This window comes from Drosophila novamexicana, unplaced genomic scaffold (assembly GCF_003285875.2).
Source record: "Drosophila novamexicana strain 15010-1031.04,08,12 unplaced genomic scaffold, DnovRS2.1 tig00000986-arrow-arrow-pilon, whole genome shotgun sequence".
NCBI lineage: Eukaryota > Metazoa > Arthropoda > Insecta > Diptera > Drosophilidae > Drosophila > Drosophila novamexicana.
Genome location: NW_020824835.1, coordinates 290064 through 361549, shown reverse-complemented (window position 1 = coordinate 361549; position 71486 = coordinate 290064). Strand labels below are relative to the sequence as shown.

The 71486-nt window shown below is 38.9% G+C and overlaps 5 protein-coding genes and 1 long non-coding RNA gene across 7 annotated transcripts; 2 read left to right on the top strand and 4 right to left on the bottom strand.

Annotated features, from left to right (window-relative positions):
* Positions 1-21237: 21237 nt before the first annotated feature.
* On the bottom strand, positions 21238-23825 carry LOC115765771. Its single transcript, XR_004018146.1, has 2 exons — positions 23374-23825; positions 21238-23307 (listed from the first exon to the last, which is right to left on the bottom strand). It is a non-coding gene; the product is annotated as an uncharacterized LOC115765771 (long non-coding RNA).
* Positions 23826-28268: 4443 nt separating this feature from the next.
* Positions 28269-50678, top strand: LOC115765634 (cardioacceleratory peptide receptor). The gene is made up of 6 exons (XM_030709287.1): positions 28269-28652; positions 49202-49337; positions 49400-49597; positions 49689-49949; positions 50015-50300; positions 50356-50678. The coding sequence occupies exons 1-6, from the start codon at positions 28269-28271 to the stop codon at positions 50588-50590; spliced, it is 1500 nt and encodes a 499-aa protein (XP_030565147.1). The 3' UTR covers positions 50591-50678.
* A 2474-nt stretch (positions 50679-53152) lies between these two features.
* Positions 53153-54935, top strand: LOC115765635. The gene is made up of 2 exons (XM_030709288.1): positions 53153-53957; positions 54015-54935. Exons 1-2 carry the CDS (start codon positions 53318-53320, stop codon positions 54722-54724), a joined length of 1350 nt encoding a protein of 449 aa, XP_030565148.1. The 5' UTR covers positions 53153-53317; the 3' UTR covers positions 54725-54935.
* A 588-nt stretch (positions 54936-55523) lies between these two features.
* Positions 55524-56895, bottom strand: LOC115765599 (sodium-coupled monocarboxylate transporter 1-like). The gene is made up of 5 exons (XM_030709252.1): positions 56857-56895; positions 56520-56794; positions 56204-56453; positions 55759-56142; positions 55524-55694 (listed from the first exon to the last, which is right to left on the bottom strand). The coding sequence occupies exons 1-5, from the start codon at positions 56893-56895 to the stop codon at positions 55524-55526; spliced, it is 1119 nt and encodes a 372-aa protein (XP_030565112.1).
* A 247-nt stretch (positions 56896-57142) lies between these two features.
* On the bottom strand, positions 57143-70929 carry LOC115765633 (sodium-coupled monocarboxylate transporter 1-like). 2 transcript variants are annotated; one of them, XM_030709285.1, is made up of 10 exons: positions 69858-70929; positions 67626-67785; positions 59049-59114; positions 58930-58981; positions 58718-58785; positions 58492-58646; positions 58185-58434; positions 57745-58125; positions 57519-57688; positions 57143-57451 (listed from the first exon to the last, which is right to left on the bottom strand). In XM_030709285.1, the coding sequence occupies exons 1-10, from the start codon at positions 70370-70372 to the stop codon at positions 57151-57153; spliced, it is 2118 nt and encodes a 705-aa protein (XP_030565145.1). In that variant the 5' UTR covers positions 70373-70929; the 3' UTR covers positions 57143-57150. The 2 variants fall into 2 exon arrangements, with proteins under 2 accessions (XP_030565145.1, XP_030565146.1); XM_030709286.1 differs by lacking the exons at positions 57143-57451; positions 57519-57688; positions 57745-58125; ... (3 more) ...; positions 58930-58981; positions 59049-59114 and adding exons at positions 64189-64592; positions 64656-64843; positions 64915-65298; ... (2 more) ...; positions 66418-66469; positions 66529-66594.
* On the bottom strand, positions 59305-60974 carry LOC115765636 (sodium-coupled monocarboxylate transporter 2-like). The gene is made up of 4 exons (XM_030709289.1): positions 60612-60974; positions 60161-60541; positions 59926-60095; positions 59305-59831 (listed from the first exon to the last, which is right to left on the bottom strand). The coding sequence occupies exons 1-4, from the start codon at positions 60858-60860 to the stop codon at positions 59609-59611; spliced, it is 1023 nt and encodes a 340-aa protein (XP_030565149.1). The 5' UTR covers positions 60861-60974; the 3' UTR covers positions 59305-59608.
* Positions 70930-71486: the final 557 nt, after the last annotated feature.

The following is a 71486-nucleotide window of genomic DNA, read 5'->3' as shown; positions in this document are numbered from 1 at the left end:
CATGTTGGCATATATATCAAAATTGTTGGTGCAAAGGAGAATTTGTGAAATTTGCAATCAAGTGTGTGACGATGCAAAGCAATGTATCTGAAAAGTGTCATATGCTTATATACGTTAATATTGAGGATAATTAAATTGAGGATAATTAAATAACTAATCAACTAGCCAATTTAAAGAAGGCTTCTAGTTTGAATCCGAGGCAAGTGCAGAGATGAAGTGTTGTCTTAGTTTGGGGGTAACTATATCCTATACTTAGAATAACAAGGCCTTTAGACATTTTATTTATAATGATAATGTAGGCGGCCTTTCCATGATATAAGTTTGCTGGCTCTGTTTTGAAATAGCTTAGGTTGCCAAAAGAAACTAAACTAAAACGGGCCTTGCCCGTGGAATGTTTTGTGCTACAAATTTTAGATAGTACCTTTCTACGAACTACACACCCGTGAAAAATTGAAATCTACACATCTTAAAAATATGTTTTAAGCGCATCGAATAGAGAACCAAGTGTTGGAATCAATGGTTCCGCCCATGTAAGACTTTCGGTGAAAATCTTGAAGCTGAAGAATAAATATTCATTTATTAAATCTTTCACCCGTACTTGTATCCCAAGAGCGTATCAAATAAATTCTCACAAACATTTTTGAAACACACCATCCGATCGGATGGTAGGCAAAAAATTTCATGCGCCGTTTTTCGCTAATTAATCACTGTTGTGGATGGAATTTCCCAAATCGGTAAAACATGTATTTATTAAGTTCTTATGTAGAGCTTTGAAAATAAGTTTGATGCAAATCAAAACTTAACTTCACCAAAAAATGTTCGAATCGCATTTTTAACGAGGAAGCTTTGATTTTGCGAAAAATGTCAAACACGTCTCAATTGATTTTTCGTATAGATCTTTTAAAAGTAAATTTGAAGACGAAACGTCCCCCACCAAATGTTTGACCCCCATTTCCACCAAGGAGGGGTGAATTTTTAAAAAGTGCGAAGACCACAAATGAATTTGAACAATGATCTTTGAAATTAAGTTTGAGGCCGATCGAATGGTTAACAAATAAGTTTCATACAAACGTTTTCGCGATTTTTCCACACATGCTGGTGGAATTTCCCGAAACCCAGTGCACCTTCATCACATAAGGTATCTACAGCGTCCTACCTCTTACGGGCTGGGCTGTGTATTTATTACCAGTCAGTCAATTAGTCAGTTAGTCAGTCTGTCAGAACAAACAGTTTTATATATAGAAATACATCGAACCCTGCAGATCGAGGTGGCTAAAGAAATATTTGTAAATATTAATTTTAAATGCTTTATTTAACATGGGCTTCTAGTTATAGGTAATTATAATAAAGGATTAATATTATTTGTATAAGTACTTTATTTATTTTACTGTATAGAGAGAAATACTTTTTATAGAAATAAACAATATAATAATATAAAATAACAAGAGCTTGCTAAATAATTTAAGCACATACAAATTTCTCACTTTGATTTAAACATATTCAACTAAAATATTCACCGGAAAATGTCCATACTTAAAGCTTGCAAATGAAAAAGTTTTCTCAACTTGGTCACAATTTTCACTTCATTTGGTCAGACAGAAATAGTTTACAATTTGTGACCTGAAATGTGTCAAACTGTGGCTTTGAAACAAATTCGAGCGGTAACAAACTCTCAGCTAAAAATAGACTATAATTTGTTGGCAATTAATTAAAATGAATGAATGAAGGCAGTGCTGCTAAATATCCAAAAAGTCCAAGAGAGTGATGAGGGATCTATAAATTTCAAGCTCTTAGCTCCACATAAAGCCAGCTCAAGGCAAAGGCAAATTAAGGAAACTGCATACTTTCCAGCCACATGCAGAAAAAGCCAGCAAATAGAAAAACTTTGTAACCAAAAAAAAAAAAAAAAAAACAACAAAGTGCGAACGCCAAAGTTCAAATATCAGTTATGGATAGACTGAAACTTTAAGACCTACCCCTGTCACTGTCACTGCCCCCAATATCATGTGTCTATGTGGGTCAGTTTGGTGTCTAGATTGTGATTGATCTGCGTTTAATGCCATTTTGTTACTGAACGGAAGCGTAAAAATGGTTCGCTTTGAGCGATGACACGCACAAATCTCTGCCCAGAGGTTTTTGGGAGTTGGAGGTCTTAAAAGCTAGCCCCGAGCTCTGAGTATTGGCAGGGTGGTTATGCGATACTCATGCTCGACATATTTATGAAGTTGTTAGCTGGACAGCGATACCCACATGCAATACGAACCCGGTAGCATATGCGAAGTTGTTCTTTCAAGTTTTAACAGGCGCCTCTTCTACGCAGAACAACACACACACACAGACACACTCACATGCACACGCAGTTTGGCCAAGCTAATCATGTGGTTTTTTATGCAACACAAGGGTCTAAAGCGGCAGCTTGTTGTGTGTGCTTGTGTAAAAGTATGTGGGCGTGGTCGTGTGTGGTAATGCTGATAGGCCGAGCACTGATTTACGGCAGCTGTAAAATGCGCATAAATATGACATCAAGCGTGAAAAACGGGCAGTCCCAAAAACGTTTTCTTCATAATTACACTGTGCAGCATTTACTAAGGGTCACTTTGGAATCTTATGAAGCATTTCTTAACAGATTATAAGCATGCATACAAAATTAAACTGTTTAATAAAAATATAACATATAGTTACCATTTTCTGAATGCCTTAAAAAATCAGATTAGTTTGCTTAGCATTTACCATTTTCCAGAATACGACACACTTTAAAAGACATAACATAAGCTTGATAAGCAGCCATTCAAGTTGAAAAATTAAAGCCGAGCAGTGAGCATTGAGCACAGTCATTTCTCAACAGCTATGACAATTGCTTAGATGAATGCACAGGAAATACCAGCCAGGATAACGTATGAATGAGCATACCCATACTTAAACACATACCTATAATCGTAACCACACTTATACTTACAGTAATATATGCATAAAGAAATAGAAATACGTACGTTTAAATTGCAAATGGCATTTGTATCTAAGTATTTTTCATTTGCTTTGGCATTTTTCATTTCTGTGATTTTCAATATTGAATGCGTGGCCCTGGCATATATCATGCATATTTGCTTGGCATGCTGATTATGTTATTGTGACATATCCTTCGCTTACAGATTTAGCAACTACTTACGCGAACCCATTCTTCTCTTAACGGAACTTCCTTTCCTATTCGTGCGACAATTTGTCGCTTTCAATATACACTTCCTTTGAAGCACAATAAAGCCTGTTTTAAAGCCCCAACTAATTTTTGTTCTTTTTTTTTTTGCCATTTTCTGTTTCTGTTAGGCAATTACTTGACAAATTTTACATGTCATTGACTTCACAGCTGACTGACAATAACAGGAAATAGTCTATTATGCAACCCACATCACGCACACACATGCGAATGTATACTGTATATACAAACATCTACTTTAAAATCAGGCCAATTCTGTCCGCCAGTCTGTGTGTCAGCTCGTATTGCTCGCAACTTCCGCCAAATCTTATCACAGCCCATAAAGATGTGCCCAACTTGAATCTGTCAGTGATTTGTGACACCTAATTGAATTTTTGGTACAATCTATTTGCTGATGCTTTAGTGCCGTCGCGGAGCTCTTTTAAATTAAGTGTAGTCAATTTACTTATTCAAGCTAAATCGTTTAAGGAATTGGGTCACTACGATTGAGAAAAGAATAAATTAAGCGAGCTTGCCTCTATATACCTCTATCAAATATTCATTTTTTTTATTTTCTTAATGCAATTTTAAATATTTTTTAAATTAGTTTCTCGTTCACACCCAATATAGTGTTTGTATAGCTGCATTTTTTGCAGACAATTTTATTTTATTAATTTTATCAGCCACTTTGGCAGCAACGCCACAAAATTCAAGGCAGCTGACCAAAAAAAATTCAAACAATTTCAATTAGGGTTTTGTAATGTATATGCATATATACGAGATTTCCAATCTATGGCTAATTGCTCTGTGTCAGCAAATACGAAAATACAAATTTGCAAAGACAAAAATAAATGCAACATGTCAAATAGTTGTTAGTGTACACAGCTGGAACATCCATTTATAATAGCAAAGTGTGAAACATGTATGAAAAGAGAGGAGAAATATATTTTAATAGTCTAAAAAAACTTGGCACAAAAGCATAAAATAATAGTTAATAAATGTGTATCGAGGCAATTGTTATTTTTGTTAGTATGTTTAGGCATTAATTTATTGAAACTTTAAACAAATTGTAATAAAATTTACCTGAAAAATTTTTTATATTAGGAATCGTCCAGATCTGTAGGATATTCACATAGTTATATGGCATGCATAATACAGAAAATATAATAATAATGTTACTGAACGTGCTCTTAATTATATAATAAGACCAACTTAAGGAGTTAGTCCCCCTTCAATAAAAATATTTTACCCTGAACCCATTAAAAATGGGTATAAGGGTATATTGTATTTGTGCAAAATCCAAATGTATGTAACAGGCAGAAGGAAGCATCTCCGACCCCATAAAGTATATATATTCTTGATCAGCACCAATAGCCGAGTCGATCTAGCCATGTCCGTCTGTCTGTCCGTCCGTCCGTATGTATGAACGCAAGGATCAGAACCTATAAGAGCTAGCGACTTGAAATTTTAGATGTAGATGCTCCTAGTTTCCGCGCAGATTGAGTTTGTTTCCGATAATCGATAACTTACTCCGTTTCCAAGCAATCGATAAAAATCGATATCGATATCCTGTTTTTTTTTGGCAATTTTGGTAAATAATAAGAGCTAAAGTCACCAAACTTGACATATAGCTTCTAAAATTGAATATATATATTCATTTGATGTTGGAAGAAGAGGGTTCAGGGTATCCCCTAGTCGGGAGCTCCCGACTAAAACCTCTTACTTGTTGTGTATTCTCAAAAAGTCAATTGCATTAAAATTGTGGCTTAGATTGGTCAGCAATATAAGTTGAGTTACTATTTATAGGAGCACCTACATCTAAAATTTCACGTTTCTAGCTCTTATAGGTTCTGATATCCTTGCGTTCATACATACGGACGGACGGACGGACATACAAACGGACATGGCTAGATCGACTCGGCTATTGATTCTGATCAAGAATATATATACTTTGTGGGGTCGGAGATGCTTCCTTCAGCCTGTTAAATACATTTGATTTTGCACAAATAGAAAAAACCCTTTTTTTTTACCCATTTTTAATACCCATTCAGGGTATAAGAATCTTCGAAAAAATGTGAATACTATGTATAGACAGTTGGATTTCTTTTGGATGTCTTTTGTGGGTTTGGTTACAAATATACAATCACAATTTTTAAAATAAAATGTTGTTGTTGTCAAATGAAAAGCGTGAAACAGACTATACAGAATACTCAGAAAATCCAGACACTTCGTTCATTCCATGCATTGGTTTGATTTATCAAATTCTCTCAAGGGTGTTTTCCACAAAACCAAAAAACATTCCTGTGTCATCGAGAATTGGAATTGGGTTGGAGTTTAGTTGGAACAAAATTATGTGCCAAACGCCTGTAAATTTATATAAAAATTGTCAACAGAGTAAGACTTGGCTTATACAGTCTTCTTACAAGGATTCCCATGCTATACTTTGAAGGCGTGAAAAATTAATTTATAGTGTGAAAAGTTTCGTTACACAGTTAAAAACTGATAATATGCCAAAAAAAAAGGCAATAGAAGTGAAAAAAAAGTAAAAGAAAATCACAAGGCGAAAAGAAGACAACATTTCACTGTAGACCACCGCAAATGTTCGCGTGGATGTTGATGCTGGAGCAGCTCTATGGCAGCTGTCGATGATTTGTTTCAACAATTTTGCCTGTCGTGTCGTTAAACGCACGTAAATATTGTGATTACCAATAATGTGCCGACTGTCTGGCCGTCCAATTGTCTGGCTGTCTAACTGTCTGCTCATGGTTTTTTTTTTTGGTTGTTTTTTGTGCTGTGTACGGCACTTTTTTAATGATGCCACCGCAACATTAATGGGTGGTTGTCCCAGTGGGCGTTCGCCTGAGTTTTCGTCTTTACTTTGCTGTGGTTTGCACTTTTAGACCAGCGCCGAGAACATTTCTTTAAGAGATATTTTTGTACGAGTTATTTAATTTTGCTCATTACATTTAATTTATGCACTCTTAACGCGTTCGGCTTAATTATCGACTGCACTTGAGGCCAATAATCACCAACTGACAGTTCAATGAGTGTTTAAATTTTATTGGCCATGCAATTATGCATGTTCGTAAATCGGCCGGCGCTTGACATTTCAATAATTTAATTTTTTATTATTATTATTTCGCCATTGTTAATGGTAATATCATGTCATTTAATACGATGGATGCATCCCGGACCCCCAAGGCATCCCCGGGCCGCAGACCGTGTGGGAAATGCACGAGTTATTTAAATGATTTAAAAATATCACAGTTGCATTAAAAGCCTCAGACGTTCAGTTGCCACTCACACTTGGCAGCCACGTTAATCATACGTCGTGTGCGCCCACCCACTGGGAAAAAAACACTTGGTTTGCATATTTAACTCGTTTTTTTTTCACTTTGCACAACGTCGCGTATTCATAATTCCTCATGTTAAGCAGTTACTTATGCGCAAGTTTGAGCTATGCAAGTGTGAAATAAATACTTTAAAACAAGCAGCATTTTTATGGGAATCCGCTTACATTTTCAAATACTGTGCCTAACGTAAAAGCCATTAGAAATTTGGCTATCACTCAAGTTATAGTAATAGTTTGTAGCCTTTCTAAAGAATAAAGAAATGAAAACTTAAAGACTTCCTAAAATATAACCTACATCATGTAAATAGTTTATAAGTTAATTTTATTTTAAAAACTCTTATGGGAAGGGAAAGAAGATTGTCAAATGCAAGATTATGTTCCTAGAATATTTCTTGATACAATTTTTAAAAGGAAATAGCTTATACCCCTTTTCACCTGTAACCCTGGAAGCCGGCAGCTACCGTAGCATTAAAGTCGTTTGCTGAGACCATAAAGTCTTTGGCAAAGTATTGCTGCCCGCATGACCAATGCCACAGATTCAAGTTTAAATGTCTCATAAATCTTGGCTTTCCTGCCAGTTGAACAGATAGCCATTGCTAAAAGCCACAACATATTTCACAATTTTATCGCTGTTGTGATTAAAACACTTTTGTTTTGCCTAATTGGGCCATGTGTGGGACAGGCCGTTCAGATAAGCGTGATGTATGTTAGCTGGTTAGTTGACTGCGTAGTCTGTGTTGCCTGTGTCAACTGAGTTTGGTTTGCCTTGCTTACCAGGCCGGCGTTGTCAATAATAAACAGTGTCAGCAGAAACACCAACATTGCTATCATAACATCAGTAAAATGAGTTGGGCAACTGCTTCTTCAAAAATAAAATTCAAGCCACCGACACGATGACAAAATTGCTGTCATAGGGCGCCAATGCGGACGAAAATATGAACAATGCATCACGACTGCAACACAGTTTTCATAATTTTCGTGAACTATGCATAAATGACGTCAGCTGCAGTGTAAAAAGAAATGACCCAAATGGCAACCGCTAATGGAACGACAGCTCATTAACATGTTGCACGCGTTGCAAGTGTGGCAGTCAGGCATTCATGCAATCGACCAGTCAACAAGTCAGTCAAACCTGCTGTGTATCTGGCCGCTCCCTCAGCGGCAACCCGTTAAACGAACAATTTATTTCAAAATTTATTTTTACTTGCAGCTAAAATTTAAGGCATTTCACTCATAAAATGTTTATATTAAATACCTTTTCATTGTGTTTGTCGAAAATTATTGCACTTATTTGCAATAGGGAAATATCTGAATATAATTATAAATAATGACAAGGCGCTTGTAACCAATATATAGTTTTCTTCATTTATCATTTATCATTCATTATAAATTGTATTATTGAATATGTGACAACTTATATAAGCTTTAACGAGAATGAAGGGCTATCTTCAGCACGCCGAAGATCTAACACTCTTGCAGACCCAACCTTTTTATAATGGTCAAAGTGCTTTGCCGAATTTAGTCAAGATATCTTGATAACCAAAAAAGGTTTTTAATCAAAAATCTGGTTTTCGACCGATCGTTCCTATGGCAGCTAAATGATATAGTGGTCCGATGTTGATAGGATTTTGCATATATATGCCGACCGTTCCTATGGCAGCTATATGATATATTGGTCCGATCCAGCTGGTTTTGACATATGTGCTGCGTGCAACAGAAAGAGGGACTTCAGCAAAGTTTTATAAAGATAGCTTTAAAGCTGAGAGACTAGTTCGCATAGAAACAGACAGACGGGCAGACGGACAGACGGACAGATGGATATTCGACTCGTCTGTTGATGCTGATCAGGAATATATATACTTTATGTGGTCGAAAATGTCTCCTTCTAAGCGTTACACATTTTATGACAAAATTATAATACCCTCTGCAAGGGTATAAAAATATACGAACAACTTTACTTACATCTAATTTTTTATACATATCAATATTCTCAGAAGTGCCATTTAATTTTGTTTATAACGCTTGTTCCTATCAACTTTCTTCAATTTGATATACTTTTCCGTATCGCTTTCCAACTGTGTTGAATCCATTATCAAACCGCATAAAAAGCATGAAGCTTAAGGTATTAGAAAATGCATATTGTCAGAAGTATTGCCGTTAAACCTTTTCTCTAAGCCCCAAGCAAGCACTTGTGAGTTGAAGCTGTAAAAAATGCAAATGGACTGAAATACAATATGATTGGCACTCCATTGCGGTCCGATTTGCATCTGTTGGGTTTGGTTTACTCAATAAACCCACCTTATCATTCATATCCCTTAACTGCTAGTCGGATTCATATACAATGCTGTCGATTTATCAGTTGTTCTCCTCGCAGACAAACTGAAATTAAGTGCAAATGAACTTTTTGCAGAACTTATTTAAATGTAAAAAAGTTTTGCAATGTGTCCTTCTGGGTCTGGTGGGTTGGTTGCTTGCGCGAGGTTGTTCTCTTTGACAGTTTTCAAGTAACTCTTCTGCAATTGCCGGAACATTGTCTAACATGATCAAAAGGGCAATTTGACTTCATAATTCCTGGATATTGTGACTTGGCTTATTAATATTCTTGGAAAACGTTCGGAAATGGCTATTACTAGCATTGGGCAGGAAATTAAATTGCTTGGATATGTCTTTTGAATGTACTCTGCTCTTTTATGGTATTTTATATGACTTCCAAGATGCATCAACAAAATCTAAGAAAAATCATTTTTTTTTCTGTCTCGCACCTTTTGTATCTAACTATTTTTTTGAGTATGTACTTTCGTTTGTAGAAACATTATACAATTTTTTATGCCAATAAAAAAAATATTTGCGAAATGTTGATTCTTGACGATCATTTAATGACGTCTTAGATAGTACAATTTCATCATCGATATTGTACCTACAAAACCTACTTGAACGCGTACACCAAGACTTAAGAACGACACTCAATTCAATTTACATCTTTTTGATTTTGTCTATGAATAAAGTGGGGCAATCAAGGGTTAGGCAAGTACATCGCACATGCTCATGCTCGCATACATAGACAAACCCACAATGACACATGTGGAGGTATGCAAACAGATGCGAGAAAGTGCGCTAAGCCCATATGAAAGGAGTAAAATCCTCTGAACTCCTGTCGTCGCGTACGTGGGGGGCATAGGCAACAGCACGAGTGGAAGAAGTGTCAAAGACAAGATGTCAAAGGAGCACCGCAGGAGGCAAAAGACAGTGCAATTAAAGGGCCTTAGCCGCAGGTGTAATGTGCTGCCGCATTAAATGATACGAATTTTGGTTTTTGTTTTTATCACTTTTTTTCTAACGATAATGGTTGAATGGCATTTGCAGCATTCACGTCGTTTATTGATTCGATTGCTTGGCAAAAACGAGACAAATTATTTTACACCTGAACGATTTGTGACATGTCTGGAACTTGGTTGAGTTAAAAAACGCTGTTTGCCTGAATAACTCACTGAATGACTGACAGACTGTGATTGACAACAATGTTAAGTCAAACGAAAAAGGTAACGACTAGGCAATACCCTGCATCTACATTTGTGTTAGGCAATATAGGCAAGAATAAGTAAGCTGAAAAGTATGCTATAGTTATTAGTTGAAGTTAGGTGAGTTTTGTAGAATAATGATGGGATAAAGTTATATAAATAATAACTGTAACGCTTAATGCTACATAACTTTGGTTCAAATTGTTCGATCAGCCAATGGATGTATTTACTCATTTCAAAACAGCTCAAATATGCTTGCTCGTCAAGGGCCGAACCCAAACTTTGCATCTTACACGTTTTCATTTTCATATATATATATTTAATTCGTCATTTTTGTAGTATAGGGTATCAATTCACGCTACTTTGTGTAAGCGTTGACGCTTTCTAATTTACATTTTGGTCCGCACCACAGATCCGCCCTCGTGCACCCCACGCCGTCTTCTAATTACAGGCCTGCCAAAAAAGAAGCCAACTCACACTTGATCTGCCGTGCGCTGCGTGGCAGTATACGTATTTGGCATTGCAGGTTGAGAGCAGTGAAATTTCTGATTTACCCATTGTCGATTCTTTGGATGCTGCTGTAGGTGTTGAGATCCATTTGTCTCTTGTTTGTAGTCACTTTAAAGACATATCTGGCGCTTTCTTTGACTATTGACTCTGTCTGCCAGTTGGTTTGTTTGGTCTTCTGTTGGCTCTGTGGCATCGCCCACGTTACGTCCATTTCCTTTCGTGAGTTTTCAATTTCGATTTTTTTTTTTCATATTCTTTGACTTGCCGGCCTGCAATCGCAACTTTTGTTTGCGTTTACCAAAATTGCTTTTCCAAAATTTGCACGTCGACTGCGAGTGGCGGTCAGACGGCGATGATGTCGGTGTTGGTATCGGTGGTGGGTACGCTGAATGAGACACTTCCTGGCGCAACACGTGCTACATTATTCAGCATTTAATTAAATATCTGGCTTATTTCGAATCAAGCCAATCCAATGCACTTTGATTGGGCTGCCCTGCTCTTAATTGCTGGCACACAGCGACAAATACGTCGCCAGGTTCGTTGACCAGCCACAGAAAAGGCAAGAGCAGCAGCAACAGCACCACCTCAACCTACACCAGCACCACGAAAATCAACAGCAGCATCAGAAGCAGCCGCTTCAGCAGCCACTGGGAGCAGCCTCAACAGTTTTTTGATTAATTAACGCGTGACGGCCCTTTAGGCCCGGCCGCAGGGGCGAGTCAGGTTCTTGGTCTGGGCTTGGTAAAACCGCAAATGTATGAACTGAACATTCGTCAAGAGATGCTCTTTTAGCTAATTTGTAGCTGAGCTTTATATCATTTTATCAATGTTAGCGAAAACGCTCGCTACTAACTGATACGACTGACAAAAGTTCGCTATGCTTATATGATAGACAATAACAAATGCTTTGTTTTCAATGTTTTACTGAAAATCTACTAGTTCCTTAAAACCAATAAATTTAAAGCAGATTATCTTGAAAATAAAATACATATTGGTTAATATAAAAATTTTAAAATTAAAATGATGTTATATTGATGAGAAACCTAAGTGAATATTTTTGGAAAGCTGACTTAATATAAGGTTAAAATTGTTTGGGAATGAAACTTTTTTAACAGATATATCAGATTCTTCTGTTGTTTTAATGAATAACAATTTAAAATTATGTTTTATTTCATATAGCTTTTTTCACTGAATTTTGTCTACGTTGATTCACAGCTACCAATTCAACTCGACTGAGTTGTGGTTGTGGCATTTGCTATTTGCTATATGTGTGTCTAATTAAGTCGAGTTCAAAATTCTACTTAAGATGAAAACGCGACGCGGGCAAACTGTGGGCACCGCACAAATTATATATGCGAGTAAATTTAGTATTGTCTGTCTAACAGTCCATTTGTGTCTGTCTGCCCATCCGTCTATCTGTCAACTCATTCATCTGTCTGTCTAATTGCCTTAATTTAGGTTGGGTTGGCTTCTGGAATCTTTGAACAGTGGTTTAACTCGCGGCATAAGTTTCATGAACACCAAACGCTGCCTACCAAATTAGAGAAGTATTACATATTCTACTACTTATAATGCTGAATAATTTTAAAGGAATTTAATAAAAATAGGTTAATCCCTCGGGTACGAGGGTTAAGTAACACTAAGATGGCTTTAACTGTAGCTTGCCAGAGGAGGAGAATTTATTATAACACAACTCATTCGCACAGAGTAACAATTAGGTGCAGTACATACCATGAATATACATAAATAATATTAATAACTTTTCGCTTGGCTAATTAATGCCAGCCTCTGTTACCCCTGGCCGATTACGTTTGTGCCTTGTTCGTACAGTCAAGTATTTGCTGAAAGCAGCATAATTTATTTATAATTGACTTAATAGTCTTGGGTAAAGTGGGCGTGGTCAGGCAGCATCCGGTTACGTTCAACGTTAATTCAGTCATTCATTCGTTTATTCATTCCCATGAATTTAATTATTTCGCTTAATTTATGCCTTTGCTTTTGCTACCTCGTTCAGGTGCGAATCGTTTTAGTGTAAACATTCAATAAAAGGCGCTTAAGTACCACACCAACGCACTTGAGTGCCAGCAATGCTTAACAGTTTTTCGGTCCCCAGTTTGGACTGTTTTTTGATCCTTGTTTTAGTCCGCATGCATTGGCATTGGGTCTGTGGGTGGCCACTTGGTAGGCGCTTCTGCCGTCATTTAAAGTGCTCAAGTAAAGTCCATTTAATGCGCAAATAAAGCAAGCATGTCTGTGCATAGCTCAAGGCATTATTTAAGTATCAATATACACGAGCTTGTCATTCAAATTTCAACACATATCGCGCATACGCACTGTGTGCCACTTGGCCTCGAGCCACACACATGTTGCTTTGGTAAAAAATAGCATTAGCTGTTGACATTTTGACAGACAGACCCCGATAAGCACGTATATATAAAAAGGGCAAGTGTATTATGTGGGGGGTGTGCGTATGTGCATAGGTCGAAAATTAATAATAAAATAAATAACTAGGCAGTCGCATGGCTTTATCAATTGCTTGCTGTTATTTTGTTGTTGTTTTTGGTTTTGGTTTTGTCGAGTACGCTTTAAATGCAGCTAAGTTGGTGGAATTGAGCAGCGCCCATTTAAATACCGCCTACACGTCTGTCTAGGCAACGCGTCGTATACGCATTTTTCTTTTCTTTTATTTTGTTGCGCTTACTTTCGGTCTTTGGTACAGTTGCTAAATAAAGTGCTGTCAGCTTATAGAGCAAAATCGTGTATTTTGCTGTTACCAAGTTGGCTACATGTCAGCCGGCTCAGGCACGAGTAAGCCAAACTTTTTCTGGCGAAGTCATAATCATAATGTCTGGCAATTGATAAGAGCGCAAACTTTAAATTTACCGCTGGTTGCTACTGTAAACCTAATCTCGAGTGGCAAATATTTCGATGCTATTTGGTTTACATATTTAAGTATATTTCTATAACTTTTGGCAAATGGTCACAGCCGGAGCTACACACACGCATTCCAAGTGTGTGTGTCTGCCAGACAAGGACGTACCCTTACCGGCGTCTGCTGTGGCTTCATTGTTTCTTAAACTGTTTTACAGGTGCTACAAATTTGAATATAAATGCACAAGCACCTCTGTGTAATAATAATATAAAATGCCATTCAATGCCGCTCGTCGACAGACGCGTCGGTATCTTGGTCACTGGGGACACCAAACGAAGCACAGACCAGGACGAAGATGTTGCAAACGTTTCCAAGGAGCGGGCAACCTGCAAGTTTTAAATTTCGTTGCGCCTCCTATTTGGTATGTTAATATCTGAGAGTAGAAAAGAGTGTTCGATAGGCAGATACTTGAACTATTTGGAGTTAGATAACAATAACACAAATCCAAATGACTTAAAGTGTGCTATACAAAATGAATCCAAGTAAGCTGAACATTTTGCTGTTAGCTCCTTAACTTCTTAGTTTCAAATACCCTTTTGTGTTTGGATTACAGCGTATAAACACATTTCATTTGCTGTTACCATCGAGACAGCAAAATGGGCTGACTTTGGCCATAGGCAAGGCATTTAAGTGAATACATACCAAACATTTACCAAAGGCTTTGTTTCGAATTACGTGCGACTATTTCTGTCTGTCATTTAGATTTAAAATTAGTGGCTACTTAAGATGCGCGACAGACCCATTAACAGGCTGTAGACTGTAGCATGCAGAAGGGTATGTATGCGATCTTGTGCTCTATTCAAGAGGCCACCAGCTTCGTGCGGTTGATGTTCTTCCGCAGAGGTGAAGAGATTCGGAAGGTGTGCACTTCTAGCGTTGCTCTATACTATGCTCGTCGGATTTGGCGTGGGTCTTTTCCTCTTCCCTTCACATATCACTCCTTTTGTGCTCAGAAAGGATAAGTGCACTGACTGTATACTAATAAGATGAAGGTCCAATAAGATGTATTCGGGCTGTACTCACGTACAGAATTAATAAAAATGAGAACGGCGGACTGTTATGTGAGAATTTCAGTGGCTAGGGTGCGGTAGGTGTTGATCGCTCCCCATTCTTTACCCTCCCAACCTTGGTAACTCGTGATTAATTTGGGTGGTTACCCCTTCACTAATGTTTTATTTAATTCAACATAAACAATATGACTTCAGCGTAGGATCGTACCGGCGACGGACCTTCCTGTACAATTTATCGGTACATTTTAATTAAAGTAAACTTCAGATAACAATCATCTGATCCATATAAGAATGCTTTACTCTTTAGTATTTTGTTTTCTTTTGCCTAGACTCAGGTGTAACAGGGCGGTGTTAAACTATTATATATATTCATGTTAATACACGAGCATTCCGAGTGCGATAAAACCGATTAAATAATTCGTTCGCCAATAATAGGCCGTACTCACTGTAAGTTATATTCGGACTTGTCACTCACTGTTATATCCATCGGTGCAGGTTCGTTGGGCCCATCGAAAGTGCAGTTGGTGTGGTGCTTTAAAGCTTTTGGTAGCTGTGCATAAAGAAAATTATTTAAACGGAAATCGCTGCTACGGGTAACGCTACTATGTACTCACAGGAAATTTGTATATTAAGGTTACATTAAAAAAAAAACAATAAAGAAAGCAAAGAAAGTAATTAAGAACTAAGAATCCAAACTCAGATTGGCTGGCCTCCAGACAACATCAAACAGCTGATAATCCTACGCGGCTTGACGACGGATTGTTTCAACTAGAACGCATGCGCGCGAGACATCGAGCGAGCTAGACTATTCGATTGCGGTTAACTCTATTTCGTTTCCAGATAAAGACTTCTCCTTCACTCCTTTGTGTCACACCTACGCTTCACGCTATCAAGCGTGGCTATACTCTGCCGAGTAAGATAAGGTATGCAAGACACAACTCGGTCGTTTTAAGCGTTAGACAAATATATAGCGATGAAAAGAACCGGTGTAAACTTTAAGTTGAGCCAACTGCGCCTCAGCCGGTGTGAACTGGAGCTTAACTAATTCGCCGAATAATCGCCGAAATAGGGGCGGTGATTGATTATGGGGCTCTTTCGGCCGGTCGCCGAATTATGTTTAATGTTTAGAGCGCGGGGGCGCCGTACGCAGACCGGCCGATATCTGGGCTTGTCGGGCGCTGCTAACGCTCCCTGTAAAAAGGTGGATTTACGTTAAACAGTTCTAACTGTTTTTTTTTTTTTTATGGAAAGTATTACCTGTTCCAACACTATGTCGCGTTCGCGAATACTTCTTAACCAAATACGTTTGTCTTCAATTTTGATTATAACCGAAAAAGTTTAACACGTGTGATCTTAGCAATGTTAATTAGAAAAATGAGCAGACGTTATGACTCCGTTGCGTCTGTTCGTTTTCACAGCTGAAGACGAAGTGAACGAGGTGACCGCGTGGATAACTCACTTTGGCTATGCAACTGATACGCCACGCCAGCTACATTTGTCGCTTGTGATATTTAACGGAACTATGGCGTGATTGCTTGTCTTATTCTTTGATGCCGTTTCTTGTCGCTTTATGTATAAGGTGCGAAACTGACGCGAGGAGATGCAACTAACACAACCGCCGAGGCGTGGGAGCGAGATGACATTACGCTGACCACCTCGAGAGATAATACTCTACTTTAGTTGCTGGTTATATACGACTTAATATTAAAAGTTTAATTTTTTCAACTTACTGGCCCCCACACCACAGTTAATACTACGAGAGTCTCAACTGGAGAAGATGTTAACTGAAAAAGGGTCAGTAACTTCGTTTATCAGTCGGTCTATAGTTTTATGTCTTTTAAGTGATACACTCCAATAGATTTGTTGTTTTCATTTGACAGCTCATAATAAGTCGGACTTAATTTCTTGACAACCCTAGCTTTATTGAAGGCTGGGGCGAGTTTGCTACTAAACTTTTTGCTTGCATTACTTTGTGCAAAGCCACGTGCGTAAACAATATCGCCTTCATTTAGTTTTATCGTGCGGCTACGCAAATTATAGGTTTTCGCGTTAGCTGCATGAGCTTTAGAGATGTTACTTTTAGCTTTCGCGCGCACTAGTTGCAATAGATCAGGTGTTTTTAAGGAAGTGTCGTCTGTAACTAAGTTTACTTTTCTAAGAAGTTCGTAGTCTTTACCATTCATGATCATATTCTGGCCAAAGCACAAAAAGTATGGTGGAAATCCTGTACTACGATGCACACTAGACCTCAGTGATCCGCTAATTTCATTCAGATACTTGTCCCAGCTTGTGTGATCCTTTCCTACATATGCGCGTATAGCTGCTAATATGGAACGGTTCAATCGCTCGCTTGCGTTCGCCTGTGGAGAATAATTTGCGGTGCAGATGTGTGACGTGCCGAAGCGAGTTAAAAACGCTTCGAAGTAGCCAGATTTGAATTGGGACCCATTATCTGTTAAAATGGATTCGGGTACTCCAAATGTGTAAAATACATGATTCTCTAAGAACTCACAGATTCTATTAGACGTTAACTTTTTCAACGGGTGCAGGAAGTGAAACTTCGTGTGGTGGTCGACAATGACTAAAAGACCGATGTTTCCGTTCTTTGACCGTGGGTATGGACCTAATAGATCCATGTACAATTTTTGGAATGGTCTCTCCGATGTCATAGGTTTGCCCATTGGTGGCCTAAGAACTGTATTAGGACCTTTTGTTGACTTGCATGTGGAACAATTGGATATATAGTCACGAATTTGCGTTACCATGCCGGGCCAAAAGAGATGTCGCTTTAACTTTTCTACCATTTTGCCGATTCCGAGGTGAGCTGAATCCGCCGGATTGTGGGCTCGATATAAGACCTGTTCTCTCAAGTTCACTGGAACCCAAAGCTTCCAACAGTCTGATCTAGCTGTATCATCATCTTTTGCGGGTTCAGTTCGCTTATATACAAATTTATCGACAACCTTTAGGTCTGGTAACTTATGCTGGTTATCATTTATGTTATTTATCAAATCTAGATATTCCTGGGAAGTAAATTCTTTGGACGATACGTCAATAATTGGTCCAAAATTCAAAAGTTCGCAAATGTCGGCTTCGTACCTCCGAGACAGGGTATCGGCAACGACGTTTTGCGATCCGCTACGATGTTTTATTTCGAATGAAAAGCCTTGCAATCGGATCGACCATCTGGCCAAGCGCCCTGATAGATCCTTTTGCCTCATTAGCCACTGTAAAGAAGCGTGATCTGTAACTACCGTAAATTCTTGCCCTTCAATGTAGGCTCGGAATTTATTTATTCCTTTAATGACTGCTAAGCATTCGAGTTCGGTGACTGAATAATTTCGTTGGGCTTTAGACAATTTTTCGGACATATATGCAATTGGTAATTCGACGCCGTCATCATTTGCTTGGGCCAACACACAGCCAAGACCATGCAGGCTTGCATCACACAATAATATAAAAGGTTTCGAAAAACAAGGCGTCCTCAAAACAGGTGCAGATGTCAACTTGTTTTTCAATAGTTCAAAGGCTTCTTTCGCTTCCGAATTCCAATTCATTGGTTTATTCTTTTTCAGAAGTTCAGTTAAGGGAAAGGTTATCGCAGCGTAGTTTTCTACAAACCGTCGATACCATCCGGCGAGACCTAAGAACCGTCTCAATTGCTTCACCGTGGTTGGGACTGGGAATTCATTGATCGCATTAACCTTGCCAGGGTCGACTTTGAGCTGTCCATGGCCGATAATGAATCCTAAATATTTTATCTCTGTCATACAAAATTTGGACTTGGCTATATTAATGGTCAAGTTCGCCTTACGAAGATATATACCTATTTCTTCTAACAGACTCATGTGCGAAACAAAGTCGTCGGAAAGAACCAAGAGATCGTCCAAATATACAAATACTCTTGTTCGTAGACTTGCTGGGATTACTTGATCCATGAGCCTGCATAGAGTCTGCGCGGCATTACATAGTCCGAAAGGCATCACTTTATATTGGTACAAGGGCCTGTTTGGTATTGTAAACGCCGTGCATAGTCTAGACTTTTTATCAAGCGGGATTTGCCAAAATGCATGCTTCATGTCGAGACCAGTGATAAAACGAGCGGGAGGCAAGCGACTAAGAATGCCGTCTATATGTGGCAGCGGGTACGCGTCTTTTAGCGTCAGCTTGTTCAGTTCTCTGGAATCTAAGCACAAACGAACTTTCTCTCCCTTCTGTACTAACACGCAATTGCTGCTCCATGGACTCTTCGATTCTTCTATCACGTCTAGTGCCAGCATGTTTTCAATTTCGGCAAACATAAGTTTTTCTTTGGCAGGGGAAACTGGCCAATGACGCTGCTTGACGGGCTTAGCATCAGCGACGTCGATGTTATGCTCTATTAGGTGTGTGCGTCCCAAGCCTTCTTTCTCGTAAGAGGGTAGCTTGCTAATCACTGAAGTGAGCTTGCGCTGCTGAGCTGCTGAGAGAGAATGCATTTTCGCACTAATTACTGTGTTATCATCTCGACCTACATCTAGTTCTGCCACCGATTCTGAGGGAAGATCAGTGATTCTATTAAGTAAACCAAAATCTCTCCAGAAATCGATTCCCAAGTAACAGTTTTGTTCTAGGTCAGGTATTACAAAGAATTCTACTGGTTTAGTTTGGTTGCGATAAGTTATTTCAACGACAAGTCTGCCAACTACGGAACATTTGGCATTATTGGCTGTTCTGATTTGCCCAGAACACTTCTGTAGCTGTGGATGTCTGATGAACTTTTGTGCGGCTACGCCGCCAATGCAGCTTATAGTTGCACCTGAGTCTAAAAGAGCGGTATAACTATTATCGTCGATTTTGATATCGGTGTACAATCGGTTATCTGAATTCAAGAATACGGCGGAAATAAGCTTTTTACGGCTCTCTTCTACCTTTTTCCAGAAAAACCTCATTCGCAAGGTTGAACGTCGGGGTTTTCGAATCAATAAGCAACTGTCTACGTCTCCGAAGATGCGTTTTCTGGCTGATGCATACTGAGCTGCTCGAACTTGGTATGGTTGGTGAATCTCTAGTTTAGCTTGAGGTATCTGGCATGGTGGATTACATGGTCTGTATGAAATTGGATTTGTGACTTCGGTCTGAGTACTACAATCTACTTTTAATGGTTCGGATGCGACAGGTTTTTGTTGGCTGACGCATCCCTTCTGCGGTTTTCCGACGGGTTACATGTTGGGCAATTTGGCTTATAGGTGTTCTTCATCCCACATCCATAACAAAAGATGATACGCGCCTCAAGACAATCCTCGAACCGATGGCCTGACTTTGCGCAGTTCCAGCACTTCATTTGCTTGTGCTGCAGCGCTGAAACTTCGTCTAGTTCTTCGGCGTCCGACCCATTATCGAGCTGGGAGACAGTAGAGCGTTGGGGAAAAATATTTTTCACTGATAGGGGCTTAACTTGTTTGGAAAATTGCTCGTGAGTGCGAATTGCTTCTCTTAAACGCGCTAGGGTGTTTATGCCTAAGTGCATTAGCTCGTAACGAAGATGGGGCTTTGAATGACGGATGAGAAGTCGTACTAACGATTCTTCTGAAATTATGGTTTTTAGGCGAGACACAAGTCTCTCGACTTGAAACTGATATTCCTCGAAGGTTTCCTTATCGCCTTGACGTCTGCTGTTAATTGCCTCCCAGATATCCATATCTGTATCAATGTCATCAAATTTCTTTCTAAACTCTCTACAAAACTCGTCCCAAGTAAACTGAGGGCAAGCGCGATGAAACCTCCAATACCACTCGACGGCTTTCCCACCGAAGAAGAGGTGTAAGTGATCGCATAGAAGCTGATAGTCCCCGTTTAAATTCTGTTGAGCTAGTGCTCGAACTCTGTAGAGAAACTCGTCCGTTTGCAGACCATCTCTAGCTGCATCGAATTTGATTCGCCAACTCTGAATAATGTTTGGAACTTTGTCTGGCAGAACCGAAGCGTTTGGTCTCCTGGCGTTGCCATTGTATTGGTTATTGATATGACCTGAACTTGAGGATGTATTCTGGTTCCGGTCTGCTATAAAAACTGGTTCACCGGGTGGAGTAAACACTCTTTCTCGACCCGAGTGATGACTATTACTGTCAACCTGACGTGTTGACAACTGTCCCTGAATCAATGCTGTCAGGTCCTGCATGAGCTGTTGCTGTTGACGCTGCATAGCGGCCTGAATTATTTGGTTTATATCTTCCACACTTTGTGCTTTAGGGGCTTCGTGAGACACGCTTGCCTCACTCGCGCAAATGTTTGGCAGCGGCGCAAGTTGGCTCCGCTGTTGGGATCTGGTCACCATACCGCGGCGCTGTACTGCGTTACTAATTCTGCTTGTTCTGCCTCTACCTCGATTGCCGGTACTGCTGTTTTCCGATGCTTCCTCATGCGTAGCAATGTCGACTAACTGGTCAGCAGCGGATAATTCAGCTTGCAAGTTGTTATTTGATAAAGCCAACTGATTAAATGTACAGAGCCTTTTGCAAGTTGGGCAGTGGTTAGATTCTCTTAAAGACTCGGTAATACATGGGTAATGAAATTTATGTTTACATGGCGAAACTGCGGTTAAATCAGCTTGACTTAAGGGTTGGTCGCAAATATTGCAGATTGCATCTTGTTCGCTCAATATATCTGTCAGGTTCTCCCTACTGTGACGAACTGCCATTTTCATATATATATATATATATATATATATTTTTTTTTTTTTTTTCTTTTTTTTTTTTTTTTTTTTTTTTAAACTTTAACTGAAACTTTAAACTGAACTGTTAATAATAAATTCGGTCCGCACCTTCCGACTCCATGCTGGTCATATTGTTATCCCAACTGGATAATCTCACATAACGTCGCCAATACCGAAAACTACTGATACTTCTAATTGCTGAGGTCGGGTTTGTATTTACAGGTCAACTATTCTTAAGTTGCTTTTCCGCATAATTACGCGACCTAATCTCGCATTCGTTACCCCAGAATCGAGATGCGTATTGTTGTATGTGAGTCTATTCACTCTGGTCGAACTATTCGTAATAGGTATCGCTATTCCTAGAGACGATGATTCATTCATATCAACGGGTCGCTACAACCTGGGTAACTGGGTGAATTCTATAACTTAAAAGTTATCCCTGAAATATGATTCGACTCGGTCGACTAATCCGTAAGCACTCGAATTATAATCGCTTCTCCAGAGAACAGTCTCATAAGACAGATATGGAAAACTTCAAATCATAAAATTACGGAATTTAGTAAATGTTTAATATGTTATTAAATGGGTGAAATTTGAGAGCTATAATGTAGGGCTTATTTCTCCTAGCCGTTCGGGCCCCACGTTGGGCGCCACTTTCTGTAGCATGCAGAAGGGTATGTATGCGATCTTGTGCTCTATTCAAGAGGCCACCAGCTTCGTGCGGTTGATGTTCTTCCGCAGAGGTGAAGAGATTCGGAAGGTGTGCACTTCTAGCGTTGCTCTATACTATGCTCGTCGGATTTGGCGTGGGTCTTTTCCTCTTCCCTTCACATATCACTCCTTTTGTGCTCAGAAAGGATAAGTGCACTGACTGTATACTAATAAGATGAAGGTCCAATAAGATGTATTCGGGCTGTACTCACGTACAGAATTAATAAAAATGAGAACGGCGGACTGTTATGTGAGAATTTCAGTGGCTAGGGTGCGGTAGGTGTTGATCGCTCCCCATTCTTTACCCTCCCAACCTTGGTAACTCGTGATTAATTTGGGTGGTTACCCCTTCACTAATGTTTTATTTAATTCAACATAAACAATATGACTTCAGCGTAGGATCGTACCGGCGACGGACCTTCCTGTACAATTTATCGGTACATTTTAATTAAAGTAAACTTCAGATAACAATCATCTGATCCATATAAGAATGCTTTACTCTTTAGTATTTTGTTTTCTTTTGCCTAGACTCAGGTGTAACAGGGCGGTGTTAAACTATTATATATATTCATGTTAATACACGAGCATTCCGAGTGCGATAAAACCGATTAAATAATTCGTTCGCCAATAATAGGCCGTACTCACTGTAAGTTATATTCGGACTTGTCACTCACTGTTATATCCATCGGTGCAGGTTCGTTGGGCCCATCGAAAGTGCAGTTGGTGTGGTGCTTTAAAGCTTTTGGTAGCTGTGCATAAAGAAAATTATTTAAACGGAAATCGCTGCTACGGGTAACGCTACTATGTACTCACAGGAAATTTGTATATTAAGGTTACATTAAAAAAAAAACAATAAAGAAAGCAAAGAAAGTAATTAAGAACTAAGAATCCAAACTCAGATTGGCTGGCCTCCAGACAACATCAAACAGCTGATAATCCTACGCGGCTTGACGACGGATTGTTTCAACTAGAACGCATGCGCGCGAGACATCGAGCGAGCTAGACTATTCGATTGCGGTTAACTCTATTTCGTTTCCAGATAAAGACTTCTCCTTCACTCCTTTGTGTCACACCTACGCTTCACGCTATCAAGCGTGGCTATACTCTGCCGAGTAAGATAAGGTATGCAAGACACAACTCGGTCGTTTTAAGCGTTAGACAAATATATAGCGATGAAAAGAACCGGTGTAAACTTTAAGTTGAGCCAACTGCGCCTCAGCCGGTGTGAACTGGAGCTTAACTAATTCGCCGAATAATCGCCGAAATAGGGGCGGTGATTGATTATGGGGCTCTTTCGGCCGGTCGCCGAATTATGTTTAATGTTTAGAGCGCGGGGGCGCCGTACGCAGACCGGCCGATATCTGGGCTTGTCGGGCGCTGCTAACGCTCCCTGTAAAAAGGTGGATTTACGTTAAACAGTTCTAACTGTTTTTTTTTTTTTTATGGAAAGTATTACCTGTTCCAACACTATGTCGCGTTCGCGAATACTTCTTAACCAAATACGTTTGTCTTCAATTTTGATTATAACCGAAAAAGTTTAACACGTGTGATCTTAGCAATGTTAATTAGAAAAATGAGCAGACGTTATGACTCCGTTGCGTCTGTTCGTTTTCACAGCTGAAGACGAAGTGAACGAGGTGACCGCGTGGATAACTCACTTTGGCTATGCAACTGATACGCCACGCCAGCTACATTTGTCGCTTGTGATATTTAACGGAACTATGGCGTGATTGCTTGTCTTATTCTTTGATGCCGTTTCTTGTCGCTTTATGTATAAGGTGCGAAACTGACGCGAGGAGATGCAACTAACACAACCGCCGAGGCGTGGGAGCGAGATGACATTACGCTGACCACCTCGAGAGATAATACTCTACTTTAGTTGCTGGTTATATACGACTTAATATTAAAAGTTTAATTTTTTCAACTTACTGGCCCCCACAAGACCAGACTAATTTTGTCTGCCATTTTCCATGAGACTATTTGCCATTAAGGGACTAGATATTAAGTAATTGAAAATCAGCTATAAAATAAGCCGATTGATTAGGAATAAATGAAAGCAGCATCTCGGAAAATTGTGGAATTTAAAAACCATTTTCCATTTGATTTGTAAGGTGATAAGGAGACTATTGTTTTCCAAATTTGCTACAAGCATTTCATCCGATTTAGATTCCCAGGCAAGTTGCTATGTAGTTTTATGAAATATGATGTTGTGATTGCATTGAAGTTTCTTTATACAATAAAATCAATTTGTAGCCTTAAGAGGCAACGTAAGCGAAGTTATATTTTTAAAGCATTTAAGATTTGTTTCTTACTATTAAAAATGTTCTTCCCATATCCAACACTTGTCTCCTTACTTAAATCTGTTGCATGATGTGGCTTTAAAAGCTTTAAAGGGGCTAAATACTTTTGTCTAACAGATTGAATGCAAGCATAAAGTTTTAAAGCGCTCTGCATGTCTGTTGAAAAACACAAAGTCAAGTTAGAAATGTCATCTTATACGCAGATACGGCTTTTTTCTTTTGTTTGACTGTCAGCTAGTTCAAATATGAGAAGAAAAAAAAAACTGTTACAGTTAGTATGTTCATTTTTGTGGAAGCACTTGCAAGTCTCTATTGCTTACTCGACTGCCAATTATCCTTTATGTGGCAAGCACACGTCACGCTCCATAAAATTGAAATGAAATACTAAATTAGTGTCGTTACTGTGCTGATTGCCATGAACTGCAATTGCACATATGACGCAAAAGTCTAAGGGGGCAAAAAGGAGATCTCGCAATGGCCCCAACCATAAACATAACGCAAGCAGCACAAAGCAGCGCATAAGTTAAAAAAAAAATGGCAACAATACAACAACAGATACAACGTGGATAAGCTGCTGACCCAATAAAGTTTCTGCCGCTGCTAGTATTTTTGCAGTAAAATCAATTTTTCATTTCGTGGCAGCCTGGCGTCGCCACGCCGTGTCCTGCGACTGCTCGACAATTGTGACTGGACGCGTTAGAGCCAAGCGCTGCAGCAGACAACGTAATGGCTTATATGTAATGGCGGTCACAATCAAAAGCGAAAACAAAACAAAACATAAATATGCTGCAAGTGGCAGTAAAGTCATGTGTAAGTGGCAGCAGCAGCTGCTGCATTCGGATTTTATGACGTATACGCAACGTTGCACAAAGTTACAGCCAAAGTTGTGAGATAGTCAGATTGCCAAATTGACGGATTTGTGTGGCATACGCCTGCATTGATGACACACTCAACCATTTGTCTCCCCTTCTCTATTTGTTCTTTTCTTTTTAAAGCTGTTCATTTGCTGCTGAAGGCATCAAAACAGCTTGAAAAAAGGCTCCTGCATTCATTTAAGCGCTTTTTGCACCGATTTATTCCATCAAAGTAAATGCTGTTAGCGCCAGTTGAAGCAACAACACTCGACAAGAAATAAGCCAACGTCAGTGCCAGAAAATAAAACCAAGCAAAAAAAGTGTCACAGCACAGAAATTTGGCATCTTATTGTCTGAAGCTGTCTGCATATTGGCTGACAGCTTAGTCAAAATATGTCAATCAAATTGAGGCAAAGCGCATAGCAAAACAAAAAAAATTAAATGCTCAATGGCGGCTTGGCACCAACCCGTGTCGAGGCCATGAATATCAGCTTTGGCTGATATTTCATATATTTTGCATGCAAATTAAATGCGCATTAACACAAACAGCAGCAGCAACAATAGCCTTAAACTTAAATGCCAAACTGATTATGCAAAGTCCAAATGGGTTGAGACGATTATTTCTTTGAAGGGATTTTCCAGATTTACATATGCATATAGCAACTACTTATAAAGAAATATATTGTCTGCAGATTTGCATAGGCAATTTGGAAAGAAAAAACAAAAAAATGTACTTCCAAATACTGAAACAGATAAAATCTATTTTATAAAAAATGGAAGTTAACCAATGAAAATTATAAAATAAAAAATAATATACAAAAATAACGCCAGCACTAAAATAAAAAATAAAAAGGCATATTTTATATAACAAATTAAATTAGCATTGGCATGTTAAAAAAAATATACAATAATCAAAACTGTGGTAATAAAATAATCCTTTAATATACTTGGCATGTGCATGCTTCCCCAATTGACAAATATTTACCCTTGCGTGTTTTTTACTTACTATTTAATAAGAAATACAAAAATGTAAAACTAAGCAAACAAGAACTTATATATTTGCCTGTGTGATTATTTTAGTTTAAGTTGCAACTTATTGTCTTTAGTTTGTATAACTCGTAAAAGAACTATAAATAGAATGTACTTCCAAATAACTGAAAGTACACAAAGGCAATCGCACAAAAAGTTTTCGAAAAATGGAACGAAAATAAAGCATTCTCAGCGCAAAGCCGCTTAACTATAGAAAGGCATAAAGTTAAACTCGCAACAACAAAATATTTTCTCTTTCAGGCAGGAAAAACTTTGAGCAATGTGGCAATGTCGCATTTTTCATAAATAAACGCAAACATTGCGTATACGCAATATATCATATTTTTATACACATTTAAAGAGCTGCACTTCAAAGCGTTAGCACTTAAGTGACACTTCAGTAGCACATTTCTAGTAATTATTTTATGCAATGCACTACCCGCCAGCTGTATTGTCAGCACCCACAAAGGCGCCACGTTACGGGGAGCGGGTTTGCAGAGCAAAAAACGAGTTGGTTGGCATATATGAAACATAAAACAGACGCTGCAAAGCATTTGTTGGCCATGTGCCAAATGAAACTATGCGCTTGTAAAATGCAATAAAAAATTATACATTTATAAGCATCGAAAGTGGCGACATGTGGCCACGCCTTAAACGCCCCTAGGCGGCATTCACTCGACTAAATTGAATGTGTCCAAGTGGAAACAGGCAAGCCAGACACCCCACACAAGCACGCAAGCACACACACTTGAGCTATACGTGTGCTAATAAATCATTGCCAAAATAGTTGCGTGCCCGCATTAGTGGACCGCTTACCTGGCCACAAACGTTGTTTGCGTTTTTAATATAATTTATTTGGAAAATTCATGCACGTTTCGGCAGCCTGTGGCCAATAAGTTGACATCTTGTAGAGATTTTAATTTTAAGTCGCTGTCAAAGGTCACACCAGACAGTTAAGAACATTCACACACATGAGCCAGGGGGAAACAGACAGCCAGGCAGACGAAGAGTAACATATGCATGCACATAAGTTTTAAGGCCACACTAAAAGTTCAAAGGTCCTTTTGTTGGCCTGCACAGACGTGCGTGCTGCCACGACATTGCCATTGTTGCCAACAATCTAATTGTTAAAGTTATTGTTATCAGCTATGAACAATCTAACAATCAGTTGCATGTCCGCTGGGGTGAAGACTTGCATATGTTAAATTCAATTAGTAACATGCTGATAATCTCTTTGGCTACGTGATATTTTTACTCAATGAGCAGACACAGTTCAAGATCACACTAACCATATTTATGCGTTCTTATGATATGTAAGAAAAGTTTAATAAGCATGCAATATACAATACTGTGTGACACATTGAGTTCGATAACTTATGATAACGAGTATGGCGAATTTTTGTAGCTTTATTTTTATCTTACTGCTCATTTTATTCTTTAATTTTAGTTTCATTACCATATTAAAGGTAGATTATTAGTCGATTAAATCGCATTTATTTATGTTTAATATTTATTTATCTATGATTATTAATAATATTTTTTTTCACCTATCGCTGACATTATAACAGAAATAAGTTAAATTTGAGTTACAAAAAATATATTTTATACATTAAAAAGTTTTCCTTCCATGTCTTTGCGCTTTGCCCAGCTTTGAAAGATTAACATAGAATTAGGGAGGGACTTTTTTTTTTATCCTTACCCTTATCATTCTTTAGCGCCAAAGTTTGGCACCTACAAAAGTCGCATACGGCGCCACATTTATAACAAGCTTCAGTACACGACCTGAGCTGAAATTAATCCAGCTAAACAGGCAAATATACAAAATTCGTATACACGCATACACACACATATGACATGCAGCGGCTGGTGCGAAAACCCAGGTCTAAACAATATACCAATCCCAGTCCCAATACAAGAGCCTTGTCACCCGTGGGGCAAGTGTTTGGCATTATGCTAAGAGTGCTTAAAGCGTTTATTATGCAGCAGCTGTGGGCTTATGAATGGTTTTTAAATACCAGAGCTTAACAGGTCTTATGGCAGAGCAATTGTCATTGAACCTAACGTGTTTTATGTGCAATGTGATTATATTAATGTATTTTCAATTTTCATTGCAGCTACAGTCTGTTTGATATGACTTACACCTAAGGTAAGACACAAGCACGGGCAGCATGTTGCATCTGAGGCTTTTCGATAGCTCGCTCTATTATACGCTGGCCTCCGTGTCGTCGGGCATGCTGCCACCACCCCAGGCGTCTAATGGCAGCCAGTTGACGTTGACTGGCGCAGCAGCCGGCATTGCGCCAGCGGAGGCTGCAGTTAATCTGACATATTTTACACCTGCGATCTCACACGTGATGCTGGCGCCGACGACAACGACTGCCAGTGCAGCCCAGATGACAGCAGCAGCAACAACAGTAACACCAACAACAGCATCAACAACAATGCCAGGCAGCGATTTTCAGGCGGCGGCAGCGACAACGGCATCAGGCGACAACTTAACGTTGTCATATGCGGGTGAATTGGACAACTTGAATTCTTTCTACTTTTATGAGGTGGGTACCCAAAGTATAAAAAAAAACTCCTGATTGTCATTGTCTTCTCAGACAGCACATCTGCGCGGAGCGTATTTAACTAATTTATGCATTAAAACTGATACAGCTGCCCCAATTCATTTTATATAAACTTTTATCATTGAGTTCAATTGATTTTATAAAATAACATTTCGTGGGTGGATCACAACAGTTGTCTGGGTGATGTTAAGTTAAGTTGTTAGCTTCTTTTAACTTCTTATTTTTTACTATTCAAAGTATTTAAAAATATTTTTTATTAATTTAATTTTGACACGAAAAGACTCCCAATATATTTTGTTAAAATTTAATAAATATATATAATTAATTACATTTCATTTGTATATTGGAAAGATAGACATATGTAAAATAATTCCGTTTTTATACCCTGAACCCATTAAAAATGGGTATAAGGGTATATTGTATTTGTGCGAAAGCCAAATGTATGTAACAGGCAGAAGGACCTCCGACCCCATAAAGTATATATATTCTTGATAAGCAAAAATAACCGAGTCGATCTAGCCATGTCCGTATGTCTGTCCGTATGAACGCAAGGATCTCAGAACCTATAAGATGTAGGTGCTCCTAGCACCCACGCAGATCGAGTTTATTTCCGATAATCGATAACTTACTCCGTTTTCAAGCAATCGATAAAAATCGATATCGATATCCTGTTTTTTGGGCAATTTTGGTTAATAATAAGAGCTAGATTCACCAAACTTTACATACAGCTTCTAAAATAGAATATATATATTCATTTGATGTAAGAAGAAGGGGGTTCAGGGTATCCCCTAGTCGGGAGCTCCCGACTAGAACCTCTTACTTGTTGGTTAGAGAGTTTTATAAAATCGCTATTTTTTGATAATGCCCCTAATAACAAAATGGATTTTACAAAAGATTCGTAGAAAATGTTTTTAATACAATTGTTTTAGTTGCATTTAACATAGTTCAGGATTATCGAGTGTTACGGCAGGAATAGTTTTGTTAACGTTTCTAAAAATATACTTGAGAAATTGGTTTTTGATACCTTTTCTCAATAATTATGTTTTAAGTGAAATTAACTTTCCATACGACCCTCGCAAGCACAATGCATGTAGAACAACTTTCGTTACAAACTGCAAAGTTTATTTTTTTATTCGCTTGCCGCAATATCAAACAGTCGACAATGGCAGACAAAATTCCTGACGCTGGGGTCACTGTCGGCAGCTGTTGCCATGTTTTTCGTAAAAATTTGAATTTTGCGCAAGCTGCAAATGAGCGACATGAATCTCACTTTTCCACAAAATGACAACGAACAATAATAAGGCAAATGTTTGGCAAATGTCATTTGTTTCGCAGCTGCAAATTAGAATCGAAATTGGGGTAGAAAGTTGTGTGGCGCACTTTAAGTTAATTTACATGCCAGGCGCCTGGCTTATCAATTGGGCAATCAATCAGCGGTCGCAAGTCGTGACAACAACTTCGATTAAACTAAACTTCCGTTTTTTGGATCGAGGCGGCCATAAAAATGGAGCCAGCCTCTCCAAGTGTGGCACGCAACCAAAGTGTAATGAAATCTCTATACGCTCCATCGTATAAATCACGCCAACGAACAGCCATTGTTAAAACGGAAATAGCCTTAAACCCAAGGCAGCCGCTCGTGCTTACCCGGCCCTTTACAGTCGCGCAGATGCCGCTGTAAGCCAAGCTAAGGCGCGTCAATCGCTCAAAGTGCTTGTGCGTGTGTGTGTTTCGGTGTTTGCCATAAATTTGGATCTATTTAAATGAGCACCACGCAAAGAAAGCAGTCAAATTCACACACAGACCCGCAGACAACATATGGCCAACAAAAAGTAAAGTTAGACCATCTCCATTGCCCCGCATCGGTCTGGCCAACAATGACAAAGTTATAAAAAAAAATCAAAGAAAGCCCAGACTACAAATGCCAACAGCTTATTGATTTGAGTGATAGTTCTTATGTGCCAGCAATAAGAGTATCCTTGTAAAAGGACCGCAAGGGTAAGCATATAATTTATCTTCATCTCAACGCAACGCGCATCGAACCAACTTCAAGTTGGCTTTTTGCAATAGATTTTTCATATTTATGGCATATTGCGTACATCTGACTCTGAACTGATTTTTAGGCAACATTTACTTATAACCTTTTATTGGTTTAGGCAAAAAAAGCAAAAGGTTATTCGGCTATGATTCCTAATATATAATATTTGTTTGATTTTGAGGAAGATATTTTCTTTGATTTCTACTCAGTAGAATAAAAAACAGATGCCAAAAATAACAATCTAAAAATAAGTATGTCCTTTATTATTTAAAGTTAAAGGAATGCTTATAATAATATTAAATACCTAAACATCCAAGCGACAGCAAATTAGCTGCTTGACAATTCTGAGCTGCAGAACAAAAGGATAACAAAAATGTTGGTAAAAAGGGTTTAGTGAACGAGTAGTATTTAGTTGGCCCGGTTCAGCTTAAGAGTTACACTTATTTGTAATTTAAAAAGCTTAAGTGTGCCTCCTGCTTGAGGAATGCTTAAATGGTTTATAAAGGAGATTTATTGTATATTTGCACCGACCCCAAATACATTCACTGATTGACTTCAATAAAGTATAGAAGCTGAAATAGAGATACGAGGGAAAGCAAAATTAGAGATGAGTGCTTAAGATGGCTAAATGTAAGAACATAGAACATGGGTTCTATTATTCTTTGAATTTTTGGGCATTATGCAGCTCATTGACTAGTATTATATATTAACATAAGCTTACATTTAATTTATATAGATGCAATGATATTCGAACGGAGTAAAAGAAATGTTTTGTATATTCATAAATGATCCAAAGTAAATTAAATGCTGATGAAATCAACCCAATTATCTGAGTATAATCATAGTATATAGATTCGATTAAACCACGTCAACAAGTCCATTCTAACACGCTAGCATACACACATTGGCAAGGCCATACCCTGGGGGCTAATCTTGGCACATTGAGCTGTTGATGGCTCTGACACAGATATGCCAATTACAACTGCATCACACTCTCTGCACGGCGCCCAAAAGGTTAGACAAAGTCAAATGTGGGAGCTCAAGCCAAATCTGCGAGCAACTGCTGACCATGGCCAGCTGGAATGGACTGCAATGCTGTCCATATAAACGTATCTTTTTGTATCCGAAAACAAACCAGGAGCTTTAACCATGCTTGGCTATTACTCTGGGTGCTGGTATGGGCAACAATTTCATTTGATGTGCATGAAGATTTTCCCTGCTAGCTTCTGGATTTTTCCACTCGCTTCCAAACACACTCCCGATTAGCCGGGAGCAAAAGGAAAACATTGCGCAATTTTATATTTGTTTGCAGGAAAAATCGAAGCATATTATGCAGCCGCACACGCAGCTACTCGTATTGTTTGAGGGCTGAGCACTTGGCCAGTACATGTCCAGGCTATTTGCTTGGCATGTGTACGAGCCCGGCTCGTGCCCACTATGTACACATACACTTGCGTATTAGATAGTGGTCTGAGCTTGCATGGCTTTAAAATTTAATTTTGCCATTGGGCCTATGTTTTGGGCGGCGCCTATCTAGTAAATCAGCAGACGAAAATTGCCGCTGGCCAAGAGTTTTGGCCAGATAATCACACGTGCGAGTCGCGCTAATGACCCTGCCAGTCGTTACTCAATGTTCCATGTGCCTGCTGAGCCTTCTGCGTTGCCTGGCGTCTCAAGGACTCGAAGCACTTGTTTTTCATACTCCACATTTATTTTTAGCTTGGCCATCTACGACGTCATGTTGTGCTATATGTACTTTTAATATACAAACACATAATAGCTACAACAATAGCGGCCTTTGGCCAATGTGGCCATCAAAAGCCAGCATTAATTGAGCCTTTGTCGGGCATCGTGTAAGGAATCTTTGAATCTTTGAAAATTCAACAAATGCTTACCTAATAATATTCCAATAGCAGGCGTTGCCCATAGTTTACTTCATTGCTGTGACGTCGTCTTCGAGCTGTTCATAGGAAATTGAAACTAGTTTAAAAATTTGCATCTGCAAAATTTGTCAACTAAATTAGTAATCACACTTCTATGACTTTGTACAAATGGAAACACATTTTATTTTTAACTTTTTGTCATAGTTTTTTCCTAGATAGCTTCTGCATTTAAGGTGAAAAACTTTGAATTGGTTTATTTAACTTACATGACACTTGTGTGAGATCGAATTTTTGGATATTATACTTTTTGGTATTTTTGATGTGTTAGTTTTGAGAACACATCATTTGTATTTGTATTAAGTTTATGTCTTAAATATCTGATCCCATATACAGCTTTTGCTTTGATATTTCCTGGTGTGGGCTGCTCTCAGAGTTCTGTTAATCTAGCATCAAAAATTGCCTTAAGCTTATTTGCCAAGCAAAATTAAGCATGTGTGAAGAGCAGAACAGCAAAAGCAACTGTAAAATATATATATATATATTTATATAAGTATATACCTACTTGATGTATATATGCATCTTCAACATTTATCACGTGTCTCGACGACGTCGCTGCGTCTGAAGGTTAAACGCTTAGCGGTCACAAAGCGGCATCATTAACCGATGGCTGCGAGTTGTCGGCTTGTTGCTGGGATGTTGACTCCCCTTTTAACAATTTAATTTGCCACAAGTCGGCAATGTGGTGGCAGTGGGCAGCGGTAATTGCGATTACAACGCTAAGCGGCATGCGAGCTTACATTTTGCGCAAGGACAGCAGACAGGCAGGCGACCTAGGCGAGAGACGAGAGAGTTCGCTGTCATTCGGGTTGTTTATTGTACAGGGCTTGAAGTATTTGTCCGGCACTGGGACCAGTAAATAAACATATGTTAGCGCGGTGGGCAAGGGCGTGGCAATAATTACACTTGCAGTGCTTTAACACAAATTAAAGCATATTCCAAGTAACAGCAACAGACGTGCATAGCTGGACTTAATTGCATTCAGGCCAACGCAATTGTTGACAAAACAAAATTGCCACAAGGACAAAGAGTTCTCGAGTGGCCCAGGCTTAGCGCTGAGAACTGAGAATGTGCCCCATGGGATGAACTGGTGAGCGGAAAGATGAGCTAACAACATTATTTGCTCTTAGCCACGTTAAGAAATGGACGCAGCAACAATTTTATTAAGAATGCCACACAACGTGCAACGTCCCAAAGTCTTCGGAACGTCGCAACGTTACAGGCCGCAGGGTTTAGTCCGCCATAAAATACATTTTGACAAGAGTCTCCGTGTGCGTGGGAGGGCGATTTATAAGGCTTAGGATTTGTTGCCATCAAGATCTAGTCGTGTCCAGCTCAGCTCGTCAATTGAGCTGCCGCAGTGCGTGCTCTCGATTATTCCGCTATGATTGTTATTGTCGGGCGGGACCTTTTGAAATATTATTATTATTTACTTTCTCTGTCACTGCACTTCCGTATCACTTACGTGTCCTGCCTGATGTGTGCTTTAATGTTGCTTATTGATGGGTGTTCAATGTTTATAGACTTTTCAGCTCCGCTGACTTCTGGCAGCTCATTAACTGTTCATCAAGGCCGACATTCTCTAGTTCAATGCTCATACGCCATGTTTCCTTCGGTTCAATGTTCTAAGTCGTAAGACGTCTGTCTCTATCATTTGTATTTGACACTTTTTTTAGCAAGGGTGTGCGCTCATTCTTCAAATTTGCAAGTGTCACTTTAGAAAGAAAATCAATAAGCCATTTCTTTGGCTAATTGCAATAATTTGCCCCTTGAGCTTGGCATCTATCAGCTAGCTTGCCCCCTTCACACCTACAGGATATATTGTCAAACTTTACGACAGACAAACAATAATAATAACTTCAAGAATGAGCGAAAGTGTTAATTTCACAAATATATTCTCATGGCTTTAGTCTCGATTGCTTGGATTGGGGGAAAATGGCTATTAAAGTTAATTGTTGGGTTATTTGTCACGCTTGAACTTTGAACCCTATGTTTTCTTATGGCTAATGTGCTCAATTAAAAGGGGTCGCAAACTTTGCCAACAACCCCCGAGGTTTGATTAAAGCTCCAATTGATTGTGTGTAACAAGCTGTGACACGGCTAGAAACATAATAAATTCTTTAGGCGGACCAAATAAATTTTGGGCAGCTGTAAATTAAAATAACTAGATTAATTATATGTACAGGCTATTTTAGTGGTGTTCACTTAAAGAGCAATAAATTTACTCTGGATATCATTAGACAGCACATCTATAATCGTAGCGTGTAAGAACGTACTTTAATTTATGAGAATTTCATGGTTGGGCGACATTTAAAAATACGTTTATTTAACTACCTTCGCGGTGCAGCAAAGGCGTTGGGTTTGGTAGAGCATATACACACTTCTATATATAAAAGAAAGTTAAATATTCTTGGTACGTATAATACCGGACGTTTGTGTCTTTAAAATTACTCACTACATTTCCAACCGTTTCTAATGACAGAAGAATTTAATTCCATGCCTAAGACTCCGAATACATACTGTACATTTAAGGCATTTGTGTGTAAACTTGTTGTAAGCTCTGGTGACATTGAAAAAAGAAATGCTGGATTTTACGAGTTTGGAATATATCATCAAACAGTCGGAAAAAAACTAAAAGCATTTTTTCCATCTTAATGCTGCCGACACTTTGACGTTTGTTTTAATAGGAAGTCCCACACGAAATTCATTCTAATTTATTTTTATAGCTACATACTGATATTTATGAATACGTATGGCTTGAATGTTTCCAAAGAAATTTCTCATTGAATTGGGTTGAGTTATACTGAATGCTTAAATAGAACGATATCTTTGTCTCAAACATTCACAGCCAATTAATTTCACTTCAGACATGAAGTATATTTAGACTTATATTTCATTGAAACTCTAGATTAAATTCATATTCTTAAAGATGCAGTATAAAAATGGCACACCCGTCGCATAAGCAAATATTTTTTTGCATTCCCATTAAAAACGAACCAATATATCTTTCGCACTCCAAATACTAGAATTGTTGTTACAGCTCTACGCATACTTTAACGAGAGTGTATTATGTTTCTTCAGCCGGAGTTAAGAACGTGGCAAGAAGTGTAGCATACACAAAGGCTCAACTTTATTCATTGAAAGTCAAAAGTTTATATATTTTATATGTGCACACACATAGATATATATTTTATAACGGAGCGCGCATAAAACTTGTAGTTTATATTAGTTGGAAAAATTCAATCGTAGCTCAAAGGAATTTCTAGCTGTCATTTAATGCTAGAGACGCTTGTTGAGCACTTGATTGAGGATTAAAAGGAAAGCAAATGAAAATCAGTTGCTCAATCAGTTTGAGCAATTTGCCAAGCAAGCTGGCGCTTAATAGCGCTAAGTAGCGTGAAAGGCAACCTATAAAAAATCACATAAAAGCTAAGCAAGTAAACAAATTAAAGAAAAATACAAAATACGAAAATACGTTGCCTTTTTATTGTCTAGCAATAAAAACGTTGTGCAATCTGTAAAGAAACTTTCCGGACAACTTTTCAGTTTGAAGTAAATCATGTGGCCCAGCGCTATAAATAATCAGGGGTCTGTCTACGCCAAGCGCCGACCACGCCCCAGTCGTGTCTGCACATAATTTGTGGAATAAAATAATCGAACATGGCCAAATTGAAACAAAATTAAATTGATATAAATCAACTTGGCGTTAATAGCGTTTCACTGATAACCATTAAGTAGGCGTCGTCATGGGCTTCCAAGAAGCTACAGAGCGGCAAATAAACAAAAGGACGAACACACACACCATACACGCAGAAGCAAGCATATGTGTGTACATGTCAGGATGTTCGTTTGCCTTGAGATTGGGATGTTTTCTTTTTGTTTTCTGACTCACGCTATTTGTATTTTCTTTTTAACGCCTAATTGATTTGTATTTTGCATGCTCGCCTGGGAGCCACTGCAGGGCCAATGCTGATGGAGAGTGTGGTAGCTGCCACGCTCATTGAATTCACAATTGTTTTGACATCGGCTCCGTGTTGTTATTGTTAGCATTTTGGAGTGTTCAATGAAGCGCTAGCTATGCCTGAAGGCGTATCTGATGTCCTGTGTGTTGACATATGTATGTACTCGTATCGTATGATTATTGATATTTGTATTTAGAAAAGGGAACTGTTGTAAGAATAACAAGAACGAAGTAAATTGGATCAGGGACAGTTATTAAATACGCTTACAAAATGCTAGAAATTAAAGATATTGTGCAGTAAACATTTTTATTATACTTTATACTAAAAGAAAGTTAGGTGTGCAGCAACTGATAAATATTAATTATATTAACTGAATGCAAAGGCTTAATCATTAGTACTCTTATTTCTGCATTCTTCGACTTTTCATTGTTTTAATAAAACGCATAAAACGAAGATGTTCCAATTAAATATGTATATTAAACTATGCGAATAATATATATATATATATATATATATATATATATATATATATATAATAACGAATGTTATACCTACGCATACAAGTGTATATACGAAATAAAACTAAAGTCTTTTATTAAAATTGTATTCTTCATATGTTCAAATTTCATTCTTGTTCAATCAAACTCACAATAATTTAATGTATCCACACACAAAAAGAGTACAACAAAATTGAGCCAAAGGCGGTATCGCAAATAATAAGTGTACATTTGTCTTTGTGATATTTTCATTAAATATAATCATTGCGGAAGTGCTCCTAATAAATGATGACACAGGGCGACATTTGCGCATTGTGCTCTAAGCGGACCCAACAATAAGCCGTGACGATAAGAGCTCGCATAGAACAATGAAGCTGAATGCGCTTCAACATCCTGCCATACCACACACACACACATATATACATATTTATATCATATAAACTCACTTAACAGTAGCAACAGAAGAAATTATATGAGAATCACATTTAATTTCATTTCATAAAATGTTGCACAAAAAGTGTGAGAAATAAAAGAAAAAACTGAGCAACAATTGCACGTGGTAGCATTGACAATTTGCATGCATAAGCAGCGACAGCGTCGACTGAGCTGGCAGGCAATAAATTTTGCATAGCCCGAGTCAATTACAGTTTTACAGCCATACTGTTGCGTATGAGCAGCATGCACAGGCAGAAATATAACTCAACAAAACTGTACTACAAGTTTTGCCGGAAACGGAAATGCGCGCACACACGCACATCCCCAGCACAGTCGCCTGCTGTTTTGTCTAGCTGCATGCAGCTGTAAGAAACTTCCAAGCCGACGATAGAAGGTCGCTAAAAAGCAAACAAAACCAAAAACAAAAACAAAAATAAATATGTGTGAGGCTGAGGATAGAAAAAACTGCAGACGCGACCCAGGGGCACTTAAAAAATCGTAAAAAATGGAAAATGGCAGCAGAAACGCGAGCGCAAGTTGTAAATTATGTAAATGGCAAAAGCGTTGAAATCCGCGCCTAAGGACCATCAGACCAGATAATTGCAGCAAGATGCGGAGTGCACTAAAAATAAGTTATACCGTACTGCAGGCAAGGTGGCAAGAAAAAATTGTATATAAAAGAGGGCAGTCAGAACGTGGCCAAAACATTCATCCCACTTTGGCGGCTTTTGTGCTTGCGCGTAATGCGCTTAATGAGAATATGCAAAGGCGACAACGAACAGCGAGTTTATTCTCAGCAAAACTTAATATACAAGTAAACCAAGGCAAACAACTTCAACCCGGCTATGATCTTCAAGTGCGAGCCGAGCAAAAAACCGCCAACAGCGGACAGCCCGAGGAGCAGTTCGAGTGCCTCGGAACTAGGTCAGCGTCAGTGGGTTCACGACACTCCAAAGTATGCAACGAATTGCGGGCGCTTTAAATTAAATTAAATTAAATGACTTGGACAATTTTCATGATGATGAATTGTGTTTTTATTATGCGACACTTGGGAGTTGATGAAGCTTTTAAGAAAATTTAAATATTCTTAGAATATTCTTGTCAAGCATAACAGCTGATTCGTTTAACAATCACAACGGATTGCTGCAGTATAACAAATATTAAAGCATTCGTTACAAATGAACAAAGGATTAGACGCAAATTCTTAAATAGTTCTCATTTAAACTCAAATAATTGGCTTAAATCTTATTAAGCTGTTCAGCTCAGTATAATTAAATTTGTGAGAAAAAACTGTGCATAAAACAATATCCCAGCGAAACAAATATTTCTTCTGCTTTTGAACTTATTACTTTCAAAGTTTTTAGTTGAAGTTTGCAATATTATCGCCTGCATCCATCACAGCAGACAACTTAATCTGCAAGTGTTTTCAATTTATTTACAGCATCTTAATTACAGCCGTCCGTCCATAAAAGTGTTGTTTACTGAACACCAACAACGATTTCAGGCACGCCAATCTCGCAATCAAGTGGCTAGAAAAATTCATTACGAAATTCGCTGAATATTTAGCTGGTCGTAGTTGCATGCCGGGTGATGCCATTTTTGTTCCCGACACCTACTCAAGTGCCACCTTCCACGCCGGCAGCTACATAAAAGTGACGGAAGCACATGCCAAAAAAAAAAAAAAATAATAAAATGGAAAAATCAAACAAAAATGCAAAAAATGGGGCAAGTAGTAGGTAAATGTGAGGAGTGGGAGGTTCGGTTACGTTGGCATCATTTATACGATTCCAATAAAAGTGGCACAAACATCCCCTTTTGCCAAACCGAGAGCTCATTGCCATTGTCAGCTATATTGGCCCGGAGGTGGATTTTTATGAGACAAATCAAAAGTGGCGGAAGAATCTGTCAGCCAAGTTCTACGCTGTGTGCTCATGTTGTACTTTATTAATACCGAAACGTATATGGGCAACTTATGATGCATCAAAGATACGTTTGTGGTTTTCCTCGTTTTTCGCTTTTCAGTTTTTCCCTTCTCAATTTCTATTTTCAGCTGCTTTCAACGTAGCATTTGTCATTTGCCAAATAGTTAACTTTAATGGCATGCTGCTAGTTGCGCAAAGAAATAGAAACTTAAAAGCAGAATGCTGCTAGCGCGTGTAAAAGTCGCGTACGCCTCGACTCAGTGTACGTGAGCAATGTCAACTTTACCCGATGCACACACACACAACTAGACACAATGTCGCTCTGTGTATGTGTATGTGTGTGTGAGTGCATAAATGATTAAGTGCGTGCTTACATTTGGCTTGCACCGCACGTACAGTCCATGCATTTTTGCCTTTGACACAAAGCCCTTTATAATGCCCGCCCATACAATCCAACACACACACACACATATACAGACAGAACTGCACATTAAGACATTTACCATTGCATTTGATTCCCATTTGCCATTTTATAAAATACTGTGTTTCAATCAAGCGTATGCATTGTAATTAGAGGACTTGTGGTTTCATTTTCAATTTACAGCTTTCAATGATGCGTATACGTAATATTTTCTTACAAAGGATATGCATATATGTAGTTTTATTAAGTGCTGTGATTTGTCATCGTAACAGCCACTTTAAAAGCTTTCAATAATAAATGATTTGGTGTTTATAAACAGGGGATTTTGTATGCTCTTTGGAATAAATATATTTAATTATTTATTTCTGTACTGCTAGATAATATGTTACAAATTGATGAACAAGCTACTATCTAAGTTTAGATATTCATTCTTTTTAAATGCTTGTATTATCCTAAGTACAGATAGATTAATCAGGATGTCAGACTGTCTTTCAGAGAATCATAATCACATAAAACATATTATACAACTAGATTAATCAGGATGTCAGACTGTGTTTCAGAAAATCACAAGCACATGACCCTATTTTAATTTGAATAAATAAACTTTGTTAGAAACTCTAGAAACGCCGCCTACAGAATCACAGTATGATTAAATCAGGGTATTTAGTAATACAATCTTAGCGTTGGAGTCAAACTCTTGGCAGGTAGATAGCCCCTTTTGGGGACCGAGCTAAAAGTATTCGGCCCACGTCCACTGGCGTCCCCAAAAGCTACAGACCGCAAATCACGAAAATCACATTTTCTTCGTTCTTGATTCGACTGATTAGTTTGAAAGTCCCTGCCATATTGTAACAGTCATAGATTCACTTACCCCACATTTTCCACTTGTTTTCAAATTTTGTTACTTTGTTTTGTGTAGTTTAATAACTCTACAGAAAATTTCAGCGAACATAATTTACAAAAGACAAGAAAGAAACTGATATTTATACTGTATGCAGAATGTTCAAACTTAACCAAAAGTTTTTTCTCAGCTATACAAATTTAATTATAGTTTGAATAGTAAAGTTCTTCACTAAGTCATTAGTAGGCAGCCCAACAAAGTGCCAACACTAAAAATATATTTTAAGTACCTAAATTCCAGGAAATCAACTTTTTAGGTAAAACTATCAGGGCCAAAAGTCAACACGTAGCCAATCCCTCAGCGTCTACAAAACCGCAACATTTGCATAACACGAACAGGCAATACACTTTTCATTTACACACCAGATTACTTGTACTGACAGACAGAAAGGGCAAGCGGGGCACCATTTGCGAGTGGTTTCCTTTAAATAGAATCAAAGTCAGCCGCCAAGTGGCGCCCATTGCAGCTATACGGAGCGTGGCGCAGCTGAGCACCCGTAAACATTAAAACCAACAAAATCAGAAATAACAACTCGGGCGTCTAGTTTTAGTTGCGACCAGGGCCACTTGACTGCCTCCGCTGGCAGAGAAGTGCATTGCCTGCAGCTTGCCGTCTGCCGTCTGCCGTCTGCCGTCTGCCCGAATGTCCGTCTATCCGACTATCTGTTTTTCTAACTTTTCAACTTGTCCGAGCTGTTTCCTTATAAAGCTTCTGCATTTCCGCTAGAGTTTGTTGTTTCCGTTTTTGTTGCTCCATGTACGTGTGCGTATGCGTGTGTGTGCGTGTGAATCTCTGTCTCCTTTACTGTGTACATTCTGTGTATTTACAGGCTGCTTGTTGTTCTCTATGCTGTTCATCCTTTGACAACTGCCAGCTGAGGAATTTCAAATTAAGAAAGAGTTTATTTTTCTGCGGATAGCCGTACAATTTTTCTTCGCATAGCTCTGGCTCTACGCCTTCTAGGTAGCTCAAGTTAAGTCTTTGGTGGCATTCATGTTCGATGTCCTTTGGTTAATCACAAGGTGCTGCTGGGGCGCCAGACAGTAATTAAATTTGTTAGTTTGCCAAGCTAAAATGCCAGTGACAGCCTTAAAAGAATGCGAGCACTTCAATACATTTTGTTAGTTTTGCTTTTGGCAGCTTTAAGCAAAATGTTGTACACTTAAAACTGTTACGCTCAACTTTTTGCTTAGTTGCCGAAAGTTGCCCAATAGTTTTCTGCAGGAAGCTGCCAGTCTGTAAGATAAGATACTGGTGTTGGCGTCTAATGATATTTGGGCTATCAAGCCACAAAAGTTTCAGTTTAAAGGGAAAAACCAAGCATAACAAACTGCTCATGAGGCTATATTAGAATAAGGAAAGAACGGAAATATGCAGTGACTAACACGTGGTGGTAAAAATATAATTAAAATAGTTTAAAAACTTTATATTGCGCTAAGCGCCATTATAAAACTTAAGTGTCACCTATATTCCCATAATGTTTTATGGGAAAGTTTATCTAAAGGTCAGAAGGAAACATCTCCGAATCTATGAAATCTATATAGTCTTGAGCAGCACGACTAGCTAAGTCGATCTACCTATGAGCGTATGTCTGTCTATGTGAATGCGTCGATCTTGAAAAGTATAAGAATAAGAAATTTATAATTCCAAATTTATATTAAAAAAAATAATAATTTTGGTATTTATAAACATTTGGAACCCATATTGATACCCTGAAAGTTTCATAAGGATCGAACTCTAAGGACCGATGCTAATCAAGAGTTCAGATTATCTTGTAGTCGGGCAGTCCCACCTAGAGTACTCTTGTTTATTCACAACCTGTTGTTAACGAAATGTGTAAATTGATGCATTGGCAACAACTTAACAACAACTGTATGGTTTTTTAAACAATTTGCCTTAACTATCTTTTCGTTCGTTATTCAGTTTTGGCAGACAAATTGAATGTAGTCAAAGTTATTTAAGTAACTGCTAATTTTAACACCAATAGGTTATTAGCCAATGTAACATAAGCTTCATTGTTTGAATTAGTTTTAAAGAATCATGGGCTGCTATTGGTCAGAAAAAACTAAATTCAACATATTGCTTGCAATACATTGGCGTAGAAATATAATTCAATTGTCCCTATGTACTCTCATAGTCATCAACTTGTTTTGCCATAATCCAGCCTGCAAGCTACTTTAGTAACTGCTGACCACAACCAAAGCCACACAAAGCAAGCGGCAACTAAATCGGATGTCATGCTCAGTTCATTTGGCAGAGATATACTCTATATTTATGTAGCATTAGTAGGGTGTCTGCTGCTTATGTGTTAATTAGCACTGGGCAGCCGCAGCTAACCTAACTCAAAGTCAAATGGCAAGAAAAAAATATTCAAATTTATGCCTGACTTGACTTTGGCACAAGGATGCCTTCACATGGCCATGACTACCAGGACCAGGCTCCAACTATCCTACATGCTGTTGTTATTTATGCAAATTACTGGAGCACACACTGAAAAACATATATGAGTAACCACACACGCAAATGGTCGGCCGTAACTTTGGCAAAAACCGTACACCATGCAACCGCCCCCAATTTTGGGTGTAATTTGTTTTGCATAGTTCTAGGCGCGTGTCCCTATTTATTGTTTACTCGATGTCTGCTATACGAATACAGAAAAACATAGAAACTGCGCCTTTGTTTTAGCATTGTCTGGTCAATCCTGTGTTTTGCCTGTGTGTAAGTTATGTTTATTCTGCAGCTATTTTTGGCAAATTTAATTTGGCCTTTTCATGTTATTTAAGGCGCAGCTCTGCCTTTTGGGCGTCTTTATTTATGAATGCCCATTTCAGCCAGCGACAACATTTAGCACTGATGTCTGATGTCGTTCACTTCTTTTACAGCCAAACAATGCTGTTTCTTGTAAATTTGTATTTTTGCATGGCACTCAGATTTATGCTCGGCTCATTTGATTAATGTTTTGCGGTTGGGCTGGGGAATTTACGACTCGCTGCCATATAATTCTAATTTTTGCTTATAAATTTATTGATGTGTTTTTGCGGTCAGTTGGCAAAGCTGGTCAGAGCTATTTTGTAAATAAATTTTAAAAATGTATTTCTTATTTAAATGCTAAGAAAGGCATTAAAAATAAATTTTGTCTGCGAATGTAAACAGCGAAGTATATGAAAATATAAATAAATATAAAGTACTTTAAACAGGCCTGCAACTTATTTCCATATCCACCCAGGTTTTTATTCGATGCTTGCTTTAATTTCCCATAATTCCCATTTCGCATAAAAATATGGCAAACATATATGGTATGATAAATGCAATGCTTGGGATTACCTAGAGTCTGGGTCTTCCTTAAAATTTTCTTATTTTGAATCAAAATAATTTTGGATAATAATAATATGGTTCGATTTGTTTATTGCCTGCCTTTTTTGAGGCTTAGATTTAGGTTTAAATCTAGATAAAAATGCAAATCCGGCTTGGCGCAAAACATGCAACTATGGCTTGACATACAATTTTTTGTTATATATTTCTTTTAATTAATTAATTAATTTTGCACATTTAAGAAGTTTTTCCCAACATTGACAGCACATAATCCGATTTCTGCAGCATTTTATAAGTCAATAGTTCACAAACCAGCCCTACGGGCTAATATGCTATTTTGTCGGCATTTGGCCTTCTTTGGCTTTATCATTGGCCACAAGCCCATAGAGCCAACCGGCACAGCAGCCGCAGCATCTGCGACCAGCAAACTAACCAAAATTATGTTAGCCAAAATTGTGGTCATTTTTAACATTTCTCTAACGGCTCCACCCTCTCTAGTCATTTGCTCGGTCGTGCCGGTTACGCACTCAGCTGTCAAAAGTGCCGCTCAACAGTTTGTCAAGAAAACAAATACAACAAAACAAACAAGCAAGCACAGCTCGTATCTCGCTCGCACCCACAGCTAATGTTCGTGGAAAATGGGGGGAGGGGTCCGCTTTATTAATTTCAATTTGTGTCAACATCAACGCCAAATATGCGCAGCCAGTGAGCCAAGCAAAATGATTTAAGCCAGCTGATGACAAAATGTTCGCCATTAGGCGAATTAAAGCGCACTTTTTCGGGTGCTGTTTCTAACATCAGTCATGTGGCCAGCCACCAGCAGCCCCCGAGCCAGTCGACAAATACAGTCCTAGGGCTGGCTTTGTGGATTTGGTTGAAGCGTAGTTCATAAAACTCAACGACTGGCCATTGCTGTCCGAATAACAACCATTAAAACAATGATTGATGCGCACGGCTTGACCCAAATGCATGTTTTTATACCTACTTAACAGATACGCTGCCATTTCTATCGCATCTCGTATTTGTCACAAAGTGTGTGTATATATGTGGAGATGTGTGTACGCAGACAATATGCGGTTGCTTAAATATTAGCTAGCATTCTACACCAAACACGCGTTGAGTTCATTGAACTTTGCTGAAAGCCAAGAAGCTGCCATTTTGCGACATCATTTTGCTTATTATCTGACCATTCTCGCTAGCTCAGCAAGCTGCGTATACGTAATATTCCATTTAATTTCACTTTATGTTACGTTTTCCCCGCTTTCAGCACTTTGCTCTCGAGCACAATGTAATCGGTATTAATGAAAAGTGCAATAAAAGTAAACACACAAAACGGACGGGCCAAAGTAGAGGGAAATTAGTTGTAAAAGTTGAAGTAGATCCTCATAGATATCAATGAAGAAGTCAGAAATATTTTGTAAAAGCTCTGTGAAAAAAGAAGTTGGAAACTTATTAATTAAATAATGGTGAAAATTGCTGAACACTCTTCTTAGCGTAATTTAAGACTGACTTTAAGCATATAACTTTCAAGTAAGAAAATTTACAAATTATATTTAAAATTGTACTGTAAATCAACTATTACTTGTCATTAAAAAAAAACATTTTATTAAAAATTGCGCATTATAATAATAGCTTAAACAACATCTTTGCTTTTAATTAATTAATTTACCAAAAATATTTTAATTCTCTTGAATTTCAAGCAAGCATTGTTATAAAAAATACTTGGAATTTATAAAACTTTGCATATTAATTGTGATATATGATTTTAAGAAAACTATAATTGAAGTGAGTTTTTGGAAAGTTGATTATCTTTAACCAACAATGTAAGTGACATTTTAAAAACGCATTAAAAAATAAACGTAAATTCGTCCGCTCAGCTGCGTTGCAGAGCATATGCCACAACCTCGCTTAACCACTTGTGTGCCCACTGCAAATATTCCGTTTCAACGCTATTCGCAATCCTTGTGGACTTGGCTACAGCTGCTGATTTATAAGCACAGCAGCTGCAGCTGCTGCAGCAGTTTCAGAATTTTGCCTTTTATTGTTGTAATTGTATTGCAGTAAAATGAAATTAACTTACCATTTCGAGTGTTTTGTGGCCACACATTTGTCTTGCTACTGCACTTGGAGATATGCAGCTGCTAAAATTTGTCAGGGTTACTTTAAGCTCAAAGCCGCAGCGAAAAGCCGCATAAAGCGCACTTAAAGTCACACCACTGAAAGCCTTAAACAAGTGACTGCCACCATTTTACTCTCCTATGCGGCACTTAAGAACGCCACAATGCCACCACAGCCGCGGGCTCAAGTGAGTCCTTTGTTATTGCTGGCACACTTAATAGTCAGACATAATAGTAGTTGCGGCGCCAGACAAAGTTGTGCAACAGGTGGCCCCTTTTCTTAGCATTGCAGCTTGCAACTTGCTCCATTACCCTTTTGCCGAAATTGCCTTTTAATAAGGACTTACGGTTGCCCTAGCGGACGTTGGTGTGGTCTTATCAGCCGCCTGTTTAGCAGTTCGCCTTTGGGCTACTTCCTAAACTCCTTTGGCTTTAAATTAAATTTCGCACTTTTATTGCTGCCAACAAAAGGGTAATTTCCTTAAGGTGCAAAACGAAATTGAAAAAGGCATAATGACTTGCTGCCAAAAAAGGCAAAAGCAAAAAATACAAAAAAAAAATAAACAAATAAAAAGGGCAATACACACAAACACATACAACCAGAAATGGCTGATCATTAAAAAAGGCTTACAACGTGCCATTTATTACATTTATTATGGCACACAAAAAAAAAGCTTGAGTGAAATATTACTTAAATATAATTTTACAAATAAGTTCCGGAAAAACATTCCAGCATAAATTTCAAAGGAAATTATACTTTGAAAAGGTCTATATTTATTTTCTATTGACTATTTAATGCAAAACATAATGATTTATACAGACCGATTATCTACTTTACGAACAATCATTTTCTTTATTTATAAAAGATAGTCCGAACTGGTCTTACATTTGGAAAGTATTTACTTTTCTACCTAGCGAAATTAAGAAGAAAGAATATTCTAGAATACGTGTATATTTATTATATGTATATATATGTTTATATTTACAAACTCGCCGCAAAATCCCGAAGCTCTTAACACTTCAAAAATATTTCGCCAAAAGTCGTCAGCACAAAAAAAAATGTAAATAAAATGGTGAAAAAATTCCCAAAAAATAAAAAGCACAAGCGCTGAATGAACGTCAAACGGCCAAAGTTCCAAACAAATTTTTTCCTGAGTTTTCTTTTTATTTTGTGCCGCGGCTTAAGTATAAAAATTGTCAAAGTCATCCAAGAAAACTTGCAGCAAAAGGCGCAAATACTTCGTGATACAAAGCCAAAGGCTTTAAAAAATGGTCCAGTCATTGACGCTAAACTGAAAAGAAAACGGAAGGATACTCAAACCACTTGGCTAGAGCACTTGCTTCAGTGGTTTGAAAGCCAAAGGCCCCAAATTGTAAGATAGATTTAAAGCTTTGCTTTAAAGAAATGTTGGCCACATTTAAAAATAAACACTAGCCGGTCAACTTATGAAAAAATAGCAGGCAGCACATAAATATACCTTTATAAATATCGTAAATATAAAGAAAAAAATGAGCTAAAATAGCAGAGCTGTCTGGCCGTGTCTGCTCATTTTACGTTTTGGCTGATTTATTCGGCAATTTGCGCAACATGATCAACTGCCAGCCAGGCAAAAGGCGACTCGTTGCCTGTCTTAGAATCTCGGTGAGCCAAACGGTTGCCCAAATATATATATTTTACACGGCGGCCGGACAAAAAAAGTCAAGGAACAATAACATTTGCAGCAAAAACTTGTGGCACAAACTCAGGCGCCTTCAGTCTGCTAGCAGGCAGTAAAAACCAACTGTCAAGACTGTCAAGTTGCTGGTGGCAAGCTCTCATTTAGTGCGTGCTGCTTGCCAGTCTGAAGTCACAATACAAATTAACTATCTTGATATAGGGTTATCTGCTATAGACATTTTGTGCAGCGTTACATGGGTATTAAGAAGCTAGAAAAACAAGAACTACGTAAGAGAATCAATTTGTCTTCAATTGCTTACTTTAACATTTAATGTTAACCAATATTTTGGTTAGGCATAAGACCAAGTTGAGGCAGATTTCTTAGTTAAAAAACATTTAATCAACTGTAAATTGCATTCAGTATTGTTTTGGCGTTGAAAGTCCAATTTCAAGTCACATATTTACAATGTACCTGGTAAGAATTGCAAGACAAATTCAACACAAAATATCATGAGAGAGCCCAGAAGAGCTTATATATATATATTTCAGACGCATGTTAACTTGGGTTAAAACAGAGCTTAAAGCTTTGAAGGGATTTTAATTTTTGGTTTTTAATTGTTAACTTGCATGCGAACTTAAAGAAAAATGCTGTTTACTTTGTTACGTTGGCAACCCTCTATCATAACAAAGTCCTCTTTTATTAGATCAAGTTGAATTGGCTTGCCGTATTTCTGGGCCTAATTCAGGCACATCTGGCACTTGGCTTCTTCTGCAAATTTTTAGCTAGAAGCACACGGCAAACCTAATTACCTCGTCGAAAACCGTACACTAGAGCGCAGCACCATATACAACCAATTGATAGCAACAACTCTTGGTGTTTGCCTTCTATCGTTACCACGGGCAATGTGGATTGCTCTTGGTTTTTGATGTTGTTGTTGACGTGTCTTGTTGGCTCAGAGAGTAAACTTCCGCTGGCACATCCTGCCGCTGAGGCCCAGACGCCTACGTTGGCCCTGACTCGGCCTCGGCTCGCATCGCACTGCGCACTGCGTCACGCCTCAGTTAGTGTCTATCATTTTTATGGCTATTTAAAGAGCCATAAACAAAGGCGCGTGTGTGGTTTTATGTTAGTCTGTATGTTCGTGTGGTTGTGTGTGTGTGTGTGTGTGTGTGGAATTGCTATGATATTAAATTGAGTTTTATGCGTGATTTCCCCTCTTAACACTTTGTTGACAATGTACTTTACGGTCGGTTAGTGAAATGTTTTAAAACTAAAAATGATATCTTTCTAACATTTATTTTCTCACTTCTTCTTTTATCTCGCACCGACAGACGGAACAATTTGCTGTACTCTGGATACTTTTTACCATCATTGTGCTGGGCAATTCGGCGGTTCTATTTGTTATGTTCATCAACAAGAATCGCAAGTCGCGTATGAACTATTTCATTAAGCAGCTGGCGCTCGCAGGTAAGTGAGGAGTTTGGCGGCATAGAGGGTCAAAAGTGCGTATAAATGTTTACTTTTGATAGATCTGTGTGTGGGACTGCTCAATGTGCTGACGGATATTATTTGGCGCATCACAATCTCGTGGCGGGCCGGAAACGTGGCCTGTAAGGTCATACGCTTCTCTCAGGTGTGCGTCACATACTCCTCCACCTATGTGCTGGTGGCCATGAGCATTGACAGATACGATGCAATAACGCACCCAATGAACTTCTCAAAGTCGTGTAAGTCCACGCTCGTAAACTTTTTTAATTGGAAAATGTTTGGCACTTTACGTAACAAGCTAAATGTTTGCGTGTGTTTGTCTCCATGCAGGGAAACGCGCTCGCCATTTGGTGGCTGGCGCTTGGCTGCTCTCCGCTCTCTTTTCGCTACCTATACTGGTGCTGTACGAGGAGAAACTCATACAGGGCCATCCGCAGTGCTGGATTGAGCTGGGCTCGCCAATGGCCTGGCAGATTTATATGTGTCTCGTCTCGGCCGCATTGTTTGCGGTCCCCGCATTGATAATATCCGCCTGCTATGCTATTATTGTGAAGACCATATGGGCTAAGGGCTCCATATTTGTGCCCACAGGTAGGTGGACTATGCCTATATAATCTACCCAATAGCAGCTCTTGCTCATGTATTACTTTGCCTAGAACGTGTAGGATTCGGTGGTGCTGCAACAAGACGCGCCAGCTCGAGGGGCATCATACCACGCGCCAAGGTCAAGACCGTGAAGATGACGCTAACGATTGTATTTGTGTTTATTCTATGCTGGTCGCCATACATTATATTCGATCTGCTACAAGTCTTTGGCCAGATACCGCACTCACAGACAAACATTGCCATAGCCACATTTATACAGAGCCTGGCACCACTCAACTCGGCGGCGAATCCTCTAATATACTGCTTGTTCTCCTCACAAGTGTTTCGCACGCTCAGGTAGGCAACGGATTCGAGACTATCAACCATACCACTAACCATACCCCTACTTTAGTCGTTTCCCGCCCTTCAAGTGGTTGACCTGCTGCTGCAAATCCTATCGCAACAACTCGCAGCAGAACCGCTGCCACACAGTTGGTCGTCGTCTGCACAATAGCTGCGATTCCATGCGCACTCTAACTACCTCTCTGACGGTTTCAAGACGCTCCACCAATAAGACGAACGCCCGGGTCGTCATCTGCGAGCGGCCTAACAAGGTTATTACCGTGCCGGCTATGTCAGAGGTATGATAGCTGGCGCATTCAACCCGCAAGCGTTCAACGTTTGCGGTCCATGGGCCGACGTCCTTCAGCGATGCGGAGTTTCTATAAGTAAATTGCCAGCGCCCACTGCAGGCTACGAAGCTTAGACAATAAGTGCAATAGTTGTGTGTGCATAGCGAATGCCCATATATATATATATATATATATATATATATATATATATATATGTATATACATATATGCATAATGTGCGTGTGTTTAGGTGTGCTACGAATTTCAATGCATGTATTTCCCATTGCAATTTATTCTAAGTATTTATGCAATTAGCTCGTAACTACTTGTAAACAAAACTTATTCAACAGAATAAGAACTTAACTTCACAATGCATTGGGCATCGATTTGTTTCCTTATTTGTCTTAAATATTTTTGCATTTTAGCCTAATACCAAGTGATGTTATTTTAGAAACACTCCTACTCGTATTCTATTTACCAGACTGATGTTATTTATTTACACGAAATTCAAATAATTGCATTTCTTTTATGCCCAACTTGTTGTTAGCATTAGGTATTTACAATATACATATATATATACTCCCTATATAATCGTATCTCTATTATGCCAATTACATATATACCAATCTTCTGCTGTAAATACTTACATATTTGGTAGAATCTAAGTGTGCAGAACTTGTCCAAGCATCAAAAACCAAAATCTATATACAATTAACGAAATCATAAGAATTAATAGAGCATAATGTTTTAGTCAATTTGGTCTAAGCTAATATTTATTTCATAATTATATGTATCAAGTAAGAGAGCGCAAGGAATAAAGGCCAACATTAAAAAAAAATATTTATCTGTGGCTTTTATTTTAATGCATTTTGGCATTCGCCATAAATTTCATTCTTAGGTCTCTATGCTACAGCGCACAATGGGCCCAAGGATGAAACAGCAAGGACCAACGGCGAATTTGTCTGTGCAGCAGAGGACAAGCCGGGACAGCTCATTTTCAATCTCACTTCATTTAAAATTGTTGTATTGTTTGCGGCTTTTAACATCCATGGCCAACAGTGCCTGAATAAAATGTGAAATCGTATTTCAATATTGTTCTTTGGTTTTGTAAATAGCAAAAAGATTATTTTACGTTCGGTATATTATAGCCACATAATATGTTATCGCTATATAGGACTGATTCAATGCGGACGAAACTCTTACTTCCTGCCTGACTGAACAGCTAAGCTCATGGAAACTATTAATAAATGCTGATAACATAATCAGCCACAAAGTCGCTTGTTTTTTTATATTCATTTGTACTTCAATACGCTTCATTAGAAATCACCGAGTGCGACTGGCCGTAAATATTTGCAATTATACTTTTATAATTTACTTGTCAACTTTTAATTGAAATTCCATTAGAAGGACAGTCAACTGGCACGATAACAAAAAAAAAGAAACTCAAACTTTATGTCTTATATTAAGACTATTTGAGACACAAAAAGAAACTTTAAGTGTTGGCAAACTGAATAAATTAAAGTCTTTGACAAAAAGGAAAAATACGCTTTTGTTAGAGATAATAATTTAATCTCGTTTCTACGATTGCAAAATGGAAGCCACCTCGTGCACATATACTGAGTACTTTGTTGAGTACCACTCGAAACTAATATATTTTTTACACATTCACTCGTCGGTGCTTACAGGAAGCTAATGCATTTATTTGCGACAGAATATATTAAAAACATAAAAGTTGACACGCTGTAAATTAAAGAGGTAAGTAACTTTTTGTGTTTGGAAACTACATAAGTATATGTATCCGCATTAGCACTAACCATACAATGCCTTGTATGTATCATATAGCTGGTTTTGACATATGTGCTGCGTGCAACAGTTTCATAAAGATAGCCTTAAAACTGAGGGGCTAGTTCCCATAGAAATTGATAGGCGGACAGACGGAAATGGCTACATCGACTCCGCTGTTGGTACTGAACAAAAATATATATATACTTTATGGGGTCGGAGATGTCTCCTTCTATGCGTTACACATTTTATGGCAAAATTATAATACCCTCTGCAAGGGTATAAAAACATATACCAACCAGCAGAGTCCATTGCCATAATGTTTTACGTTAGTTTCAGTTAGAATACTCACACTTGCATTATATAAAGCGTCTCAAAACGCTTGGGATTTTGAAAAGGTTTATCTTGGGATTTATATAAGGATCTAAATTAAATCCAGATATTCAACAGAAATGGTAGGACACGCTGTCGTTTTTCAACTAAAACATATCCAGCCAAAACGCCAAGAACGCTTTCAATTGATTTTAGGTCGGACGATTAAGGCAAAGGAGCTCATTACCCAGAACGCCCACGTTTGCCAAATTCTGTGAATAGGTGCATTCTCCAGCATAAAGATATGCGTCCCCTTCTATTTGTCTCTAAAATTGACAAGAAGCTACTTTCTAGTACATTTGCAAGCTGTGTTCTGTCAAAAATATCGTTATGCTTAGTGCAATTTCTTATCAATTGAACACCTTTAATAAATACGCTTTCAATGACAAATTTTGGATTTTCCTTCAAAATCATCCAATTCTCATAAGCAGGCTCTAAAATAAATTCGAAATTGTAAAAGTAGTACAATTGAACCCAAATACACCCACATAAGACGCTTGTGTCACAGTCAAAATCAAAGTACAGCACCTTATTTTTAGAACCTGTCTCTTAAATTTTTATGCAGCTTGAACTTTCATCTCCAAAACTATGTTTCCCAATTATTGCTTTCGAAAGCCTCCCAATGATTTCGGCTATGATTTATTGTACATGCCAAAAAGTAGCTATAACAGCAGCTCCCAACAATCTAATCGTCCTGAGCCCCAGTCCCATTCACGCTCCCGGACACGGTCGTCGCGGCAAGGCACAAAACTGTGCTGTGATGATCTTATTTCTCTGCAGGCTCTCCAGGAGCACAATGAGAGATTGCGTCATTCACACGGCCTGAAATCTCGGTCACGAACGCCCGCACGCACTGTGGAGTTTCGCCTGCCTCCGATTGAGAAGCACCGATACAGGGAGGCGACTATGCCACTAAGGGAAAGTGCAGGCATGGAGTCAGCTGAACGGGAATACCATCAGAAGCAGCAAAAACTACAACAGCAACAGGAACCCTCTCCTTCAAGTGACATGCCATCCAGTGCCTCTGATTCTAATCGTGTAATGCAAGAGTCCTGCACGGACTTTTTCAACATAATCTACGAGAATGTCTTGGAGGCAGTGCATGGCGCCGTCGAGCACATGGTAAATAAGCACTTTGAGGAGATCCTTACCAGGATGGATCAGCTATCCGCGGACATCACGCATCAGGAGGCTTTCTTGAAGCAACTCAATGCTGATTTGATGGGCAGTAAGTGAAATAAATTATTCTATATATAAAGATTTCTATTCGAAAACCGAACCTCAGAAATTGGCGAACAAAATGAGACAAGTCTCAATCAGTTTAAGTTCGTTGCCCAGATGCTCATCGACAATCAGACGATTTTCTATCGGGCACTGAGCCACCAGCGGCGGTCAAAACAGCATTGCAAAGAGGAGCGAGAGGAGCGGGAAGACCGGTTTGAAGAAAAAAGTAGTGCCAGCTCGGATCGTGCACAGCGCTTAATGGAAACCTATAATAGGAGACCAGACTCTCAGCCGCAAAAAGTATCGGAGGGTACGTCGCAACAAAGACCGCAGCATCAGCTCTGGCAGCAGCAAGATTCCCGCAGTTTTCCGCAGCAGTCAGCCTGCAAGAGTTGCAATCACCACAAGTCGAGATCTGCAAATTCGGCATCCGCCAAACCAACAATCGTACGTCGTACGGCCAAGGGAATATCTACTGTAAGCATGCCTGATTTGCATCGCTCCTCTTTGTTCCCAACTTCAAGAAGTCCCAACAACAAGTGCAGTGGCCACCACACCCAGCGTTCACCTACGCCCACTCCGTGGACTCAGTTGGGCACTGGGCGACTTGGCAGCCAAGCACAGTCGGGAGCTATCGGATCTAATCGGAAATGCCGCTGTCTTTTCCCATCACCCATGACGACACAGGGACAACCGGTTAGTCCAAGACGAAAGTTACGTAGCTTAAGCAAGACGTTGCAAAGTTTGGATGATATAAGATCCCACAGATAAGCCAATGTTAAACTCAGATTTAAGCATGCACCCAACGTACTGTAGCTGCCAATTGTGTTCTATAGAACTGGAGAAGATTGATGTTTCCATGCACACAATTGGCATCTATAGCTGGTTGACATTATGCCTAATTTGTTTTTAATTCCCGCAAAATTATACATATTACACAAATTTATTGTCGTACAAGTTTTTACATTATTAAACCGAATTATTCAAAATTCTCAAGAATTTTAATGAAAATTTGCTAAAAAGTAAAATTATAGTATGTGGAATAACATGAAAAACAAAGGGTGGCATTATTACTTTAAGGCATTGACTATTATTATCTATTCACAAAGTGAATTATAAAAGTAGGTTCTTAGCTCAGAAATATCAAAATCCCGGAAGCTGAGACAAAACGTGTTGGCAAAGGAAAAGTATAAGCTTTAAAAATAATTAGCTTCTGAATACGGCAATGAAGACTGTGAAACTACGGAACTTATTTCACCCAAATTGGAACTGTCTGAGCTCTAATCCAAGCGCTCACCGATTACTGATCTTTTCTTCAGCTCTACGGTCTCATAATAACTATTTTTGAGCATAAGCCGTTGAACAAACGGAGCTAAGAGCTGCGTGTCCACAGAATTAATATCCTGACGCCCAAAGATAAACGTAGCTAAGTTTGAAAGAACAATATTTAAGGAAGCGCCAGTCAACGTGTACAATAAGAAAGAAATATGGTATATAGATGAGCCGCTGTGTGGTTCACTGTAAAAAAAAAATATGACTATCAAGGAAAATATTTTTGGTTCGCTACTTACTATTCCGCTGTTGAGTTTAGATAGCGATTCATATCAAACTCATAGTCACAATGCTCCACAGAAACTGGCAGCTTGGTATGACGAAATGAGCCGCTCACATTTGCAATTTGTGCATTGACCGTTATCCAAGCCATAATAGCAAATGATAGAACGCTGCTTAAAAACATGCTCTAAAAAAATATGAAAAACGTTAATATATAAATAATCGAGGCATGTTAATGAAAGAGGAACCACCTTCTCGCCCACCCAGGGCATTAACATGCCCACGGTAAAGATGCCTAGCATGGGACCGTATAAGCTGGACTGTAGTGTGGCCGACAGCTGCAGCACCATGCCCAGATGCTCAACCACATAGACCATAAATATAGAACTAATGCCAAATACAATCACCACCAGACGCATTATCAATGCTACTGTGCGCTCAGTCATGGGCTTAGTGCGCATACGTGGCTTAACGAAGTCCTCCAGTATGACGGCCGCCAAAGAGTTGAGCAGCGTTGAGAGCGAGCTTAGAGCAGCGCTGAATACGGCGGAGACGAACATACCCGGCAGTCCAGGCACAACGCCAAGCACGCGCATAACCATCAGCGGCACCAGCTGATCCCGACGTCCAGCCAGCTGTACAAAAAGATGAAAAATAGCAAAAATCTTTTAGCATTCAAGAAGATATTATACTCACTCCCGTGGTCATTGGATCGCAATCATAATACGTGGCATAGCACACCAGACCCACATAGACACAGCTCATATAGAGTAGAATCAACCCAATGCTAAAGGTGAAGAGTGTTTGCTGGATATGCTTTAAAGAGGGTAAGCTCATAAAACGCTGTATGGTGGCTTGATTGATCGAGGTGTTCTGCAGCTTGAAGAAAGTACCGCCTACAAACACCGAAAAGACGCTCATGCGCACTGTTGGGTCCAGACTCCAGCTTCGGAATAAATACGCACAGCTGGCAATTGACTTAAGACTTTAACCCAGTTTTAAGACTACTCACTCAGGCACATTGAGCCGACCGCCCTCCAAATTACGCTGCCAGACTACACCTAGCCCGCCGAGATCCAGGGTACCCTTGATCATAATGATCACCAGTGAGCCATACATAATAACACTTTGTACCACATCCGTCCAGACGACGCCTTTAATGCCTCCGACAGTGGTATAGAAGGTGCAAATGGCGATCACAATTGGTGTTATGGTATGCACTCCAATGCCACTGACTTGATTGAAGGTTAGCGCGGGCACGTACACCGCAATGGGCAGCCAAATTATCTGAAAAGGGAAAAGTCCTAAGGTAATCCTTAGTTAGACATTTTTAAGAGGCTCTCACTTACCGCCTTGAGCACAAAGAGTGAGGCCCCAAATACACGCATGCGTCGGCTGAAACGTCTCTCAAAGTACTGAAAGAGTGAGTGTGTGTAAGTATTTTTGTATTGACCAGGTGGAAAATTTGTGTATTGACAACCTCAAGAAAATACTCTGGGCATTTAACGGAACCAGCTGTAAGTTATTAGGTTAACGGTGTCAGGATTAAAATATGGAACAGTACAAGTCTTAAAACTAATATAAAACTTCAAGGACTGCGTTTGTAATTATGATATTTATTGATCAACAAGGTTAGAAATTCTTTAGGAAGCTTGATTACGTTTAGGAATTTGATCCATCTCATCCAATTTCGGTTGCGTTAACGATTCGTGCAGCTTCAATTGATTTTGCCCTTCATCATCGCTGGAAACGCTCTCATACTCCCCATACCAATACTTGTGCAGGACTGGCGAAACCAGCTCCTTGTCCACAAGGCGTACATCCTGCTTTCCAAAGTAAAGCGTAGCCAACAGCGAACAGCGAACCGTTCCTAAAGAACCAATCAAAGTGTACCACAAAAACGAGATCTCATGTAAGCTGTGACTTTTGTCATCGTGAGTATTCCTATATAAAGAAGTCACATATTAAATGGAGGTCTTCTTAAGCGCTATAACGCGGGGCAATAACATACGCGCTGCTGGGGGTATTCCAGTTGGTGTACACCTTGAAGCTGTAGTCACAATCCTCCACGGAAACAGGTTTCATGTGAAAGTTCATTTGGCCGGTGGCTATGGCAATCTGGGCACGCACAACAATGTAGCATGTAAAGGTGGTGGCTATCGAAATGCCGGTTAGCAAGCTCTGCAATAGGAAAGATGCTCATGCGTAGTTGCTTAGGTCATTCATTCAAATCAAACCTCTGTTCGAACAAATGGCAACAGCATGCCAACTGAGAATGCGCCAAGCAATGGACCACAGGTGATTGCACCCACGGTGGAGGAGAGCTGCATGAGCATGCCCAATTTCTGCACTATTGGGACACTTGCCATTGAGATAAGCCCAAAGACAACAACCACGCCTCTGAGAACATAGGCAGTCTGCCGCTCAGTCAATGGGCGATTGCGATATGGCTCGACAAAGTCCTTGAGCACTACCGCTGAGAGACAATTGAGTTCCGTGGATAGTGAGCTAAGTGCAGCACTAAACACACCTGCGACAAACAGACCAACGATTCCGGGAACTACGCCAGCACTTTGCATAACATACAACGGTATCACCTGATCCTTGGCGCGTGCCAGCTGCGAAGGAAATAAAAGTAATATACATTTTATCTTGCGTCACCGATTGTCCTACTCACGCCCGTGGTTATGGGATCACAATGATAATATGCGGCAAAGGCGAGCATTCCAATATAAATACACATGGCCATGACAAGTAAAAAGCCTATAAGGGATATCAAAAGTGCCTGCTTGACCGCCTTCAAGTTGGGCAAGGTCAGAAAACGCTGGACTGCGGCCTGATTTATGCTATTGGCTTGCAGCTTAAAGAAGGTGCCACCAACAAACAAGGCAAAAACGCTCATGCGAACCGTTGGGTCAAATGTCATGCTGGAATTTAAATACAAACTTAAAAGAGAGATTCTAATGTAGTTAAAATATACTTACTCGGGGGCCACCAAACGATCAAATTGACGATTACGTTCTAGAACAACAGCCAAACCACCCAAATCGTGAGTGCCTTTTATAATTACAAAACCTAAGGCACCGACCATGACAGCTCCTTGTATAACATCTGTCCAAACAACGCCCTTAATGCCACCCTATATGAAAGTAATAAAGCATCGGATTAAATTAAGTCTCTGAAACAACTGCTAATAATCGTTCTACTTACAATGCTGGTATAAATGATGCATATGAGACTGGTCAGTGGAACGATCGTGTGAACACTGATGCCGGAAACTAAAAATAACCAAAAGAAAGTAAAACAATTTAAAGAAAGGGCTCGACTTTCACTACATGAGGTAAATAAGTTAGTCACAGATGCAAGACATTTTATACCTATGGTATTATTTTAAATATTTATTTACATTACACAAAACTCACCTTGATTCAATGTAAGTGCAGGCACATAAATGCAAATGGGTTGCCAAAGTATCTATACAAGAGCCAATTATGTATATTGACACTTAATATACAAATAAAGAGACAATTTGAATACTCACGTTCATAAGCACAAATAGACATGATCCAAAGATGCGTATGCGTCGATCAAAACGTTTCTCAAAGTACTGCATTGTAAGCACGGCAAAGAAAAATAATATATAAAATTTAAAAAGTAACGTAGTATCATGAATATGTAATGAAATATCATGTTAAATGCCGGACAGTCACAAAATAAAAACTCCCCCTGAAAAAACAAAACAAGAATTTATTTGTGAATAGTTGATTTCTTTTTTATTTGAGTTCTTCTTGATCAAGATATGCCGTCTATTACTTGACCTCAGCTTGAGCCTTACCAGCTATTCCTAGTAATTGAAAGTCTCTAGGCATTAAACGGAACCAGCTGTCAGTTGTTAGGTTAACGTAGTAAGGATTTAACATGGGACAGTACAAATTTTAGGACTAACATAAAACTACAAAATTTGTTGTTGTATTCATTATATTTTTTGTATTCAAGATAATTAAGAATTAGGGCTTATACCCTCTAGGAAGTTTGAAGATAGTTATGTATTTTCTCTATCTCATCCCATTTCGGTTGCGTTAACGATTCGTGCAGCTTCAGTTACTTCTTCTCTTCATCATCGTTGGCAACGTTCTCATACTCCCCATACCAATACTTGTGCAGGACTGGCGAAACCAGCTCCTTATCCACAAGGCGTACATCCTGCTTCCCAAAGTAAAGCGTAGCCAACAGCGAAAAGAGAACCGTTCCTAAAGAACCAATCAAAGTGTACCACAAAAACGAGATCTCATGTAAGCTGTGACTTTTGTCCTCGTGAGTATTCCTATATAAAGAAAAAAGATATTCAATATTAAATGTATTAAATTATTAGATTAATAAAGTCTTCTTCAGCAGCAGAGCTCGGAGCAATAACATACGCGCTGCTGGGGATATTCCAGTTAGCATGCACCTCGAAGCTGTAGTCACAATCTTCCACGGAAACGGGTTTCATGGGAAAGGTCATTTGACCAGTAGCCATTGCAATCTGAGCACGAACAACAATGTAGGATATGAAAGTGGTGGCCACCGAAATACCAGTCAACAAACTCTGAAAAAATAAAAGAAAAAAGCCGTAATTCCTTAGGTAATTAAATAGGAAGACCCCAATCAAACCTCTGTTCGAACAAAAGGCAACAGCATGCCAACTGAGAATGCGCCAAGCAATGGACCACAGGTGATTGCACCCACGGTGGAGGAGAGCTGCATGAGCATGCCCAATTTCTGCACTATTGGGACACTTGCCATTGAGATAAGCCCAAAGACAACAACCACGCCTCTGAGAACATAGGCAGTCTGCCGCTCAGTCAATGGGCGATTGCGATATGGCTCGACAAAGTCCTTGAGCACCACCGCTGAGAGGGAGTTGAGTGCGGTGGAAAGAGAGCTAAGTGCAGCGCTAAACACCCCTGCGACAAATAGACCCACTATTCCAGGCACGACGCCAGCACTTTGCATAACATACAACGGTATTACCTGATCCTTGGCGTGTGCCAGCTGCGAAGGAAATAAAGGAAAGATAAAAGTAAGATATCTTTCTTCATGCAGTAGCAATTGTGCTACTCACGCCCGTGCTTATGGGATCACAATGATAATATGCGGCAAAGGCGAGCATTCCAATATAAATACACATGGCCATGACGAGTATAAAGCCTGTGAGGGAAAGCAGAAGTGCCTGCTTGACCGCCTTAAAGTTGGGCAAGGTTAGGAAACGCTGGACTGCGGTCTGATTTATGCAATTGGCCTGCAGCTTAAAGAAGGCGCCACCAACAAACAAGGCAAAAACGCCCATCCGAGCCGTTGGATCAAATGTCATGCTGTAAATTTAAAGACAAGCATTAATGGAGACACCGCGATATTTAACAAGTTCGACTTAAATAGTGTAAAGTGTTCTACTGAAAATACATGGAACCCAGGGTCGAGTTGCCGCTACAAACATTATCGATTTCTTTTTTACATACATACACAAAAACCGCCGCCCGGCGAGCAGCTTACGCAACAGCTTAGCATCGGTGATTATTATTATTCTTATGAAATTTTCAGACCATTCAAATATATTTAAATATTTAAGACGGAAACTATATTACCGAAAATGCGAAAATGCGGCTATTCAGAGATGAAATATTTTGAACCTTTGTATATAATACGAGAGTCTTCATAACAAATTATAGGTCTCTACCTCTTAAAATCTCGAAAATATGCTAAAAAATTAAAATATGCGGACAGGCAGGCAGACGGACATGGCTAAATGGAATTGACTATTATTAATGCTGACCAAGAATATTTATACTTTATGGGGTTGTAAATGCTTCGCTTTCTGCCATTTGTACAAAACCATTATACGCGTTTTACCCAATTTCAAAGGTTTTAAAGTATATACATATATGAATATATAAATATACATAAATGACTTACTCGGGACCCACCAAACGATCAAATTGACGATTACGTTCTAGAACAACAGCCAAACCACCCAAATCGTGAGTGCCTTTTATAATGACAAAACCCATGGCTCCAACCATGACAGCTCCTTGTATAACATCTGTCCAAACAACGCCCTTAATGCCACCCTATATGAAAGTAATAAAGCATCGGATTAAATTAAGTCTCTGAAACAACTGCTAATAATCGTTCTACTTACAATGCTGGTATAAATGATGCATATGAGACTGGTCAGTGGAACGATCGTGTGAACACTGATGCCGGAAACTAAAAATAACCAAAAGAAAGTAAAACAATTTAAAGAAAGGGCTCGACTTTCACTACATGAGGTAAATAAGTTAGTCACAGATGCAAGACATTTTATACCTATGGTATTATTTTAAATATTTATTTACATTACACAAAACTCACCTTGATTCAATGTAAGTGCAGGCACATAAATGCAAATGGGTTGCCAAAGTATCTATACAAGAGCCAATTATGTATATTGACACTTAATATACAAATAAAGAGACAATTTGAATACTCACGTTCATAAGCACAAATAGACATGATCCAAAGATGCGAATGCGTCGATCAAAGCGTCTCTCAAAGTACTACATTGTAAGCACGGCAAAGAAAACAAATATATAAAATTAAAAAAGTAACGTCATGTCATGAAGAATCTAATGTAATGTCAAAAGTTCTTATTAAACGCCGGACAGTTACAAAATAAAAAACATCTAAGGAAAAACAAAAAAGGAATTTATTTTTTAATATTTAAGTTTGTTTTTTAATTGATTTCCTTATTAAGGCATGCTGTCTCTGCCTCGACATCAGCTTGAGCCTTACGCCTAAACATCTCTTCCAAGTCTATAACCTGATAATGTTTTTTAGGCAAAAATCGACGCATGCAGGGAGTAATTAAAGCTGGATCCATTTGAGATACATCCTGCCAGCCAAACACTAAACTGGCCAGAAGGGCAACCATAGTACAAATAAAGCCGCCTGCGGCTGTGTACCAGAAAAATGACAAATGATATATATTGCGATCTGTCGAAGGACTGCAAATAAAAATAGAAAGAAATATATTTTTGTGTTCCTTTTTTTTAGCATATTATGTCCACCTGTACTCATGCAGGGTGCGCCAGACAGTATCGTTATCATAACAATATTCACAGCCTGACACTGAGACAGGCATCTTTGGGTACCGAATCTCGCCGTTCATTAGCGCTAGCTGTGCCTTCACGCAGATCCAAGCTAAGGCAACAAAGGAAACCAAGCTGCCCGTTAAAACACTCTAAAAAATGCAATCCATTAGGCGGGTCTTTAAGGTCGCAGATTGAAAGAAGCTAACTTTAGCATTCACCCAGGGCAGGCACACGCCCATCGCATAAATTCCTAGCAGCGGTCCCATAGATACAGCCGAAGTGGTGGTAGCCAACTGCACAACCATGCCCAGCTTCTCCACAACATTGACCAGGCCCATGCAGCAGGTGCCAAAAAAGACGACAATGGCGCGCAGCAGAAATGCGGTTTGGCGCTCCGTTAGGGGCTTCTTAAGCAACGGACGTACCACATCCTGTGAGATCACGCATGCCATTGAATTAAGTCCTGTGGAAAGCGAGCTCAAGGCGGCGCTAAACACGCCAGCTACAAAGAGTCCTGGCAGACCAGGCCACGAGCCCAAGGTGCGCATCATAAGCAGCGAAGGCAACTGATCGCTGGCCTTGGCAAGCTGAATAAAACGCATAAGAGAAAGTAAATAGCTGATGGATTTCAGATCACCTTGGTGCTGATGGGATCACAGTCGTGGTAAACAGCATAAGTCACCAGGCCCATGTAGCTGCAGCAGCTCAATAGGAATATGAGGAGTATGGTAAATAAAAGCATGGATTGCTTAGCATGTTTATAGCTGGGCAGCGATAAAAACCGTTGTATTGACACTTGGTTGACATCGGAAGATTGTATTTTGTGCAAAGTGCCGCCCACAATAACAGACAGCATTGAGAGGCGAACGGTGGGATCCCAGGTCCATCTGTAAATAGTTAAGGTCATATAGAATTTGCCTAATAAATTTAAACGAAACACTTACTCCGGTGCATTGAGACGTCCGCTCTCCCAATTCCGCTGCAACACCACGTTCAGGCCGCCCACATCGTAGGTGCCCTTTATGCATACTGCCAAAATTGAACCATACATAACAAAACTCTGGATGACATCTGTCCAAATGACTGCCTTTAAGCCGCCCTGAAATACCGAAAATTTCAATGTGAGCTATTACATAAACAGGTCATAATTTAATCAAAGCTTACCACACACGTGTAGAAGGTGCAGATTATGCAGACAATGGGCGTAATAACATGGATGCTCGTGCCAGTCACTGCAATCGTTTAACTATAGCTTCATAGCCAGAAACTAAGACGAAACTCACCTTGATTATAGGTGATGGCAGGCACATAGAGGGCCACAGGTAGCCAAAGCATCTGTATATAACATTTTAATAATTATTATTGTAGAGCTTATTGTAATATCTGATATATTTAAATACTTGCCATGCCCACAATAAACAGCATTGAGCCGAAGTTTCGAATGCTGCCACCATAGCGCAGCTCAAAGTACTACATATAATTATATTATAATTAAGTTAGAGGAATTATAAATACTTATTAATAAATAATGAATTTCCAATTATTTACAAGGTACATATTTAGCAAGAATGTATAAATGGCGCATGTTAGTGACAGTCCAATAAACAAAAAAATGGAAAACCAAAAAAAAAATTATATTGACAGTTTGGTTTGGCGTTTGGCAAAGCTGCAGTCAAACACGGCGTATACTTAATCGAAACTTTTATTACAACTCTTAAGTCGTCAGCACATGCTATATTATGTAGAAATTCTATTCGCCAGACTTTACTAAGGACTCATTAGTCTCCACACTGGCATATTTGCGTCTATAAAAACGTCGCATGCACGGCGCCAGCAGCTCAACATCCACATCCTCAAGCGCAACACGTCCAAATATAAAGCTCGAAAGATGGCCAAAAGTAATGCCGACAATAGCCGCGAAGAGTGTGTAGTTCATAAAGGATATATGATAGATTTGCTGGAAAAAGCTAAGCGAACTTTGAAAGCAAGATATTTGTCAGTAATAACTAATTCAGTTAATGCTCATGCCTGCTACTTACGCCGGGTCAGTGGCAGTCACAGTGGCATTTTTGGGCGTCATTAACGGCAATTCGTACTGGTAATCGCAGCCTTCGATGCTAACGGGCTTGCTTTCATTTTGCATCTCACCAGAATTGCTAGCCAGCTGGGCATTAGTGCACAGCCAGGTCATAAAGATAAAGGAGCAAAGGGCACCGGATAGAGCGCTCTGTAAAGCAAGCAATAAGAAGCATATATTTATATCCAAAAATGTTTTCAATAACCAAATCCAATACAAACTTTTGCATTTAGCCGCGGACACAGCATGCCCATTACAAAGAGCGCCAACGATGGACCCTGTGTCACCGAACTCAGCATCATGAACAACTGAACCATATGTGTGCCCATACGCTCCACCACGAAAACCAAGGCAACGCTCACGATGCCAATAATAACTGTGCAGAGGCGCATAGTGATGCCCGTTTGACGTTCGGTTAAGGGCTTCCTGCAAAGCGGCTTGATATAATCCTCGAGAGAGACGGCGGCCAGGGAATTGAGCGCCGTGGACAATGAGCTAAGCGCTGCGCTAAACACGCCAGCTATGAACATACCGCACACACCTGGAAATGAGCTCAGCGTATCCATGACAAGCAATGGCACCAGCTGATCCTTGGCTTTGGCCAGCTGCAATTCAGTCCGTTAACTGCGGTTCGACTCATACAGAGTATATATACAAATCACCCACCTTGGTAGTCAATGGATCGCAGTGGTGGTAGGTGGCATAGAGCAGCACGCCATTGTATAGGGTAAGTGAGGTTAAAAGGACTATACCGCTAATAAATAGTAACGACGCTTGCCCCATAGCCTTCACATTGGGCAGCGACATATAGCGCTGTGTTATGATCTGATTACAACCTAAATTGTATGTGGAATGTGCTGTATAGCCCACGAACAAGGCGAATGTAGACATGCGAACCTTGGGATCGAATGTTAATCTATTTGAATATATTAATAGTCGTTAGATAAAAAACAGTTTCAAGTATTAGTGGTGCAAAACTATTGATTGTACTATCGTTATTATTGATTATAGAATTCTGAAATTAAATGTAAGCTATAGTGTTCCACGTCGATTGGTTTTAATCCGTGAAGCAATAATAAAATGAAATCAAATGATAGTACCATACAACGCATTGTGTACCTGTTAAACTATCGATGCATCGAAAAGATTGTGTTGTGTCTCACTTTCGATTATATTCATTTCGAACTATGTCTACAACTAGATATTTTGGATATTGTGACTTCAGCACCGTCAACACCCATTGGAAGAGCGCAACCATCAAAATATTTTAACACTAGTTTAGGACGATGAAGCACTTTATCAAAAGTTTTACAGGGCTAGTACAGATAATAAATTATTCGCATCACGCTTGTTATTATCAAACGTTTTTAAGAACAACGTATAGCTTTTATCAATAGCTTTGCATTATAAGAAAATCTGAACTTAATTGACTATCACCTACTCGGGCCACTCTAGGCGTCCACTGTCCAGATTACGCTGTACGACCACACCCAGACCGCCCACATCGCTGGTGCCCTTAATTACGACAAAGATTACGGCGCCAACCATAATTATGGTTTGAATAACATCCGTCCAGACAACAGCCTTCAAACCACCCACAGTGGTGTAAAATATGCAAACAATGCACACCGCAGGCGTAATGATATGAACATTTATGCCAGTCACTGCAAAGGGGTCAAATCAAGAAATGGTAGAAGTTTTGGACGATCTGATTTGAAACCTACCCTGGTTAAAAGCCAGCGCTGGCATATAGATGACTATTGGCAGCCAAATAAACTAGATTAAATAGTAATTGGTTATCATTTTTTATGGTGGGTCAATTTTTTTGAACTTACTGTGGTTACGGTGAATAGCACCGAGGCAACGAGACGAGTGGTTTTACTGAAGCGCAGCTCAAAGTACTGTAAATATTTTTTGACTTTGTTTTCTTTTTTTATTGCCGCTTTTTATTTCGACAATGCAAACGCACACAAATACAAACACATAAAAGAGCGCACGCACACACATCAAGTAAATGTAGGTAATGGTGCACATACATAATCGAATATTACGCATACGCCATGTAGTCGATATGGCAGAAGCTTATAAGCAACCACTACGTTCGTGTCTGCTGTCCAATACAACAATTGGATTTTGTACACGAAAACAGCTCTTTGTACTCCTATTTAGAATTTGCTGGCACGCGCACGCATATATTTCGCATGACACAACAACAACAATGTCTAAAACAATGCTCGGACTTTTCGTGGAAATTTTGCTACATGACAGGCAAATAACTTGTACACATATTTGTCTGGCGATGGTCTGTGCTTTGTTTTGAAAAATGAAATTTGTAGTCTCTCCTTTGATTTCAGTATCTGTTATATATACTGAATCAGCTTAAATTTCTGACATGCCGAGCTTCTTAAAAAAATAACTATTCTATTAATATTGCAGTGCAAGTTGAAATAGAATATTTACTTACATATTAACATGCGACATAAATCACAATTAAAACTCTCTGACAATCGATAATACTTTTATCGGCTTGGTATGAAACAAATATTATGTAAAATAGAGTATTCAAAAAAATGTATAACAAAAATGACTTCAGTATTCCGAAGTTGTCATACCCTTGCAGATTGCTGATAGCAATTTAAACTTATTTTTCTTATACATAAGACCATTAAAATTGCGTGCAAAACTTATTTTGTGAATAATTTGTTTTATAAAACTATATGATATATGAAATGACATTTGTTTTATAATTCAATTATTTAACATAAATCTAAAAACCAGTTTTCAAATTTTAATTGAATCGAACCAAACGAAAATATATTTTTAATGGAATTCGGGTTTGGAAATTATTCAATAATTCTAACACTCTTTATGCAAGGGTATTCAAAAATAAATAGACCGCGATTAAACACAAACCAGACAACGTTCAACTCACCTCATAAGTGGAAGTCAATTGTAGATTGCAGAAAACAGGCAAAAAGATATACCACGATATAAGTCCCGATATGACCAGTGTAATGAGTATAAAGGCATATTGGGTACCATAAACATAGATCTCCGTTGAGGTGCCCAGCAATGAAATGCCCGAAACAAAACTATATAAAGATAATTAATAAAAATTATTTTAAAATATATAAGCAACATTTATAACACAAACTAATTAAAATTATCTAAAAATTATTAATAAAGTATTGTATTAAATTGTGGTGTTAAATTCTCAATTATAAAATTTTATTTTCCTTTAATCTTGTTGCCAAAAAAATGGAAATCGTTGAAGTTCCCAACAATATTGCCTGTCTGAGCAGCGACATGCGAGCAACTTTTCAAATCTTTTGACATATATTTCATAATCATAATTTCAATCTGCTGATTAATGTCCACAACAACAATCACCATACAATTCAGCCCCAAAACATATGCACTGCCCCAAGCCTTAGCTGTGCCAACAGAAAAGTTTTTTGCAGCCAAAATACCATTAAAAGTTGATAACAAGTGGCGTTGAAGTATGCAGATGCAGGCACAAAATCTACAATATAATGAATTGAAAGGGAGATGAAATAAAAATATAAATAAAAAAAAAAGCATAATGGAACGGCTCAAACGAATCGGCGAGAAAAAGTTGGCGTGTAATTGTAATTCAAAGCACGTCGCCAAAATTTGTTGCAGAAGGCAAACGACTACAGAACAAAATGAACGATAACAATAAAAGGCGTACAAAACAATTGTTGGCGAGGCAAATGATCAAATGTGGACATAAGGAACAGGAGAAACAGAAGAAGTCCTTCATTCATTTTATTTTTCCAGTCATTAATGCGCTGACAATACGCCCAGGACAAAGGCTATGTGCCGCCGAAAGGTGCTTGACCAAACGTGTCAAATATAATGCTCCAAAGGCGTGACACCACCAAGGTCGCCACAAAACAAAAAAGTAATTTTACAAATTTTTTGAGTTTGCGGCTGCCGTAAGTTTAAACAACTTCAATCAGGCTTAGTTCTTGGGTGCCCTGCCTAAGAGCGAAATGAGCTGCTAAATTGTATTCATGCGCCAGATATTTATCAACAAAGTTCTGCAAGTTCCCAGAGTGATATTAAAGAGCATTATCTGCATAATCATCAGCCATAATAAACTTGACCCTGACACTCTATATTGTATTATGTATTATGTATATGGATACATTCTCGCTCAGTTCCCATTCTCTTTGGGGCAATTTACTTAAAGTTTAAATAAAATTCTTTTGTTTGCGCAGACAAACATTGCTGACAAACAGACGCGGCAGAGGCTGGCAGTTTTATGTGATTTTTCTTAGATTACGCATACGCACGGTTAGTCGTGGCCACCTTATGGCAAATCGAGTGAAATTAGGCGCATATTTTTGATTGATTTCTGAAAAAATTTCGATTGGCTAAGCATTTTAATGTGCAGAGACCAATCTATATAATGCATAGCAAACGCTTTTCAATTTCGGCAAGTGTATTGCCAACGGCATTATGCTTCGCTTATCGGGTGTGTTGTTCATGGACTTCTCTTCTCTTATGGAATGTGTTATTGATGGAGAGAGATAGTATAGTGTATATATTTAGTTATAATTGTAAATATAATATATTATTTTTATATTTTTATGTTATACAACATTTATTGTAAACATAATTTGATTTCTTTTTCAGGTAGTTTTCATATAGGTGAAAGGTGGCTTCTTAGATACACAATAGTAATTATTAACTATCATTAATAATTATTAAGCTGACATGTGTAATATATTTGAAAGTGTACAAAGATACATTTATTATTTAATGTTATATATTTTTTATATTTAAATTTTATTGTTATATATTTTTTTCATATTTGCACCAAAAGAATTTTACTCAACTTGTAAAAATGTCATTTTCCAATTATTTAACTTGTTCTTCAAACAAATTAAAGTACCTTGCTTGTGGGAACGATATCAAAGCAATCTGTGCCATAGACAGACACAAATAATGGTCTGTATTCGTGTACTATTCAATTTAAGACAGAATTAAGAAACTGCTTGACCCAACCAATGCAGTGGGCAATCCCATTAGGCTCTGCACGCTCCAGTCAAAGCAATTAAATAGGCCTCGTCTATCCTGTTGCCCCAGAGGAGCCGACGACCCGCATTTACATACAGTTAATATTGCTGTAACTCACCTAGCCACCAGTGACAGCGAGACCGGAAACACTTTCATTTTGCGTCCACCCACCAAGTAATCCAATGCTTCCGAGCCGCGCCGCTCCTCGATGCCAGCAGCGCCGGGGCCATCTTTTTCATCGGCGGGCACTTGGCCCTTTTGCTTTTTCTTCTTCTTCTCGATGAAGCCAAAATAGAAGCCAATTACGGCACAGACCACCAGCATGGCTATGAAAACCAAATAATCAACAATTCCAAAATGTTGCAGTGCGCTGCTTAAATCGCTCACGCTGAGCTTCTCCGTCATGCTGGACGATGATGGCGTTGATAATGTGGTTGTTCCTGTTGCTGGAGCGGCTGTGCTAGTTGTGGTGGTGCTTGCTAAAGCTGCGGCACTTGTTGTTGTTGCTTTTGATGTTGTGCTGCTAATTATGGATTGGACTGTCTGAACAAACGCATTGGCCACAGTCGACGGCGTATCAAGAGTCTCCGCCGCCGCCATTGTCGTGCCCTCCTCCTCAATAGTCGTTGACATAATTCTGTAGACCGCAAGTTGCTTTTATGTGTTTATTTTTATTGACTTCCTGCCGTGTAGCTTTTTTTTTTTTTGCCTAAATGCGCTTAGCTTTGATTACTTTTGTATTAGTTTAGTGGCGCACACATACACACGCACAGATAGAGCTACAATGGCTGTAGGCCACTTCGATTTTTCATTAAGTTTTTCCCACTTGCTTGTGTATCCTAATGACCAGCACTTGCAACCTTGCCACAAGATAAACCTCTTTTGTTATACAGTATTCTAAGTGAGTTGTGACGAAAATATTTTTATTATTATTTTTCTTTAGTTGTAGTAGATTCTTGTAAATTCCTAAGATTCACCACAAATATTTTTTAATTACAAATTAAAGCAAATCAAATCGCATGTTTTATAAGAAAGTAAAATCGCAGGCAACACATAGAACAAATTATTTTACTGTGGCTTAGGAAATAAGCACACAAAACTGTATTATCTTTTAATTGGTTTACTTTAAAAGACATGCACTGCCGATCCTTTCAAATCAGGATAACAATCACAATTAATCAAGCGATCACACAAGTAACACTCACAAGTCGCAACGATAAACTAAACTTAAAGCCTACACGATCCGAGCATCTTTTACGGTTTTGAGATCAGCAATGCTTATCACAGACAATCTCATATTTCATGTAAATCTTATAAGTGCGCCTGTCTGTGTGGGAATGGACTTTAATAACAGATTAGGCGTACGTCTATATTGAATAAATAAATACACACCCCCACTTTCTTGTAGTCTGACGTGTTATATGGAAGTCTTTGTCTGCCATTAGCTTCTAAATTATACGGGCGCCGGGCTAAGATAAAAGTGTAAGTCCGCATTTTTAATATATCCCAGTTTTTTTCCTATCATCATACGTCTTACACGTCAGTCAGGTGTTATGTTGACATTTAGATAACACGTTGATAATTCCGTTTCAGGTGCTTTATTTGTATATAATTAGATGAGTGTTTGGTTTAAACTGGCTGTTGGCAAGATGCTACTGGTTATGATTCCATTAAAAAACATGTGTATGACTGATATCTATGAAATATTCTCACCGTGAAACCCTTACAGAGTTTAAACATTTTTATA

What these genes read in the sequence shown, in the direction of transcription:
- LOC115765633 (XM_030709285.1), bottom strand. Translation starts at nt 70,372, where the DNA reads ATGTCAACGACTATTGAGGAGGAGGGCACGACAATGGCGGCGGCGGAG. An exon ending in AATTGACTTCCACTTATGAG is followed by an intron (nt 59,115 to 67,625) that starts GTGAGTTGAACG and finishes CTTACAATGCAG; the next exon opens with TACTTTGAGAAACGTTTTGA. An exon ending in GTGATCCCATAACCACGGGC is followed by an intron (nt 58,126 to 58,184) that starts GTGAGTAGGACA and finishes TTTCCTTCGCAG; the next exon opens with CTGGCACGCGCCAAGGATCA.
- LOC115765635 (XM_030709288.1), top strand. Translation starts at nt 53,318, where the DNA reads ATGTTTCCCAATTATTGCTTTCGAAAGCCTCCCAATGATTTCGGCTAT. An exon ending in CAATGCTGATTTGATGGGCA is followed by an intron (nt 53,958 to 54,014) that starts GTAAGTGAAATA and finishes ACCGAACCTCAG; the next exon opens with AAATTGGCGAACAAAATGAG.
- LOC115765636 (XM_030709289.1), bottom strand. Translation starts at nt 60,860, where the DNA reads ATGACATTTGATCCAACGGCTCGGATGGGCGTTTTTGCCTTGTTTGTT. An exon ending in GTGATCCCATAAGCACGGGC is followed by an intron (nt 60,542 to 60,611) that starts GTGAGTAGCACA and finishes TTTCCTTCGCAG; the next exon opens with CTGGCACACGCCAAGGATCA. An exon ending in TGCCTTTTGTTCGAACAGAG is followed by an intron (nt 60,096 to 60,160) that starts GTTTGATTGGGG and finishes TTATTTTTTCAG; the next exon opens with AGTTTGTTGACTGGTATTTC.
- LOC115765634 (XM_030709287.1), top strand. Translation starts at nt 28,269, where the DNA reads ATGTTGCATCTGAGGCTTTTCGATAGCTCGCTCTATTATACGCTGGCC. An exon ending in TAAGCAGCTGGCGCTCGCAG is followed by an intron (nt 49,338 to 49,399) that starts GTAAGTGAGGAG and finishes TACTTTTGATAG; the next exon opens with ATCTGTGTGTGGGACTGCTC. An exon ending in AATGAACTTCTCAAAGTCGT is followed by an intron (nt 49,598 to 49,688) that starts GTAAGTCCACGC and finishes GTCTCCATGCAG; the next exon opens with GGAAACGCGCTCGCCATTTG.
- LOC115765599 (XM_030709252.1), bottom strand. Translation starts at nt 56,895, where the DNA reads ATGCGTGTATTTGGGGCCTCACTCTTTGTGCTCAAGGCG. An exon ending in GGTCGGCTCAATGTGCCTGA is followed by an intron (nt 56,454 to 56,519) that starts GTGAGTAGTCTT and finishes TTTATTCCGAAG; the next exon opens with CTGGAGTCTGGACCCAACAG. An exon ending in GCGATCCAATGACCACGGGA is followed by an intron (nt 56,143 to 56,203) that starts GTGAGTATAATA and finishes CTTTTTGTACAG; the next exon opens with CTGGCTGGACGTCGGGATCA.